Source organism: Phyllobates terribilis, unplaced genomic scaffold, assembly GCF_046119375.1.
Source record: "Phyllobates terribilis strain yellow unplaced genomic scaffold, ASM4611937v1 Scaffold_255__1_contigs__length_2797608, whole genome shotgun sequence".
Lineage (NCBI taxonomy): Eukaryota > Metazoa > Chordata > Amphibia > Anura > Dendrobatidae > Phyllobates > Phyllobates terribilis.
This window is the reverse complement of record NW_027363015.1, coordinates 145,031-217,119: the sequence shown is the minus strand read 5'-3', so window position 1 is coordinate 217,119 and position 72,089 is coordinate 145,031.

Below are 72,089 nucleotides of genomic sequence, written 5' to 3'. Positions count from 1 at the left end.
GAAGAGAGGGCCAGCATATATACCAGGATTGAAGGGAGGGCCAGCATATATACCAGGATTGAGGGGAGGGCCAGCATATATACCAGGATTGAAGGGAGGGCCAGCATATATACCAGGATTGAGGGGAGGGCAGCATTTATACCAGGATTGAGGGGAGGGCCAGCATATATACCAGGATTGAGGGGAGGGCCAGCATATATACCAGGATTGAGGAGAGGGCCAGCATATATACCAGGATTGAAGAGAGGGCCAGCATATATACCAGGATTGAAGGGAGGGCCAGCATATATACCAGGATTGAGGGGAGGGCCAGCATATATACCAGGATTGAGGGGAGGGCCAGCATATATACCAGGATTGAGGGGAGGGCCAGCATATATACCAGGATTGAGGGGAGGGCCAGCATATACACCAGGATTGAGGGGAGGGCCAGCATATATACCAGGATTGAGGGGAGGGCAGCATATATACCAGGATTGAGGGGAGGGCCAGCATATATACCAGGATTGAGGGGAGGGCCAGCATATATACCAGGATTGAGGGGAGGGCAGCATATATACCAGGATTGAGGGGAGGGCCAGCATTTATACCAGGATTGAGGGGAGGGCCAGCATATATACCAGGATTGAGGGGAGGGCCAGCATATATACCAGGATTGAGGAGAGGGCCAGCATATATACCAGGATTGAAGAGAGGGCCAGCATATATACCAGGATTAAAGGGAGGGCCAGCATATATACCAGGATTGAGGGGAGGGCCAGCATATATACCAGGATTGAAGGGAGGGCCAGCATATATACCAGGATTGAGGGGAGGGCCAGCATATATACCAGGATTGAAGGGAGGGCCAGCATATATACCAGGATTGGGGGGATGCCCACCATATATACCAGGATTGAGGGGAGGGCCAGCATATATACCAGGATTGAGGGGGGCAGCATATATACCAGGATTGAGGGGAGGGGCAGCATATATACCAGGATTGAGGAGAGGGCCAGCATATATACCAGGATTGAAGAGAGGGCCAGCATATATACCAGGATTGAAGGGAGGGCCAGCATATATACCAGGATTGAGGGGAGGGCCAGCATATATACCAGGATTGAAGGGAGGGCCAGCATATATACCAGGATTCAGGGGAGGGCCAGCATATATACCAGGATTGAGGGGAGGGCCGGCATATATACCAGGATTGAGGGGAGGGCCTGCATATATACCAGGATTGACGGGAGGGCCAGCATATATACCAGGATTGAGGGGAGGGCCAGCACATATACCAGGATTGAGGGGGGGGGCAGCATATATACCAGGATTGAGGGGGGCCAACATATATATCAGGATTGAGGGGAGGGCCAGCATATATACCAGGATTGAGGGGAGGGCCAGCATATATACCAGGATTGAGGGGGGGGCCAGCACATATACCAGGATTGAGGGGAGGGCCAGCATATATACCAGGATTGAGGGGAGGGCCAGCACATATACCAGGATTGAGGGGAGGGCCAGCATATATACCAGGATTGAGGGGAGGGCCAGCATATATACCAGGATGTGGGCGAGCACATTCTTTATTTCTGCAGTCTCTTACCCCTGCTCCTGTCTGTGGCTGCTCTATGCTGCCCTCGCCTGCTCTTTGTATCAGTTGTTTGTATCAGTAAAACCTCAATATTTAGGATAAATTGCCGTGTTGGCACTTGGCGATAAATAAGTGGGTTTTGGATTGCAGTTTGGGCACTCGGTCTCTAAAAGATTCGCCATCACTGTTTTAAACCAATCAATGTGCAAATATCAACATTTTTGAGAAAATACAATACATTTGATCAGATGTCAAAAAATATTCCAGAAAAAAAAAATTGTGATCAGAAATCATAAAGAAAAATTAACTCTTTAATACCATTTTTACCAAAAATACATTGTAAAAAAAAAGAAGTGTAATTTTCTACAGTACAATATTTATTTCTATTTTTCTCAAATGAATTTTCATTTTAGGCCCCCCAAAAATTGAAAATCAATGTAAAAAGTGTATTTTAATACAATAAAAAAAATCAGGGTAATTGTTCAGTTGTATTGCCAGTTTTACAGCACGACCCGTAGCGATTTACGATCCCACAGTCCGATGAGCTACAATCTTCCTGAGAAAGGATTCATCAATGTATCAGATGCTTTCTTGCATGTTTCTACATGGAGCAATACACATATGTTCCATGTCCCTTCCTCTAAGAAACCTTCAATGAACCCTGATAGGATCTACAGAGAATAGACAAGACGTCCTTTACAGTGTTACACACTTACTCGATACTCAGTCTAATTTCATCATTCATTTTACTTTCTGCTTATAAATGCATTCATTAAAATAATGAATATCTGCATTGAGGACAGTAGAAGAACGAGTTTGTGTTTGTTCATCAAGATGCATTATCTTGGTTTCGTCTTGGCACTGTTAACTGTTGGTAGGTAGGCAGAGTACTGGAGAGGTTGCTCCCGTCGTTCAGAGAGTTGCTCCGGTGCGGTGTTCTGTTGGTAGACTGACCGCTTTGTTGGTTTGCTATCAGGTGGTGAATCATATCGGTTATGAGATTGAGTTTATGATCCATTTGAGTTACCTACAAATATATAAAAAAAAATTCAAACAAAGAAAATAGCATAGATACAGACCACACTCCATACACATTTTACACTACCCATGAGCGCTGCCTGATATTGTAGCTTATCCCTAACCAAATCAATGGGGCACTGAGTTGCAATACCAGACACACCCCATGGACAAGAGAGGCACAGTTTTGGGGAGAAATAAAGTAGATTGATCCTTTAATGCAATATTGGTTAGCCATTTAGACATTGTTGTTTTAATTGAAAACTATAGTTGGTGCGATTCGTTTCGCAGCACTGGGTCCATCAGCCACGTCAGTAATCTTTGGATGCTGGACAGGAGCCTCAAGACCTGCCTTCTACCTTCCAAGATCCCTGCTTCTCTTCTGATTAGCTGCATCTTTATGGTTACAGCATGATGCATATGTGACATTGCATCAGGCCGGCTAATCAGTAGAACAGCTGTGGATGCCGGGATGTAGGAGGTGGTTCTCAGGGCTCCGATGCAGCCGTCACAGATTATGGATGTGGCTGATGGACTGGGTCCTGCGAATTGACTCGCACCAACTCTATTGGAAACCTTTGTCAGATTGAACTACTTAATGAACTCAGAAAGAGCTTTCTGTCCACATCCATGAAAGTAGTAGCCAACACTTAAAGGGGTTTTCTACTACTCGGACATCTCCTTCTCCATATATATATTTTTGCCCTCAGTAAAATAATAACACCTATACTCCCTTCCAGTATTCCAGCCGTGTCGGCATTGGCTCTCCTTGGGATCACGTGACATTGTTATGTCAAGTGATCCCTGCTGCCAATCAGCGCTGGCTTCACTCTTCCTGCCTCCAGTTATAGCACATACCTGTACATCCGGAGGAAGTAAGAGCAGCAACATCTCTCACTTCCTCTGGATGTATGCAAGTTGGCCAAAGGCGGGGAGAGTAAAGTCAGCACTGATTGCCCCTAGGAATCATGAGACATAATGTCATGCTGTCACGCAAGGTGTGGGAAAGACTAAGTGCAACACAAAGGGAAAACGGAAAGGGAACCCAGACTAGGGAAAGTGGGGAGTGGAGAACTCCTAGGCTGATCTAGTGTCACCCTGTCTCCACTAATGTCCCTTTATTGGTTCTTCACCAATCGCCGCACGCATACCTCAGCCTGTCTATCCCTGGCATTAGGCTCAGGCTAGGGAACAGAAAGGATGAGCACTAGTTGATCCCCACTGAACACTAAAGACAACAAGGGGGGACAAACAAGGGAAAATCGCTTAGCTTTACTCGACTCCAGACAAATGCGCACACGTTCTCTAGCACCAGAGAGATAGAAGTACTGCTCTTGCTCAAGCCTTCACAAGGGGCAATGAATATCGCTGGCACCTCCCTCTGGCTCACAACAGGTATTTATACATCCAGGCCAGGGTGTTAATTAGCCCGAGGAAGCTAGCCCCTGGGTCCTAGAGATACATATTCTAAGAAGTTGTCTGTAAGGCCAAATGAAGAGATCTCCTGCAACCAACTGCAGGATGACTGTCTGTCACTTCTGACACACCCATGACACACGCAATCCCCAGGAGAGCCAGTGCAGACACCGCTGGAATAGTGCTGGCACTGGAGGTGAGTATAGGTGTTATTATTTTACTGGGGGACACACATATGGATTGAGAAGGAGTTGTCTGAGTAATGGAAAACCCCTTTAAGCCTCCATACACAATAGACTAAGCTAATAGTCTAAGGGGACATCCAGACTCTTCCCTGACAGATGAGGTCAGAGGAGGTAAAATTCAAACTGCCTGACCCTTAATGCCTGACCCTTTTGTTATTCAGGTGATAAGCTGCTGCCAGAGCCGTTTGGCAGTGATTTTCACAGTTCTCCACTTTGAAAACACATGAACATTTAACCAAGCCAAACCTTCTCGTGTATGAGAGTTGGGAGAGGTAGTGGACGGCCGAACCAGCAATCAACTTTCAGTTATTGTGTGTGGCCTCCTTAACTTGTGTGTGCAAGTCACAGATGACCACAGGTATTTAGACTCTTTGCAGTGTATGAGCAGCGCTGTAGAATTGGTGTCTGGATGCACCATTATGTATTTTACACTTTTTCAGAGAGTGAGGAATATTCTGTATGTAGTATGTGGTAATTGTCTGTATATCCTGTACTCCATGTGTGTATGTGTAAGTAGTAGCTGTGCATAATATAAATATATATGGTTTTATCTTATTTTCTTACCTTGTCCTCGACACGGTTCAATCTTGACCCAATTGTATTAGAGCCTCGATCTTTCACTTTATCTGGAAATAAATAAAAGTAAAAAAAAGTCATTTTTAAATTTACTATTAGAAATTAGCATTTTTTGGGTCCACTGGCATTCAACCAAATTTGTGAAACTGTTTACGATTTACAGTTCAGAGAATATAACATGAGAAACGATTTACCTATTTTTCCACAAAGCGATGAAATATGGCATCCTTATTCTGGACAACCTCTTAAAAAAAGGCTTTCCCATTGTTACAAATGACGGCATGTTGCTTGGATTTGCCATCATATGGTGTCAGATTATTACCATTACTATTGTTAATTTCTCTAAAACATAGCATTTATTCCATTTCATAGTGGTAGGAAGTGGAATCTATCCAGAAAGAAACAGTGAGGGCTTCCCCAATGACTGGTCCAGTCTGTAAGAAAGGAAAAAAATCACTGGTGTAATCAAAAAGTATTTTTATTGAAGAGAAATTCTACCCAAAACTTGCAAACTGTCTCTTCCAGTGCCACCTATTGGAAGTAGCAATCCTAAAAGTCAATATCAACCTTTTAACAAGCCTTTCCACATGATTTAGGATAAATGGGAAACTAGAATCTCAATTTGCAGCCATGGTGTTTCGGGGTGTTGCCCCTCAGCAGTGCAAAGCATGAGATCTGATTTAGCTGTGTGAGAGACTTCAGAAGGAAAAACTTTACCCCTTAGATCCTAGTGAGGAGAGTGAAATGCCAGAGTAAGGAGGCTTATAAACCATGCAATGGCTCCCCGGGGAGCTTACGAGCCTCTTTACACTGGCATTTTTTAGACAAATCATCTTACTTTTCCTCTAAGGATTCAATTTTCTTCCTTTTTTTCTATTATTTTATCACTGTTGATGACTCCCACTGATTTGCTATAGCAATGAGATGTGCACATATATACATATATACAGTTGAAACCAGAAGTTTACATACACTATATAAAAAGACACATATGCATGTTTTTCTCAAAATCTGACATGAAATAAGAATAAACCTTTCCCGTTTTAGGTCAATTAGGATTACCATAATTTTTAATATTTGCCAAATGTTAGAATAATAAGAAAGATAATGTTTTAACCACTTCGCTCCAGAGCCTGTTTTTGCCTTCGTGACCGGGCCAATTTTTTCAATTCTGACCACTGTCACTTTATGAAGTAATTACTCTGGAACGCTTCAACGGATTCCCCTGATTCTGAGATTGTTTTTTCGTGACATATTGTACTTCATGATAGTGGTAAAATTTCTTTGATATCACTTGTGTTTATTTGTGAAAAAATCGGAAATTTGGCAAAAATTTTGAAAATTTTGCAATTTTCAAACTTTGAATTTTCATGCCCTTAAATCAGAGAGATATGTCACACAAAATAGTTAATAAATAACATTTCCCACATGTCTACTTTACATCAGGACAATTTTGGAACCAAAATTTTTTTTTTGTTAGGGAGCTATAAGGGTTAAAAGTTGACCAGCGATTTCTCATTTTTCCAACAAAATTTACAAAAACATTTTTTTAGGGACCATATCATATTTGAAGTCACTTTGAGGGGTCTTTATGACAGAAAATACCCAAAAGTGACACCATTCTAAAAACTGCACCCCTCAAGGTGCTCAAAACCACATTCAAGAACTTTATTAACCCTTCAGGTGCTTCACAGGAATTTTTGGAATGTGGAAGAAAAAAATTAACATTTAACTTTTTTCACAAAAATGTTACTTTAGACCTAATTTTTTTTATTTTCACAGGGGTAACAGGAAAAAATGGACCCCAAAATTTTTTGTGCAATTTCTCTTGAGCGCGCTGATACCCCATATGTGAGGGAAAACCACTGTTTGGGCGCACTGCAGGGCTCGGAAGGGAAGGAGCGCCATTAGACTTTTTGAATGTAAAATTTGTCTGAATAATTAGCAGACGCCATGTTGCGTTTGGAGAGCCCCTGATGTTCCTAAACAGTGGAAACCTCCCACAAGTGACACCATTTTGGAAACTAGACCCCTTAGGGAACATATCTAGATGTGAGGTGAGCACCTTGAACCCCAAGGTGCTTCACAGAAGTTTATAATATTGAGCTGTAAAAATAAAATTTTCACATTTTTCCTACAAAAACGTTTTATATCCCTTAATTTTGCATTATCATAAGGGTAATAGGATAAATTGCACCATGAAATTTATTGTGCAGTTTCTCCTGAACACGCCGATACCCCATATGTGGAGGCAAACCACTGTTTGGGCGCACGGCAGGGTTTGAAAGGGAAGGAGCTCCATTTGACTTTTTGAATGTAAAATTTGTTTGAATAATTAGCGGACGCCATGTTGCATTTGGGGAGCCCCTGATGTGCCTAAACAGTGGAAACCCCCCACAAGTGACACCATTTTGGATACTAGACCCCTTAGGGAACTTATCTAGATGTGTGGTGAGCACCTTGAACCCCAAGGTGCTTCACAGAAGTTTATAATATTGAGCTGTAAAAATAAAATTTTCACATTTTTCCCACAAAACCGTTTTTCATCCCTTAATTTTGCATTATCATAAGGGTAATAGGATAAATTGCACCATGAAATTTGTTGTGCAATTTCTCCTGAACACGCCGATACCCCATATGTGGAGGCAAATTACTGTTTGGGCGCATGGCAGGGTTTGAAAGCGAAGGAGCGCCATTTGACTTTTTGAATGGAAAATTTGTTTGAATAATTAGCAGACGCCATGTCGCATTTGGGGGGCCCCTAATGTGCCTAAACAGTGGAAACCCCCCACAAGTGCCACCATTTTGGAAACTAGACCCCTTAGGAAACTTATCTAGATGTGTGGTGAGCACCTTGCACCCCAAGTGCTTCACAGAAGTTTATAATATTGAGCCGTAAAAATACAATTTTCACATTTTTCCCACAAAAAATGTTTTTCATTCCCTAATTTTGCATTATCATAAGGGTAACAGGATAAATTGCACTGAGTACGCCGATACCCCATATGTGGGGGAAAACCACTGCTTTGGTGTACGGCAGGGTTCGGAAGAGAAAGGAGCGCTATGTTGGCTGGGATAGGTGGCAGACACCATGTCACATTTGAAGAGTCGCTGACATGCCAAAACAGCAGAAACCCCCACAAGTGACCCCATTTTGTAAACTACATCTCTCAAGGAATTCATCTAGGGAAGTAGTGAATATTTTTTAATTTTTAAATTTATACCATTGGGCAGTGAAAAAAGCATAATTATATTTTTACCACAAAAAAATGTTTTACCCTCAGATTTTACATTTTCACACAGGGCAATGGGTAAAAATGGTGCCGAAATGTGTCACACAATTTCTACTAAAAGTGGCAATACCCCATATGTGGCTGTATTGTACCGCTCAGCCATACGGCGAGATCTGGGGGGACGGAGTGCTATTTGACAATTGGAGAACAAATTATTGTAGAATAGGCATTTGAATTTGGGAGCACAACATTTTCTGAATTTCTTTTGGGGGGCAAGGGCCATTTCGCTTTTCCAGAGCCTTTCTGCTACCAGTAACTTGGAAGTCCCTTATATTTTTAACAGATGACGGACCTGAGTGGGGACTAGCTTTTTTTGAGGACTGAGTTGAAGCTTTTATTGGGAACATTTTACGTAACATTTATCCGGCGCTCTAGGCTGAGCACTTACATCGGGGTTTCCATCTAAATTTCCAAGTGATGTAATTCAGATGAAACCCCTGCGGGATCCATTCACTATAATGAGGCAGCAGAGTTACTCTGGACTCCGTCTGGCCTCTGTTTAGCGGTGTCCTTTTTTTCAGAAGTGCACAAAACTGTGGCCAACCGCACTTTTATGCACGCCTAAAACAAATGACACCGTGGGATCCCAGGCCAGACGGCATCCACAGTGGCCTATATCTGCCTCATTAGAGGGAATCTTCCGTCATGGGTTTTGTCTGAATCACGTATTTCAGAGATTTACACGGAAACTCTTGTGTAAGAGCTCAGCGCAGAGCGCAGGATAAATGTGGGCAGAGCCTTACTGCGATCTTTGGGAGACATAATAAACAAATCAGTAGCCGGTGAAGAATTGGTTTTATTTATTTTTTACTCCTTTCCTCGTGTGATATAACTGATTAGATTACTTTATTCTTCGGGTCGGTGTGATTACAGCGATACCAGAATCATATCGGGTTTTTATGATTGACAGCTGTCACAGACTAAAAGACGCTTTTTTTTGCAAAATCTAGTTTTTGCATCACCTATTTTGAGAGCTATAATTTTTCCATATTTTGGCTGACAGAGTCATGTGATGGCTTGTTTTTTGCGGGACGAGTTGACATTTTTATTGGTACCATTTTTGGGTACGTGACATTTTTTGATCGCTTTCTATTCCGTTTTTTGGGAGGTAAAATTAACAAAAACCAACAATTCAGGAATTGTTTTTTGAGGGGTTTTTTTTATGCCGTTCTGCGTGTGGTAAAAGTGATCAGGCAGCGTTATTCTTCGGGTCAGTACATTTACAGCGATGCTACACTTACTGTATTTTTTTTATTTTTTGGCGCTTTTACACAATAAAACAATTTTATGCTTTATTCTGAGCGCTATAACTTTTTTATTTTTCGGCTGATGGAGCTGTATGGCGGCTTTTTTTTTGCGGAACAAGATGACGTTTTCAGCGGTACCATTTTTATTTCTATTTTGCTTTTTGATCGCATTTTTTTCCACTTTTTGTTTGGCGATATGATGAAAAAGCATATTTTTTTGCCACGTTTTTTATTTATTTTTATTACGGTGTGCACAGAAGGAGTTAATTAGTGTGACACTTTTATAGCTTGGGTTGTTTCGGACGCGGTGATACCAAATATGTGTACTTTTTTTGGTTTTGTAAAAATATACGGATTTATTGGTTTAATATTTTATTTATTTTTTATTTATTTTGTGATTTTTTTTTAACAGTTTAAAAACTTTTTTTTAACTTTTTTTTTACATTTTTACTTAGTCCTTGTATGGGACATTAATTTTTATTTTTCTGATCACTGATCTCATGTAATGTAATAGACATGTATTACATTACATGAGATCTTTGCTGACTGTTTCACACCGTGTCTCCTGCCAGGCTTTAGCTGCAGGCTGAGCCAGGCAGGACACCATATATGGCAGATCTGGAGGTGGTCATGTGACCTCCAGCTGCCATAGCTACCCCAGGTCCTGGAAGGTATCAGGGGTCGTCGGAGAGGTAAGTAAGACGACCCCCTCTCCTCTGTCTATCTTCTATATGCCGCGATCACTATAGATCGCGGCATATAGAACATAGCAAAGGGTTAACATCACTGGGACCTGATCCAATCAGGTCCCGATGATGTCCCCTGTCAGAGCTAACGCTCTGCACCGGAATCGCAGCGCTTGCAGGACCCTGGGGGTCCTGAGCGCTGCGAGACCACCCACCGTTTTTAAACGTCGGCGCTGCACAGAGCCCAGCAAGCGCCGACGTTTATCTACAGTGGGCGGTCGGGAACCGGTTAAATAATTTGCCTGCTCCAGTGGTTTTGGGGTTACCTTGGTTAAAATTGCACAATCCTGTACTGGACTGGTCTACCAATGAAATTAAGTCTTGGAGTCCTAAGTGTTATGATAGATGTTGTAACGGTCGCATTGCTGCTGTGGAAAGAGGGGAATTACCTGTACCTATTCAGGATTTTTGGAAGGTTTTTTCAGAGGAGGAGTTGCAAGTTTTGCCTCCTCATAGGGACTATGATTGTACTATTGAGTTTGTCCCTGGAGCAACTCTTCCCAAGAGTCGCTTATTTAATCTTACTATCCCTGAGAGAAAGGCCTTGGAGGAATACATACAGACAAGCTTGGCCGCCGGTCACATTAGACCTTCTAAGTCACCTGTGGTTGTTGGATTTTTTTTTGGAAAAAAAAAGGACGGCGGTATACGTCCATGTCTGGACTTTCGCGAAATTAATAAAATTACAGTATGCAATTCCTATTCACTGCCATTAATTCCTGACTTGTTCAACCAGTTAGTGGGGGCCAAGTGGTTCTCTAAGATTGATCTCCGGGGGGCATACAATTTGTTACGTATGAAGGAAGGTGATGAGTGGAAAACTGCTTTTAACACTCCAGTGGGTCATTTTGAGAATCTGGTTATGCCCTTTGGTCTTACCAACGCACCAGCTTTTTTTCAGAACCTTATTAATGACATCCTAAGACCGTTGATCGGTAAGAATGTGGTGTTGTATTTGGATGACATTTTGATTTTTGCGCCGGATCTGGAGTCTCATTGGCAGAGCGCACGTGAGGTATTGCAGTTGTTAAGCGACAATTCACTTTTTGCTAAGCTGGAGAAATGTGAGTTCGCTGTGCAGAGAATTAGTTTTTTGGGCTACATTATCTCCAGTGAGGGCTTTGAGATGGATCCGGTGAAGGTTCAGGCGGTGCAGGAATGGCCTAGGCCTATTAGTTTGAAACCAATACAGAGATTTTTGGGTTTCGCCAATTATTGCAGAAAATTCATTAAGAATTTTTCTATAATTGTTAAGCCGCTGACCGATCTCACCAGGAAAGGTGCGAATACGGTTCAGTGGACTACTGAGGCCATTGAAGCTTTTGTGTATCTCAAGGAGAGGTTCAGTTCTGCCCCCATCCTTATGCAGCCTGATGAGACCAAGCCTTTTTTGGTCGAGGTTGATGCTTCTTCGGTGGGGGTCGGTGCTGTTTTGTCTCAGGAAAACAAGGATGGAGTACATCCCTGTGCTTTTTTTTTCAAAAAAATTTTCTGAGACCGAACTTAATTACGATGTCGGTAATCGGGAATTGCTGGCGATTAAACTCGCATTTGAACATTGGCGTCATCTCTTGGAAGGTGCTAAATTTACCATTCAGGTTTTTACTGATCGTAAGAATCTGATCTATCTTGATGCTGCCAAGCGCTTGAATGCCCGTCAAGCTAGGTGGGCACTTTTTTTTTCGCGGTTTAATTTTTCTGTTACTTACATCCCGTGTACCAAGAATGTAAAAGCTGATGCTTTATCTCTCAGTTTTTCTCCCATGGTTGGTAGCGAGGAGGAGGAGAGCATTTTACAGGAAGGTGTTGTGATAGCAGCATTGGACTCCGTTTTGGAAGATGGGATTCTGAAAGCCCAGGAGTATGCCCCATCTAACACTCCCCATGGAAGGTTGTTTGTGCCTAGGAACTTTATGAGAGATTTGTTTGTGGAGTGTCATAAGTCTCGGTTGGCAGGTCATCCAGGAATTTCGGAGACTAAGAGACTTGTAGGTCGCAGTTTTTGGTGGCCTGGGTGGCAGAAGGAAGTCATTAAGTGGGTGCGTCAATGTACTGTGTGTGCTAGATCTAAGTCTTCACATGCTCCTGCTGCGGGGTTGCTTTGCCCTCTGGAGGTTCCTAGTGCTCCTTGGACGCATCTTGCTATGGATTTTATTACTGACCTTCCTGCCTCTGAGGGTTTCACTGTTATCTGGGTGGTCGTGGACCGTTTTAGCAAGATGTGTCACTTGGTTCCCTTCATCAAACTGCCCTTCGCCAGGACACTCGCTAAGGCTTTTGTTAAAGAAATTGTCAGGCTCCATGGCGTTCCTTCCGACATTGTTTCCGATAGGGGACCTCAGTTCGTGGCTCGTTTTTGGCGTGCCTTTTGTGACAGGTTGGGAGTCCATTTGTCATTTTCGTCTGGTTATCATCCTGAGTCTAATGGACAGACTGAAAGAAAGAACCAGGATGTTGAACAGTTTTTGCTTTGTTTTGTGGCTGACAATCAAGAGGGGTGGTCTGAGTTTCTGCCACTGGCTGAATTTGCTCTTAACAACCATACATCCTCTTCTGCTGGGTGTTCTCCTTTTTTTTGTTGTACTGGGAGACATCCGTCGTTTGGGTCATTCTCCAAATTGGTATCGGCTGTGCCGGAGGAGGAGAATTTTTCCGATGATTTGGAGAGAGTTTGGACTGATGTACGTCGTAACCTTCAAGAGGCCAACAAAAAATCCAAGAGGTACTTTGACAGGAAACGTCAAGAGGTTTTGTTTACTGTTGGTGACATGGTTTGGTTGTCCTCTAGGAATCTGCGGTTGAGGATTCCTTCTAAGAAATTGGGCCCGAAGTTTGTAGGTCCGTTTAAGGTGCTTCAGGTAGTTAACCAATCTGCTGTTAGGTTGGAGGTTCCTACCTCCTGGAAGATTAATGCGGTGTTTCATGTTTCCTTATTGAAAAAAGCTGATGTTTCTGATAGGGACGCCACTGTCTCTGTTCCTCCGGTGGAGGAAGAAGGTGAATATGAAATTTCTCGCATTCTTAATTCTAGATGGCATAGAGGGAGATTGCAGTATCTCGTCGCTTGGAAGGGTTTCGGTCCCGAGGATAACTCCTGGGTAAGGGCGGATGATGTCTCTGCTCCTAGACTTGTCGGAGCGTTTCACAGGAGGTTTCCTGATAGACCTGGGCCTGGAGGATCCGGAGGATCCTCATTGAAGAGGGGGTACTGTTAGAACCCTCCTGTTAGTTTTTTCTATTTTGCTGGTCACATGACTTTTTGCCTATATAATCCAGCTCCGCCCTCCTGGCCTTGCAGGACTTCAGTGTTACATTTACTCTTAAGCTAGCCAGGTGCCTTGTACCTTACTCTGTAGTTTGCTTGGTCTTTTGACCACTAGTACTTCTGTTTGTTTGTTTGTCTTTGCTCTGCTACAATTTCTGCTAGGAGGTGTCCAACTATATCCCAGTCCTTAGTTCTTGTAGGGACCCCTCCCTTATATCTATAGGTCAGCGTTCGGACTAGCCGGGGACTTAGGCGGGTCTGTTCACAAGGAACAGGTCCCCCGCTGCATCGTAGGGAATCAGCTTAGTCCTATGGTAGGGACAGTTTTCCTTTCTTTCCTTAGTGTTTGTAGCAGTTCATAACAGCTCCCTGCATTCCACCGGTATGGGGCCACTCAATATTCCCACCGCGTGAAGGAGGAAGACTTAACAACCATCATGATCAATCCCCTACCTCACCACAGCTGGGCCAAGACCCAAGATAGTGACCCTGCAGTCCGCATGGTGAAAGACCTGCTGACCCGAGAAGACGTCCGTCTAGATCCGGATGCCCCAGAGGAAGCCAAGCAGCTATGGAAAGAGAAGAGCAGGCTGTTCCTCTATGAAGGTAAGCTGTGCAGAAGACTCGTCAACCACCGGACGCACGAGCTGACCTGGCAAGTCGTCCCATGGCGAGATGCAGCTATGGTCCTGGAGGCTTACCATGACAGAGCGGGGCACTTCGGCTGGAAGAAACTGGAGTTCCTGCTAAGAGGACGGTTCTTCTGGATCAGCATGAGAGGGGCTGTAGAGAAGTGGTGCAGAGACTGTGGCCCTTGTAATCTAAGGAGGAAGGACCGCACCAGCCAGAAGACACCCTTGAGGCCCATCGTCACCAAGCAGCCTCTTGATCTGGTAGCTCTGGACCACGTCAAATTGGCTCCAAGCCGGTCAGGATACGTTTATGCCCTGACAATCATGGACCACTATTCCCGATTTCTAGTGGTGGTCCCGGTAAAAGACTTGACAGCTCAAACGGCGGCCAGAGCCTTCCAGCAAACCTTCTGCCACCCACACGGGTATCCAGAACAGGTCCTGACAGACCAAGGTCCTGGATTCGAGGCCAAAATCTTCCAAGAGTTCTGCAACCTCTATGGCTGTAAGAAGATTCGGACAACGCCTTACCACCCACAAACCAACGGGATGTGTGAGAAAATGAACAATATAGTCATTGATCTCATGAAGACGTTGCCCCTGGAGGAATGCAGCCTGTGGCCAGAAAAACTGCCGGACCTGATAGACTTATACAACCATATCCCGGTGAATGCTACAAACTGCACCCCGGCTTACCTGATGAGAGCCAGACCAGGTAAGCTGCCCATAGACCTGGAGATGGGAGTCCTAACACCCAAGGACACCTCCCCAGATGCGGACTGGGATACGGAAAGGCGACTGCAGTACAAGAAGGTACAGGAGAGTGTGGAGAAGAGCCTGGCCCAGGCGAGACAAAAGCAAGAGAGGCTCTTCAACCAACACGTCCCTGCTTGTCCCCTGGAACCTGGTGAGCAGGTTCTGAAGCGAAAGAGAAGGCTACATAAGCTGGATGACCAGTGGGAAAGGGAACCCTACACAGTACTGCAGTCTGATCACGACAACCCGAAGGTGTGCGTGGTCACTAAGGATGGAGGAGAAACCACTAGTACCGTCTCCAGAGACCACCTAAAAATGTGCCCCGAGCAACTCCGTAGTGCAGAAGAGGATCAAAGTGACCTTGAACCCGCAGAGGACAAGGAAGAAATGATCAGCACCATTCTCGGAGAATTCCCTCAGTCCTGGACTCGAATAAACGGTGCCATAGTGGTACCCGTCCTGCATTTCCTGCAACCGGCTCAGCAACAACCTACACCAGAGCAGGAAGGTGGAGAAGAACAAGCAGTTCCAGAGGCAGAAGGGCCTGTACCAGCAGCCCAGGAGAGTCAACCCTCTGCTGACAGTGAGCCTGCCATGCCTGCGGTAAGCCAGAGGACCCGCAGACAGCTGCCTGCCCTGCCTGTAAGTTTAGCCAGTGACTGCACCCCGAGCGCTAGTGAGAAAAACCAGGTTAGACCACCACCAGACAGTGGGTTACGTAGGTCAACCCGAAGCACTAAGGGGCAAATGCCAGCTCGCTGGAAGATCTAAGTGGATAATGTATGTATTTAATGTGTTATGTTGTACCCTGGTTATTAATTATGTTTTTCTAGTTTTTCTAGCTCATGGACTGACAGGTTATGGACGATGAATAACCGGAACTATCATGTAGATAGTTGCAGTTGGTGCCTCTTGCGAAGACGGCCACGGAAGAAAAACCTGTCTGGCGTGGCCCCGTGTGGTCCAAAGTAGGTAGTTTTGCCTTGCAGCCACGCCCAACGTTTGGGGTTTGCTTTGGACAGGTCCCCACATCGCTCAAAGACTTCGCCTTGTTGGGTGAAATGGACACCCGGTCGCGGAAGCGCCGTTTCCTTAAGGACAAAATGCACTTGTACATATGTTATGTTGTTGTTTATAACCTATATTTGTGTTTCCTGTTAGTCCCGGAGTACTAAGTTTTACTAGGGGGGAATGTGTCACCCTGGCCTGGATGCCACAAATGTATAATAAAGCTGTGTCTGAGAGCAAGGGGGAGGTTCTCTGGTCAGGGACCATTAGCATGCAGCACCTCCTGTCCCAAGTCAGTAGGGGGAGCAGGCTGACCCTATAAAAGCTGGAACTGGGGGCAGGGTTAGAGAGTTCTGGACGACCTGTCTCTGGAGTGAGAGGTGTCCCAGAGAAGGGAGAGCCAGTTCAGCTGAAGCTGAGGAGGTCGTGTGGCAGTAGAGGAGCCACGAGCCAGGGACGGAAGGCGAGGAGAGCCTGTCCTGGCTGAGAGAGAAACTGATCTACCGGACTTGGTGTCCGAGGCTGTTAGGAATCCAAGTCCTACAGCAAATAACCAGCCCGCAGGGGACTGTATGTTCCTTGGCCTAAGAAGCCCGGAGGTTCCGCCACAGCAGAAGGGACCAGCAAAGCTGCACCAGGCCAAGAGTAGAAAGGGACCCAAGTTGCAAGCCATACGGGCGAGAAGACACGGTGAGCTCAGGAACGTGGGCTGTTACACCACAAGGAGGGAAATAGCCAGAAAGAGCGCAGAGAGCATGGTAGGCCTTCACCCTCACCCTGACCAGGGCCAGCTTCCCACTTGTTCTCAGACATCCAGGCCCCCTCCTAGCCGGGACTGTTTTTGGGTCGTCTCACCTGTTCTAATAAAGACCCTGAACTGTTTAAGAGGCCTCCGTTTCCTGGCTATTGCGGTCAGAATCATCCCCTCCATCATCTATCTATATACTGCCCTGGGGCCACACTCCTCCCGTGGGGAGTTATACTACTTAGTGCTGCACACCTACATCTGCCCCAGCGGTCTGCACTGCAGCGGCGGTTAACCCTGACCGCAATCCACGGGTGGCGTAGTCGGACATTTAAAACCCTACAAATAGACTGCCACAACATTTGGTATGACCACCCTGAGCCATGGACCGGGTTGCCACTACTACCCCCATTATTGCCCTATTGCCCGGTTCCGGGTAACCCACGGCCCAGGGGGCGAGTCATATCCATAAGATAGGGCATCAATGTATGATCGGCCGGGGTCCTGCACGCAGCACCCCTGCCGATCAGAAGTTATCGGTGCTGGCGGCGGCGGCCACCGGCCGGAAGTACTTGCCTGCGGTGTTTGGCCATCCATCTGTAGTGGCCGCCGCGGGGTACTGCACATCCGCCTCCCATTCAATTGAATGGCAGTTTGATGTGCACTAACAAGTGCCGACCACTACAACATGGCGACCAGTCACCGGAAGGTAAGCACTTCCGGCCGGCGGCCACCGCCGGCACCGATAACAGCTGATGGCGGGGGTGCTGTGTGCGGGACCCCAGGCAAACATAAATTGATGCCCTATCCTATGGATAGGGCATCAATGTGAAAGTAGTGGACAACCCCTTTAAAGCACAGTGGCCATGAGGTTTCTATAAAATCCCATCCACTTTGCTTGAACTGCAAAACACTCTGTTTTTGCCACAGCAAATAAATATTGTCAAAAACAAACCGAAAGCTCATTGTGGGAACATAACCCACAAGAGTACTATGGTGCCTGTGACTTCCTCCTCTATCATTCTTCCTCAGCATCTGACGTCTCAGCACAGCGGGCCTGATGACATCACTACATGGCACCCACTGCCCTGAGATGTGCAGGCGCTTCAGAATGCTTGCTGCATAGACCGGAGCAGCGGGGAACAAGGAGGAGAGGTGAGTATTTTTTTTTTTTAAATCAATGAGCACATTTTGGTAGTCATAGTAATGTATAGAGGACCATGGGGAATTCATTATACTGTATGGAGGACGATGGAGGTGCATTATACTATATGGAGGACTATGGGGAGTGTATTATACTATATGGAGGACTATGGGTAGTGCATTATACTGTATGGAGGGCTATGGGTAGTGCATTATACAATATGGAGGACTATGGAAGTGCATTATACTACATTGAGGACTATGGGGAGTGCATTACACTACGTGGAGGACTATGGGAGTGCATTATACTATGTGGAGGACTATGGGGAGTGCATTATACTATATGGCGGAATATGGGGTGCATTATACTATATAGAGGTCTATGTGGAGTGCATTATACAGTATGGAGGACTATGTGGATTGCACTATACTATATGCAGGACTATGTATGTGCGTTTTTACCTGCAGATTTTCGGCATCTAATGAAAATCTATGGGGAAAATCCACACATAAAACTCAGCATACTCACAAGAGAAATTGACATGATGTGGATTTGATACACACACCGCAGCTCAGTTTACGCTGAATAAAATTAAAGCACAGTGGCCATGAGGTTTCTATAAATTCCATCCACTTTGCTTGAATTGTAAAACACTCAGTTTTTGCCACAGAAAATAATTAGTGTCAAAAGCAAACCAAAAGCTCATTGTTGGAACATAGGCCACGCAAGTACTATGGGGCCTGTGACTTCCTACTTCGTCATTCTTCCTCAGCATCTGACGTCTCAGTACAGCGGGCCCTATGACATCATTACATGGCATCCACTGCCCTGAGATGTGCAAGCACTTCAGAATGCTTGCTGCATAGACCTGAGCAGCGGAGAACATGGAGGAGAGGTGAGTATTTTTTTTTTAAATCAATGAACACATTGTGGTGGTCATAGTACTGTATAGAGGACTATGAGGAGTGCATTATACTGTATGGACTATATAGGACCATGGGGAGTGCATTATACTATATGGAGGACTATGGGGAGTGTGTTATACTATATGGAGGACTATGGGAGTGCATTATACTATATGGCGGATTATGGGGAGTGCATTATACTACATGGAGGACTATCGGCAGTGCCATATACTGTATAGAGGATTATGGGGAGTGTATTATACTATATGGAGGACTATGAGGAGTGCATCTTACTATATGGAGCACTATGAGGAGTGCATTTTACTATATGGAGGAGTGCATTATGCTATATGGAGGACTATGGAGAGTGCATTATGCTATATGGAGAACAATGGGGAGTGCATTATACTATATGGAGGATTATGGGAAGTGCATTATAGTATATGGAGGAATATGGGGTGCATTATACTGTATGGAGGACTATGTGGATTGCATTATACTATATGCAGGACTATGGGGAGTGCATTATACTATATGGAAGACTATGGGGAGTGCATGATACTATATGGAGGACTATAGGGTTCAGCACACTATATAAAAGATTATGATTTTGCATTATACAATATGGAGGAATATGGGGCCCATTATAGTATATAGAGGGCTATGTGGGGGCTATTATAATATTTCGAGGGCTATGTGGGAGCCTTTATACTTTGTGGAGGGCTATGTGAGGGCCAATATACTGTATGCAAGCAATTATACAGTGTGAAGGTTTGAGTGGGGACCATCATACCATGTGGAGGGCCGTGGGGGTCATTGCACTGTTTGGTTGTACTGTTTGGAGAGCTAGTGGGGGCCATTATACAGCATGGCGAGGTGTGGGGCCATTATACTGTATGATGACCTATTATACTTTATAGAGGGCTGTGTGGGGGCCAAAGCTGGGGGATCACACTGTGTCACGGTCACCATACTTTGCCGGGGGAGTTGAAGTCGAGTACAGTAGGGTCATCATTATGTGCATGTCCAGGGTACTGTGAAAGAATTCACATACTGTGTTTGTTGGGCACTTTTGTTGGTATCATACTTTAAACATGTAATGAAAGAGGAATCTGGGGCTTCAGTAGGAGGAAAATTACTTTCTAAAGGCTGGAAAGTTGTGAGATATGCTCTTCTGTGACCCCGTCGAATGTTATTTTTTTTGTTGGGTGGGGGGCAACTAGCACTTCTGCTATGGGATCCCATGATTTCTATGTACACCCATGTCTATGGGCCTGTTTACATGCCAGTGTATTTTCACAGTCTTGGGGCTCATTCACCTGTTAGTTTCTGTGCTATTTTTTATTTTTTTCACAGGTAGCATGTGTACCTATGACAGTCTATGGGGATGCTCACATGTCCATGATTTTTCATTGAGATATGTTTTATATTGATTCAAGTGTCAGATCAAATTCATCAATGAAAGTGTCCGGGTCTGTTAAAAGATGGGCCAGAACTCGGATGAAGTTTGTCCGTTTTTGACTGACCGATGGGAAAAGTACTGATGTAATTCTGACCAACCTAAGGTAAAAATCACTGATTAAACTCGCTCCATTTTTCTCGTACATGAAAAAACCTGATGTCTGAATGAGGCCTAAGTGGTCCACACAAAATTATATACAGTATCACCAATGCAAGTCTATTAGGCCGCAAAAAATGTGGACAGCATTTGGATGTCATCTGTGTGCCAGTCATGAAATGGACTGTTGGTTATGAGAAGGGGGAGAAACATTCATCAGTTTTATTTTCAGCTGAGAAAAGCTAATGAACCCTGACCAAACTGTGATAAAACTGATCAAAAACACTCATCATACTTACACCATTTTTGTGAGTAGAAGACATATCACTGTTGTATAATTCAGCACTTTACACACTACAGGGTTAACCCAACAGATTAGCTATGTAGCATCCAGAAGGCGGGAGGAGAAGAGTTAATATAAAGCTCAGTCCCAGGTTTGCCTTTAGGCTATGTGCCCACGTTGCGGACCTGAAGCATATTTTTTACGCTTCTCCCTGGCGGAAAAATCGCATGCGGATATTACATGCGGTTTTCCCGCCAGGTAGAAGCGTTTGTGGGGCGTCTTTGCATGCATTTCCGCATGCGGGTTATCAAGCACTTCTCCAAGCATCACTTGGAAAAGTGCTTGACAACTTGTTCAGAATGGTAAAAAATAAAAAAATAAACTTTATACTCACCTTCTGATGCATTCTCTGCCCCGTCCGGAGGCTTGAGCGGCTCACGCTGTTGTGTGCAGGACCTGCGGTGACGTCATTGAGTCATGTGGTGGGTCACATGACTCAATGACGTGGCAGGTCCTTCAGACAACAGCGCGACGGAGGGAAAACATCGGAAGATAAGTATAAACTTTATTTTATTCTTTTTTTTACAGGTTCTTTGGTACCCAGGTCTGGATGAGAGTCTCCTCTCATCCAGACTTGGGTACCATCCGCACATTGATTCCGCTGCGCTTCCGCAAAATTAATGAACATGCTGCGGATTTTTGACCGCAGCATATATGCTGCGGAAAAATCCGCAGCATGGGCATTGACATTGCGGAATGCCATTGGGGACCATGGGGTGCGGATATACATGCGTTTTTCAAGCGTTTACGCTGCGGAAATTCCGCAGCATATACGCTTGAAAAACGCTACGTGGGCACACAGCCTTAGAGTAATTAGCTTGGAGGAGCAGAGCAGCATGGAGCAGGGTGATGGCTCCACATTCCCTCTTATCCCTCAAGGAGGAGGATAGGAATTTGTCCTGATCCTCCTCTGCTGCAGCCGGCTGTGCAGGATGGGAAAGCATGAAGATGATGGGAATGTGCACTACACGGAAGGAAGATGTGTAAGGTAACTGGAACAATGAGGCCCACAGGGGAGTTACTGCCCTGTATGGAGGGGAACGTACTATAGGTAAAACTGCCACCAATGGATAATGACCGATCAGTAAAGATGAGCAAGACTTTTGAAACTTACATTTGCAGAGTTTTCCCAGGAAATTCCATTCTCTGCAAATGTCTTCCAAAGCCTCTACTTGCCCTGAAAAACATGTATGACGCCATTCCCTTTTTTCCTTAACACACTAATCCCCTTCACTGCATTGATGTCGCCCTCTCTGTCTGTCTGTTTTCTATCATGTTTCATGGCTTTCTCTCCCTATTTCTATGGCTAGGCTGTGAGCTGTGATGTACTTTTCTCTATCCAGGTTCACCACAAAATGGCTGCTTCCTTTCCTGCTTCTGCTTTTATACTTGCTATAATAGTCCTTCTTAATTGTCTGAGCTATACTATGTTAGGCCTCATTCACATGTGCAGGGTTTAAACATGTACGTGAAAAAATGGTACCGGTGTCCTCAGTTTTCGATCAGTGTTTTTCACCGATGGATAAAGAAATTACAAAGCTTCTCCTATACAATGTTAAACTTGTACAGGACACTGATGGCACACTGACCGACCCATAGACCACTATTGGACCTCCGTGTCATCCGTGCTGCCGGAAAAAAAATGGACATGGCTCTGTGTGTTCTGTATGGACACAAGGGGTGTGTAAAAACACTGGTGTGTGAATAGCGCCATACATTGAGTACACGTTCTATCCATTAAAACTGCTACAACTCGTGTGTGCAATGCAGATGAGACCTAATATGATGGCAGCAAGGCATTCTGGGAAAGCCCGTCTTCTCTGACTGATGCAATCTTCTGCAATGTCTCAAAAGGTGACATTCATTTTAGGCACAAAAATTCAACATGAATTTGATTCCCGTTGAATCGATTCGCTCAGATCTAGTCATCAGAAAATGTTTCAATTAGTTTGTTTTCCGTGTGTTTTTTTTAATGTTTTCATACTTTCTTCTCACAATCTTGCAGTTTTCACACTGGCCACCAGGGCTATTTTAGACATTTACTTCTGTCCTTTCTGGAAGAATTTTCAGCAAAGCTTTTTATCAGAGGCCGGATTACAATGACCGGTAACATCCAGCTGATAACGCAGGTTCCACCAATCACAGTTGATGTCACACCTGACCTTACTCCCCTTCACTCAATGATCTTTGTACAAGCTCATTGGACGCTTCAATGCAAAACAGAGGCCCTGACTTCAGACCGGTGGTGTTCATGCTAATCTTGATGAGGTCGGTGTGCTAGAGTCATGCAGAGGTCAATGAATCAGGACTATCAGAGAACTAGCGAGCGCCTTATGTGTCTCCATGTGTGCCTTGCCAATAATCTTACTCCAGTCAGTGACTGGAGTAAGATATGTCGCACAGAGAATGCCACAGCTTATAAAATTTTGCTGGTGCCCACTTTATCAGGGCTGGGTGAAAATGGAGTGTGAACGCTAAAAAGTCACAATTTCAGCCCAGCTTCGAGTTGCGCTAAAACTTTGTGACTTTTCAAAGCTTTTTACACTAGTATTCTGGCTTTGAATGAGGCCCATAGTGTCTAAGTGAGTTTATTGCTGTTAATGTAGATTTCCTGAAAGAACAGGACATATGAACATAGAATAGCCTCAGTGGTCAGTGTAAAAAATTCTAAGATTTCTAATTTTAAATATAAATTTTGATATGGGAAAATATTGCCAACTTTTTTGAATGCATTTAAAGAAAACTTTTTTTATGATGCCTCCCCTTTAATTTTGCTTATGAAAATTTGGAGCTCTGAATCTGAAAAACTGAGCACCAACTACTATGAGGATTTACTGTTAGAAATGAATGAAAGGCAGATAAATTCAGAATAACATTTAATGTTTTATATGAATTTGACCCCTTTGCATATATGGGCGTAACTGTACGTCCGCGCTGAGGTGAACGCATGTGGAGGCGGCTCAGGAGCTGAACTCCTTCCACACGTGTCTGATGCAGACTGAAATAAAGGGGTTGTCCATTACTCAGACAACCCCTTCTTAATTACGGTTTCAATCATGTGAAATAGCAGCTATGCTCTCCTCTGGTGCGGGCACCATTCCAGTGATGTCGGCGTCTGGTCTCCTGGAGCATGCTTCAAACAGTCCAGGGTCTTTATTGTAGGTGGTACTTATGACCCAACAGGAGTACAGGGTAGGAATGGGCCTGGGTGTCTGAGAACATTCAGGCGAGCCCCACTGGTCAGGGTGAGTGGGTAGGCCTACCGTTCTCTCTGCCCTTGCTGACTATCTCCCCCTTTAGTGGTGTGATAGCCCACGTCCCTGAGCTGGCCGTGTACTACGCCTGTATGGCTTGCGACTCGGGCCTTAGGTACCTGTTGCTTCTCTGTGCTGTACCAGTCCCTCTGTGTGGCGGAGCCTCCAGGCTTCTCAGGCCCAGGGATCTAAAATCCCTCGCAGGTAGGTTATCTGCTGCCGGGCTTGCAACCCTGACAGCCTCGGATCCCAGTGTCCGGTTATGTAGTTCTCTCTCTCAGGGTCCCTTCTGCCTTCTTGTTTCTGGAGCCTTTCTACTCCTCTTTCTCTCCACCTTCCTTCTCCTTCTCCTCTTCTCCTTCCTGGCCCCGGCCTCTTCTCTAGGCCTGCCTCGTGGAGCTGAGCCCAAGCTGAGCCTCAGCTCCCTGTCAGCCCTCTCTGGCTGAACTTCTTCCCTCTCTGAACTAACCGACTGAACACTCTCCTAAGATGGCCCCCACCTTTTATCTGCTTCACTGTGTCTGAGCTCAGGTGACCTGCAACCAATGAGCTCCTTCCTATGCTCCAGAAACCGTCCCCTTCTGCTCCTGCATCACCGGGTTCTCTCCCCCCTCCCCACTCCAGCCAGGGACATGGTCAGTTGTGCCTGCAATAAATGGGAGCATCTGCGAACTGTCCCCCGGAAATGAGGAGTGTGTGTATGCAGCTAACTGAGCCTTGGTCCATACTCCATCCTTACCTGGGAGTGGAATATCACACCTCTGGTTAAGGTGCAATACCCCTGTAGCGACCGAACCCTCTGGGCGCTACAACTGCATCACTCTCTCATCCTTTGAACAGAACTGACAGCCAGAGAGCAGCAGCAGATTACACTTCTTTAGGGTGTCCCTTTCGTCTGAAGGAAGTGAGAGTGAAATGGCTACTGACTGCGTGATATGAGGTCACTCGAGTCCTGGGAGACTAAGCGCAGACTTGGGTAGAACAGCAACAGCACAAAAGGTGATTATAGCTGTTTTATATGTAGGAAATATTGTGATTGAGAGCTGTTTGAGTAGTGGACAACCCTTTCTATATAGCTGACATTTTATCTCTAACAGTCGCAGTCAGAGCTTCGTTTCGGCCGCAGCTGTTAACCATTTAAATGCCGCTGGCTCCCATTGGCGCTCTGGGATGAGGCCGATGAGTTAAAATGAAAGCTGGTGGCATGCTGAAGGTCCCTGTCTCGACTATATTTGAACTGATCTGAATCAGAGCTTTGAAGGAAACTGGTATTTTCACTATATAGCATAATAATGTGGTATTGCACCGTGTCATAGAAAATATTGCAATTTCTGAAGCCACTAGTAAAGGAGCATTCCTTCACCCCTCTCGCCTCCTCTTTTGCAATAGGACAAAAGAGGGCAATCTAAGCAGCCCATATGCAGAATGCCCAGTTGACAAGTAGGAAAATTAGATGTAGCTGGATAGTGAACTATGGGGGAAGGCATCGGCGAGATCTTACAATATCCCACCGCTGCCACCAATTTGTCAGGGATTTGCACACACAGACTATCCTGATTACTCACTATGTAGTTACCGGCAAGCAAGCCGTGAGCGTATGGCGTACACGCCTCCGAATTTCAACGCATTTAATGTGTATATGCCCCCATACGATCATTGCCAGCTTCACGATAACCCAATTAATAGTATTCACTGCCACCACCGATCAGTTCTAAATACAGGCCTGATCGGACTCCTGCTTTCTGGTAGCGTATGGCTTCGGGGGAGGAACGATTACAGAACAGAAGAAACAGGACTAATACATTTTATATTTAATCCAAAAGGAGGCAGGGTTTATGAAAAAATATACAAAGGATTTTACAAAGAGGGACAGTACAATACATATACAGTTACACAAAATAAAAGGTATTAATGGAAGAACTTACTAGACAGATCAGAGACTATTCAATTTACCTGGAGGAGAGGTGCTCCAATGGACTGTTATGGAGCAGGACCTGTGCTTACAAATATGTATCTCACGGCATGAGTATAGACCCATATTCAGCTGGATCTTTTATGCTGAAGGGGTGGCCCTGCCCACACACTCCCCTGTGATGACCTCACGTGGGCTCATCTCTGTCCATCATGGTTTTATGAAATCTATAATTTCTGCAATAACTTCTCACTGGTTGATCACAGAAGTTAGCCACTCACTCTTCCCTCCTCCACTATCTACCATTTGTCAAAGGAGCAAGAGCTTACACTCTACCCAATTGCCCATATGCAAATAGCGGGATCCACCAAGTGTTCAGGCTAATCACCATATAAAATGGAGACAGGACTGATGAATTGACACCTGGGTGAAAAGGATACAGCTCCTAGAATTCCTTTGAAGCTTAGCTCATCTCCATTTGCACATGTATTCAAGCTGCAGTCTGGTAGGCACTGAAATGAAATATGGAATATCAGAGTTTCTATAACACTGATTGTGATAGGATACATATTTTTAGTGGCAGGGTTAGCTAAGGAACAATATACATATTTTTCCTTATCTGAGAACAGTACGGGTGCGCTATGATGCAAGAAGGCAGGAATGACCAACCGAAGATATGTCATGTCTAGTCTCTAAAGAAAGGTAAATTTGTAATAAGAAATGTGATATTACATGGAAACTTCTGCGATCAACCAGCGAGGAGTTATTGTGGAAGTTAGAGATCTTAATAAAACCATGAAGTGGTGCCCAGCCCACAGTGAAGTCATGACAGGGGAATGTGTGGGCAGGGCCCCTTTCAGCATAAAAGTTCCAGCTGTAGTTGAGAATATAGTCATGCCGGGAATTATATATTTTATAAGCAGAGGTCCCATTGTCTGTGTAGAACTGTACCAATCTGACCTTACACATCCTCGAGGGGATGCGGAATGTCACGATGGTGCAAATGACAGATCCGTACCACGTGCTCCGTCTCACGTAATTGTGACGTCAGGCAGGTGGTGGGGTGTGGATTCATCAGTTCCGGCAGTGGTAGGATTCTGCGGGGTCCCTCCTGCTGCCAATTTCTTTGCATTGGTGGCAAGCGGTGGGATCAAGATAATAGTGTGTGTGTGTGTGTAACGCATACTCAGACACTTAAGATCAGCTCAGCACTAGACAGTCCGAGTGCAAATACTGTAAGGTGTGTGTGGGTGCATCAGGTGGCAGTTCGGTGTCACTGACCATAGAGTGCAAGGATGGCCAGTGGCACCAGGGCCAAAACCAAGAAGATGGCCAATGCACCATATGGTGTTGAGGAGGTGGAAGACCATGTTACTCTAAGAGAAGGGAGTCCAACTTAGGCCCCCCAGAGAGAGATTCACCAGTGGTCGGTCCCGCAGTGGGCTACCCACCACCTGACCCCCTCATACAAGTTTCCCTAGCGAGTCTCCAGGTTGGAGACAGGGCCACCTATGAGACCCTCATGGCAGAACGTCAGCGGGAGCACGAGCACCAGAAAGATGTGTTCCAGCTCCAACTGCAGGCCCCAGCCAGTCGCAAGTCCCCTGAGATCCGAGTCCCGAAGCTATGGACGAATGACTTCTCCCTTCTGCACAAAGGAGGGGGCTTGGACACTTTCTTGCTGGCATTTGAAAAAAACTGCCATCAGTACCATCTGCCTGAGGAACAGTGGGTCTGGTTCCTAACCCCTCAGCTTAGGGGTAAGGCCCTGGAAATCTTTGGGTACTTGCACAGTGAGACCACCCTGAGCTATGAGGACTTCAAGCAGGCTCTGGTCTGGCAGTACAACTTGACTCCTGAGTCATACCGGAAGAAGCTCCAGAGTATGCAGTGGTGTCCTGCAGACTGTTGGGTCGATCACATGTGGGCCCTAATGAGAGCAGTTGATCCTCGTCCCAGAATCTGTCCACTGTTTTGTGTGTGAGTGGGGGTGGTGGGAGGTCCCTTGACAACTTTCAGACTGTTACCATAGGCCACGCCAGAGCAATGGGACTGTGAGACACCGGTGCTGAGATGACCCTTGTGCGGCCCGAACTGTTGTCACCCTAGGATTTGATACCTGATAAAACTTTCGCCGGCTCCGGGATTGGAGGCATCAAGCCGGCGCTGTCCATCGCCAAGGTGTATGTGATCAATGCTGTATGAAGTTGTATTCAAACGTTCAAGTAAAGTTCTTTTTTATAAAATGGAGTGGAAGTTCCCTAATGTGTGTGCGGTGGTTCCTGAGGTGGAAGAACCGAAGACAGCAGAGATCTGCGACCAAAACGTGAGTGTTACACACCACATACAGAGCACAGGAGAATTGGGACATGTGTCTTTATCAGGGAGCCAGAGTGTGGGAACACAGCAGCCCCTCACCACAACTACCACCCTGAGCCCCTAACACCTCTCTCCCCATGGGGGACGAGATCAATCAAGTCAGCTGTGATGAGGCCTCAGAATGTGGCCATACGGCAGGCTGGAGAAATTTGTCCTGTGAGGTTGTTGCAGAGGGGGCAGACAAGGGGCAAACAGCTGCAGAGGGGGAGCATGCCATGGAGGGCGGGGCAGTTCCAGGAGAGATAGGGCTCCCAGGTAAGGCCGCATGGTAGGGTTCCTCCACAACCAGGATGTTAGAGGGCCAGGGTAGTCCTTTTAGACCAGATGCTTGGTCAGAAGCAGAGGAGAAACGGGCGCTACCCGTGGTCTCAGCGGCCGTAGCCACTGTTGCTTGCAGTGGCGGCACCCGGGCCCTAGTGGCCCCTCGGGAGTCCGACGGCTTCTCCCTTTCCGACCAAGTGGCTGCCGGGTCAGACGGAGGCCAGGAGACGTGGCAGGTTTGTCTATTCTGGCCATGTCCAGTCAGGGGTTTCAGGTGGCGTTAGAGACTGACAGCCTGAAGCCTCGTGAGGAGCGGGCGGCACAGCCTCCCTCGAACTCGGTCCTCCAGTGGGTGGTCTGGGACCAAGGATGGCTATACCGGGTAGCAGTCCAGCGAGGCTCACCGGAGGCGTGGCCCAGGGATCGACAGTTAGTGGTACCCTATCCGTTCAGGGTGGAGTTTGTTGCAGATGGCACACGAAATTCTGATGGCTGGACATCTAGGGATCCATAAGACCAAGGCCAGGCTAGCCCAGCATTTCTAATGGCCAAGGTTGGGGGCTGAGGTAACTGTCTACTGCCGTTCGTGTTACACCTGTCAGAGGGTGGGGAAGGTGGGGCGGTGGCCCAAAGCCCCACTGGTAACTCTGCCCATCATCGAAGAGCCTTTCAGGAGGGTGGCTGTGGATTTGGCTGGCCCGATGGCCACTCCCAGCAGCTCAAGGAAACGCTTCATACTGATGGTAGTAGACTATGCCACCCGGTACCCGGAAGCGGTAGCCTTGTCATCCATTCGGGCAGACAAGGTGGCTATCGCCTTACTGAAGTTGTTCTCCCGAGTGTGTTTTCCCCAGGAAATGCTCACCGACCGGGGAACCCAGTTCATGTCGCAGCTGATGGAGACCCTCTGTAAGCAAATACAGGTGCAAAATCTGGTGACCAGCCCATACCACCCACAGACCAATGGCCTGTGCGAACTGGCACTCTGAAGCAGATGCTTAAGATGTTGGTTGACTCCTAGGGGCACGACTGGGCGCAGTACCTCCACACCTGCTCCTTGCCTACCGGGAGGTTCCACGGGCCTCAACGGGGTTCTCCCTTTTGAGCTCCTGTACGACTGGCGTGCGCGGGGCGCCTGGCTCTGGTGAAGGAGGTCTGGGAAGGGGACTTGGCCTCCCCTGGAGTGTCAGTCATTGAATGTCTTACGCTTCCATGACAAAATGCAGGCCTTGGCACAGCTGGTGCACGACAATGACGCGAGCCCAGGCCGACCAGAAGTGATAGTACGACCAAAATGCTTGTGAAAGGACCTACCAGCCCTCCATGTGCTCGCCAGAGGTAGCCTAACCGCCATTAGGTACCGAGATGAGATCCTCAGACCCCTTGTGAGACCTTATGCTGGTGCCCTGGGTGAAACCTAATGCAGGACAATGCCAGACCTCATGTGGCTGGAGTGTCAGCAGTTCCTGCAAGATGAAGGCATTGAAGCTATGGACTGGCCCGCTCATTCCCCAGACCGGAATCAGATTGAGCACATCTGGGACATCATGTCTGGCTCCATCCACCAACGTCACGTTGCACCACAGACTGTCCAGGAGTTGGAGGATGCTTTAGTCCAGGTCTGGGAGGAGATCCCACAGGAGACCATCCGCAACCTCATCAGTAGCATGCCCAGGCGTTGTAGGGAGGTCATACAGGCACGTGGAGGCCACACACAATACTGAGCCTCATTTTGACTTGTTTTAAGGACATTACATCAAAGTTGGATCAGCCTGTAGTGTGTTTTTCCACTTTAATTTTGGGGGTGACTCCATATCCAGGCCTCTATTGGTTAATAAATTTGATTTCCATTGATGATTTTTGTGTGATTTTGTTGTCAGCACATTCAACTTTGTACAGAACATAGTATTCAATGAGAATATTTCATTCATTCAGATCTAGGAGGTGTTATTTGAGTGTCTCCTTTATTTTTTTGAGCAGTGTAGTATAAATATGCTCCAAGATAATTCTGCAGTATTTCACAGTCAAATCCAATGGGTGTAAAATATAAAAAATAACCTTTATTCAATATTTTAAAAAGATTTTAAGTGTCCAAAATCCGTCACAAATTTCCTAAAATTATCCTAAACATAGGACTATTATGTATGGTTTTAATTTATCTCACCGGCTAACCATTTATATATATTGTCTTGTTGGGAGGCCAGGGATTAGTCACAATTCCTAGGGGTATCTCTTTATTTATATGTATAACTCCCTTTTCAATTTGGCCTCTGGCTATTAGAAATCATGCCATCTCATTTCTCCTCATTGTGAGTCTGCAGTCTGATAATGGCATTAATAATCTTCATTTTACCATGTCCTGTGCTATTCTCTTCAGAACGGCTTTATAGTGCTGCCGTCATATACCGGTGCGGTGCTTGTTTCTCCTGATCTAGGAGCTTTATATTGAGGTAGCCTGGCTAATCATCTCTTGTAGGACTTTCTATAGAAATGCTCAGCCCTACGCGTTTCATCATTCTTATGAGACTCTCATGGTCATCAGGGGCTCACAGTCTATGATCTTTTTTGGTTTGATAGTACGATGGTTTTGTAATAAACTTATCGGCAGGGTTGCCGGCAGCGTCTGGCAGCTAAACCAGCGTGACTTTATAGGAAAGTTGGTGCCCCCTCTTGTGCGCCCCCCCTTCTGTCATCCAATCGAGTGACTCGGGTGCGTTGCAGGCGTATTATGTTCCGATCATATAATCATGCAGGGACTCGTCTCATTCTTCCAGTAGGATCTTTTTCTCACAGAGATGTCTTGGCTGTGCTGCGATCTCACAGTATTAATATGTCTTTTATATCTAGGGAAGGAGACTGGTATATTGCATTGCATCTTATAATGTCGTCTCTACCAGTTTGTTGCGATATGAGTTGTTAATAGTGTTTGTTCGCAGTTTGTCATTTGTTTGGTTTACAGACAGATCTGCCTGTTTCATGTGCTACCTCGTCCCACCTACACTTACATCGATGCAGAACTTCCTTTCATCGTGACAAATGCCATCTGGCTATGTCACTGCTTCCGCACCAGCAAACGCTTGCGGACGTCTATTTCCTCAAAGTTCATTTCATTTGATCGTATCAATATGTCCATAATAATAGACATTGGGATGACTTTTATTCTGATTGTATCGATGTATCTGTATTATTAAGTCTTCAGATGAGTATTTTATAATATAAAAACAAAGGAAGAAATTCTGATGAAATTTGTCCTATTGTTATTAAACTTCAATTTGTTCAAGAGGTCATTTTTAGTGTTGAGCGAGCATGCTCGACACTGCTCAGTACTCGCCCGAGCATCTCACTACTCGGGATGTTCGGCGAGCACCGAGCATTTCCGGGTTACTCGGGCGGGAGCTCGGGTCTCCGCCCTGCATGTTTGGCGCTCTTTACCGAGCCAATGAACATGCAGGGATTGCCAGCCAGTCACTGTAATGCCGCAGCCATGTTGTTTGTGGGCATTACAGTGATTGGCTGGCCGCACAGCGTCACCTCGAGTATTTAAAACCGGGCGCCGCCATCTTGGACACAGTCGCTCCGGATCAGACAGTGCAGAGACAGCGCTGCTGATTTAGGGAGAGATATAAACTGCGAAATAGTTAGTGTAGGGTCTGTAAAGCCAGCAAAAGCAAACAAACAGTCCTTCTCAGGACTAATATCCATCCCAGATACCAGGCAGGCAGGCTGTATAGGAGACAGTGGTTATACCAGCAAACGCTGCATTACAGTCCTGTGTGCTCCTGTTGCTGAAATTGCTGGACTTAGCTCCAGGTCTCAGGGGACAGGAAAAATCCTTTTTTTTTTTTTTTCCTCCTTCACACTGTACAAATACCCATCTTATTAACCTTTTGTCCCCCCCCCCCCCCCCCCAAAAAAAAAAAAAGCGTGTCTGATTTTTCAGACACAAATATATCTGTTGAAAATAGTCAGGTGTAGGCTAGAGAAACAGAAGTGTTGTTTTGCACTTCCACGGTTCAAACCTCTGTATTATCCACTTTGGCCCATTTGTATCTAAAAAAAAACATGGTTTGAGTGTGTCGCTCACTGTTCAGCCGCAATTATATCGATTTAAAAAAGTCTGGTATACCCCAGTAAACAATAACTGTGGTTTTGCCATCCCACGGTAAAAAATCTCTATTATTCAGGTTTTAGTAGTTTTTACGTAAAGAAAAACAGTAATAGTTTCTCCCTGATTGTTCAGATTGTTTAAAAGAGTCGGGTGTAGGCCAGAGAAATAGAACTGTGGTTTTCCTCTTCCACGGATCTAATCTACTTTTTATTACCCTTTTTCCATTGATAGTGTGAGTGTAAGCTATTTTACTTCCTTTACAATGGGCAAGGCGCGTGGCAAGGGACGTGGAACTGGACGTTCTGGTGATGGTTCGTGCAGAGGACGGGGCCGTGGCCAAGGTGAAAACGTGCCACAACCAACGCCACATGTTCTCGCTCCCACTTCTTGACCGAATTATTAGGGAAGCACAGAACAACACCAATATTGAGAACTGAGCAGTGTGCACAGGTTATTAATTGGATAGCAGATAATACTTCCAGTTACATGGGCACCACCACCTCCGCTCTGTCTTCCACACGGTCAGCTCTTAGTAGCCGTGAGTCTCGACCGCATACTCCTCCTCACCCTGATGCTCCTTCCTCCCACCATGCTGAGTGTCGTCAGACAGCAATTGATCCCACACTTGGACACTCTGAAGAGCTGTTCACTGGTCCATTTCCATATTTGTGCCCCTCGCCTGATACGCTTGTGGTGGAAGAGGAGATCCCATGTAGCGATGCCCAAATATTTGAACAGCCACGGCCAGAGGAAGTCGACGCTGCCAATATGTCACAAGAGGTGGACGATGGCGAGACACAATTGCCAGGAAGTGAGGAGGAGCATCGTGGTGCGCAAGTGGAAGAGGAGGAGGAGGTGGTGGATGATCTAGTAACTGACCCAACGTGGCAGGAGGACATGCAGAGTGAGGCCAGCAGCACACAGGGGGAGGGAGGCAGAGTACCTCAACAGGCAGGAAGAAGCAGTGTGGTGGCCGCAGACAGAAGGCGGACAACCGTTCCCCGTAACACCAACACGAGGGACGTTGCCAGTACAAGCGGTAGGTCTTCCAGAGTCTGGAATTTTTTTAAAGACTCTGCTGATAGCCCCAAAAAGGTCATATGTTCCACCTGCCATGCCAGCATCAGCAGGGGTGACAAAACTACCAGCCTGACCACCACCAGCATGATCAGGCACATGGCAGCAAAGCACCCGACTTTGTGGGGTGAAACCCAGGGTCCACGACCAGTGTCAGCGGGTGTCGCCACTGCTTCTTCTACTGTTGTGCGTGCAATAGAACCCCCTGTTGTGTGTGCAAGGCAATCCCTTGTCCATACTGCATGTAAAGATTCCCCCTCCTCTCAGTCTTCACTTGTTATGGCAGTTTCTCAAGAAACAGCATCCACGTCCACGTCCCACCGCAGCGTTCAGTTGTCCATATCCCAGACCTTTGAACGAAAGCGGAAATTCGCAGCTAACGCCCCACAGGCCACAGTCCTAAATTCGCACATTTCACGACTGCTTGCGTTGGAAATGCTGCCTTTTAGGCTGGTGGAGACGGAATCCTTCCGCAATCTTATGGCGGTGGCCGTCCCTCGGTACTCGGTCCCCAGCCGACACTATTTTGCCCAGTGTGCCATCCCCGCACTACACAAGCGCGTGTCCCAAAGCATCTGCCGTGCCCTCAACAATGCAGTTACTGGGAGAGTCCACCTGACAACAGACACATGAACAAGTGCTTGTGGCCAGGGACAGTACATCTCTCTGACGGCACACTGGGTAAACATAGTGGAAGCCGGGACCCAGTCGGACCTTGGGACGGAACACATCCTCCCCACACCGAGGATTGCGGGCCCTATGTCAGTCATAGTTGCCCCCATAGTGTATAGCTCCTCCTCCTCCTCCATCTCCGCCTCCATCTCCATCTCCTCCTCCTGTTCAGCCTCCTCCTCCATCTCCATCTCCTCCTCCTCCTGTTCAGCCTCCTCCTCCATCTCCATCTCCTGTTCAGCCTCCTCCTCCATCTCCTCCTCCTGTTCAGCCTCCTCCTCCATCTCCTCCTCCTCCTCCTGTTCAGCCTCCTCCTCCATCTCCTCCTCCTCCATCTCCATCTCCTCCTCCTGTTCAGCCTCCTCCTCCATCTCCTCCGCCTCCATCTCCATCTCCGCCTCCTCCTCCATCTCCAGCTCCTCCTCCTGTTCAACCTCCTCCTCCTGTTCAGCCTCCTCCTCCATCTCCAGCTCCTCCTCCTGTTCAGCCTCCTCCTCCATCTCCTCCTCCTCCATCTCCTCTTCCTGTTCAGCCTCCATCTCCTCCTCCTGTTCAGCCTCCATCTCCATCTCCTCCTCCTGTTCAGTCTCCATCTCCATCTCCTCCTCCTGTTCAGTCTCCATCTCCATCTCCATCTCCTCCTCCTGTTCAGCCTCCATCTCCATCTCCATCTCCTCCTCCTGTTCAGCCTCCATCTCCATCTCCTTCTCCTGTTCAGCCTCCATCTCCATCTCCTCCTTCTGTTCAGCCTCCATCTGCATCTCAGATATCACCACATCAGTTACAAGCTGGAAGCACTGCAGTACTGCCTCCGCCAAGTGGCAACAGGCTGTGCTGAAACTCATAAGCTCAGGTGATAAACCTCACACTGCTTGTGAGTTGTGGACAGCTGTGAAAGAGCAGGCAGATCTGTGGCTGAGACTGCTGAACCTACATCCCGGCATGGTCGTGTGTGACAATGGCCGTAACCTGGTGGCGGCTCTGAGGTGAGATCACACACGTACCATGCCTGGCTCATGTGCTTAACCTCGTGGTTCAGCGGTTTCTTAAATCATACCCCGAGTTGCCAGATCTGCTCGTGAAAGTACACCGCCTGTCAGCTCATTTTCTCAAGTCTGCTACAGCTTCCGCCGCCCTTGCTGTGTTGCAGCAGCGTTTGCAGCTTCCAGCACACCGACTGGTGTGTGATGTCCCCACACGTTGGAACTCTACCCTCCACATGTTGCAAAGGATTTGTGAGCAGAAGAGAGCAGTTGTGGTGTACCAGATACAACAAGGCCGTCGATGTTCAGGTCAGACTCCACACATAAGACCTCAGGAGTGGACCTGGATGTCTGACATATGTACCATCCTGACAAACTTTGAGGAGGCCACCAAGATGGTGAGTGGCGATGACGCCATCATTAGTGTCAGCATCCCACTTGTCTGTCTTTTGCAACGCTCTCTGCAGAGAATTAAAGAGGAGGCATTGCAGCCAGAGTATGATGAGATGGATCAAGAAGCCGTAGTGGGCGATTACACACAGCCCAGCCTCATCTCATCCCAACGTGCATTGGGGGACAGAGGGAGAGGAGGAACAGGAGCTGCTATCAAGCGCTGTAGATGGTAGTACCTGTACAAGTGTTATACCGTCGGTTCAGCGTGGGTGGCCTGAGGACAGGGGGGAGGAGGAGAGCATGGTCCGTCGTCATCTTGGTGAGGACAAGGAAATCTTGCCCATTACCAGTCTAGCACGCATGGCTGACTTTATGTTGCGCTGCCTTAACTGTGACCCTCGCGTTGTCAAAATGTTGGGTGACAGTCATTACTGGTTGGTGACACTTGTAGACCCCCGCTACAAGGAGAACTTTCACTGTCTTATTTCTGAGGTGGAGAGGTCTACAAAAATGGGCCTGTACCAGAAGGCCCTTGCTGCAGAACTGTTAAAAAAAAAAAAAAAAAATTCCCATCTGAACACGCTAGCGGCAGAGGTCACAGTTCGTTGACCAACCAAAGCGTACAAGCGAGAGAGAGGCAACTCCAATCTAGTAGAGGCAGGGGAACACTGTCAACGTTCTGGGACAGTTTTCTCAGACCCTGAGGCGTGGGGTACTCTCACAAGGAGTGGAAAGTTTCAAAAGATGGTGAGGGAGTACCTTGCCGACCGTACCAGCGTCCTTCGTGCCTTTTAATTATTGGGTATCCAAGCTGGACACTTGGAATGAACTCGCTCTGTACGCCTTGGAGGTCCTGGCCTGCCCTGCCGCTAGCATGTTATTGGAGCTTGTTTTTAGTGCCGCTGGGGGAATTATAACTGATGAGCACACTCTCCTGTCAACTAACAATGCTGACAAGCTGACCCTTATCAAAATGAACAAGGGCTAGATTGGGCCAGACTTCTTATCACCACCAAATGACAGCAGAGTAACATAAAGTCAAATCCACGGTGTTATTTCGGGAGGTGTATTCCCATGCACCACTTCACACCCACACATGGGTATACGCTTCCTCATTTCGGCTGTTTTATGTTCTCCTTATCCTCAGCCTCCACCACCACTATACCACCAGGGTGACCGTGGTCCGTGTTGCCATTATTGAAAGTTCCTCCGTCCTTATTTTTGTCAGCTTTTGCTTGGAAGGCATAAGCAAAGACTGTGGGAGACCCACTCCCCAATAATGGGAATACTATTTTTAAGATGCTGTACTGTCTGGCTCTTGTAAGGGGCATTAAAAGCATCTTGTTATACCACTCTAACCTCCACGTCTCTTCTGAGGGGCATTAACAGCATCTTGTTATACCACTCTGACCTCCACGTCTCTTGTAAGGGGCATTAAAACCTTCTTGTTAAGCTACTGGGACCTCCACGAGTCTTTGAACGGGCTCTGCATTTCCTCCTAATTTTTTGAAGCTTTTGCTTGGAAGGCATAAGAAAATATTATGGGAGACCCACTCCCCAATAATGGGACTTATGTTTGTAATATGCTGTGCTGCATGGCTCTTGTAAGGGGCATTGCAAGTTCCTCATAATTTTTGGAAAGCCTTCCATTCACTGCTTAGGCTAACAGTGTACAGGAGACCCAGTTGGTATAAATGGAAAAAACTGTTTAGTTAAGGCCCTCTGACCTCCATGTCATTTCCAAGGGGCATTGGAGTGCCTCAAAATTTTTGGTAGGCATTGCACTCACTGTATGCCCTATAACTGTGTAGCCGAACTGCTCCTTTTTGTTACAGAAACATATCCTACAAGACATATGTGGTTGACTGGCCTGATATTGATGTGAATGGTCCCTGTTCCTCCTTCTCCTTTGCCACTACCTCATCCATCATTTTTCACCTGAAGCTTTGTTTTAATGGGAGTCATAGAACTGTAATAGTAGCAGGAAAACATCCAGAAATCCTCGGAGGAGGTAGGATATGCGCCAAAATGCTGACCACCTCAGGCCTAGCCGCTACTACATACATGCGCTTGCATTCCAAGAAAACAAAGCAGATGCTAACTTGTATCATCATCATCATGGTCCTCACCTTGGCACTCTCAACTCCCCTGATGGAGAAGCCAGGGCCCACCAGAGGAGTCTGGTTCTCTGGTGGTCTCGTCCAATGCTGCCCTAAAGCAGGCCGGGCTAAGAAAAGTGTGTGGGGGGAAGTTGACAGGAGAAATAGGGGCGGCTGGGGACCGTTTATGCAAGCAAGCAGTATGGTATTGCAGCCTGGGGGTGGGTGGGTGGCAGGTTGCATACTTGCGCTTGCATTGCAAGGAATGGGAGAGGTACAATTGAACACTGCCCTGGGACAAGGACTTGAACGGGTATAGTTGCAAGTCTGCAACGACAGGTGCAGGGTGGGAGGCATCTTCGCATGTACCATGAACAGGGGTTTGGCATGCACACACTACAGCGGAATAGGCTGTCCTTCCCACTAAATGCACTGGGGAGGGCACAGGTAATGTTTTGGTATACGCGCTTAATCTTATGTATAAGGCACAGAGGGACAAATAGGGGCGGCTGGGGACTGAGTTTGAATACCTCGCTGCCGAAGCAGCCATGAGGTAGTGGCCAGCTTCGGCCTCCTCCAAACTAAAAGGCCCCATTTCAAGTGCAAGCTAGCAGTATGGCATTGCAGCCTGGGGGTGGGTGGGTGGCAGGCTGCACACTTATGCTTGCATTCCAAGAAAACAAAGCAGATGCTAACTTTCATCATCATCATGCTCCTCACCTTGGCACTCTCAACTCCCCTGATGGAGAAGCCAGGGCCTACCAGAGGAGTCTGGTTCTCTGGTGGTGTCGTCCAATGCTGCCCTAAAGCAGGCTGGGCTAAGAAAAGTGTGTGGGGGGAAGTTGACAGGAGAAATAGGGGCGGCTGGGGAACGTTTATGGACACCCGGCTGCCCCCAGGCGGCTGGGGACCGTGTGTGGACACCCGGCCGCGGGGCGGCTGGGGACCCAGTGTGGATGCCCGGCTACCTGGCGGCTGGGGACTGAGTATGGATTCCAGGCCGCCAACGCAGCCATGACGTGGTGGCCAGATTTCGCCTCCATATGCCTAAAAGGCCCAATTTCAAGTGAAAGCAAGCAAGCAGTATGGTATTGCAGCCTGGGGGTGGGTGGGTGGCAGGCTGCATACTTGTGCTTGCATTGCAAGGAATGGGGGAGGTACAATTGAACAATACCCTGGGACAAGAACTTGCACGGGGATAGTTGCAAGTCTGCATCTTCTGACGCGGCAAGGATCATTTCTGATGGGCACACTTTTAGGCAGTGACCTGGGTGTCAGATGCTTCCAGGGGTATTCCCCATGCTGTTCCCATGTATTTTCAGCACTGTATGCATGTGTCACACAGCACATGGTCAGATAAGGTTGTAAAATGTTAAAATGACATTTCCCGGTGAATGCATTTGTCACGGTTGAAAGCAATACAAAAGTGCAAAAACGTCTAAAAAATGCTACTTGTTAACATAGCCCAAGGTGTGGAGGAGTATTTTTTGGGGGGGGTTATTTATTTTACCTTATACACAAGTCTTTACCCTGGAAAGGAAATTCCTTAACATATTTCACAGGAAAGCAGTTTCAGTTTCATTTTTGAATGTTTTAAAAGACTGCCGTCAGTGCCGCGCCAAAAATGCTCAGGTCTCCCATAGACCAACATTGGGCTCGTTGCTCGGGTCGAGCACCCGAGTATCACGGCGAGCTCGGCCCGAGATTTGAGCACCCGAGCATTTTAGTGCTCGATCAACACTAGCGTGCACGGCTGCTGGTCCTCAAACCGGGTGGACCAATCGAAGCCCGGCGCGCCGTACACCCACTCAGGTGCCGGAGGTGGAGGCTCCGCGAGGGAACCCAGCAGAAGGTTCCTGACTTCAGTGCCCGGGAGTGGAGGTTCCAGGAGGGCAACAAGTGGAAGGTCCTCAGTCAGTGCCCGGGGGTGGAGGTTCCGGGCTGAGCAGCTGCTCCAGGGAGGGCATGGCGGGGTACGGAGAGTGTTGGTGTAGGAAGCCCAGGAGCAGGTCGGCGCTTGCAGCGCCCGGGACAGGGGATTTCTTCCCACCTGCTCCTGTGCTGCACACGGCCTCCTGGTATTCAGCGGGTTCCACTGGGTTGCCGCTGCCGGCATCCTGTGCTGCTCTACACCGTGCTGCAAACTTCTCCAACAGCTCGCTCCTCCACTTGGTAACTGCTGCTTGCTGGGCCCGGTCCACTTGTTGGCTCAGCTCCAGAATCTCACTCTGGAGGAACTCCGCGTCCTCCGGGGATAACTTACTGGCTTCTCCCTCCAGGGTGAGGGGGGTCGCTTGCCACGGCAGCAGGCCAGAGGCGGAGGCTTGATCCTGACTTCCGTCCATGTTGTCTGCCGGGTGCGGTCTGTCTAGACTGGTTAAGACCACACCCTGTCTCCATTCCTTCTTTCCTCCTCCTCCTCCTCTTTCGGGGGCGGTCCCATGGCAATCTGCTGTCGGTCACTCCTTGTGACGGCCTCCCTGCCTTGACGGACACATCTATGCGGACAGTCACAGTTGCAAGGGGCAGGGTATGCTTTTGGTGCCATTCTGGGACCCGGCCCACGATGGGAGGTTCCATACTGTTGTCTTTGATCACGCACATAATGGCGCCCGTTCTTCTGGGGCGGGCACCACATTCAGTATCATTACACAGTTCTTTAGGCACACTTCACCCACCGATAACGGGTTGGTCACTTATCTTGTTCATGACTCCAGAGCTGACGCGCCCCCTGGCAGCTGGGCCTATGGATGCCGGTATAGGGGATATCACCGTGGCTGGCCCGGTCCGTGACCCAGGGCGGTCAGTAAAAAGGGGAAGATATTGGAGGATCTGGGGAAAGTGTTTGTGACGCCACCTGTGGAATGCAGCCAAAGGGAGCTGCCGCTGCGGAGCAGTCCTCTGGAGCTGATGTTACGGCAGCAGGGATGGTGTGGCTCTCCACAGGTAGAGCTTGCTCCTGGGCAGTGTAAGGCAGTGAAAGTTGCACTGGGCGTTGTAGTGCAGGGAGGGAAAGATGGCGCAGATAAAGAATGGACGGAGGCAGTGCGATGCAGTCATCCGAGTCTTTTCTCACAGTTCTTATGACAGTTCCATTGGTGCACTGTACAGTTGTCAGCCTCCCCACGTCGCGCTGTGTTCACCAGGCAGGGGTTCAGCACTTCCTCAGGTAGATTAGGAGCACCTGACAGAACTCCACTTTCTGTGTTCCTAGCTAGACAGTCTTCACACTGAGTCTGTCTCCCTCCTGCCCTGTGCTTCCCACTCTCAATCCCATTTGGGTGCTCTGAAGCCCCTCCTGTACGTTGGAGTTCCCGGACCTGCTTGTCCCTCACGGGGATTAGAATGAGGCTTCAGCAACTGACTATATAAGCCAGAAGCCTCCCAGCCAAGACCTGGAGTTACACGGCTGGACCAGGGGTCCGTCCCCTTCCTGCGGCTTACGATCCCTGTCTTCTGACAGATGCGGGGCATACGGGTGCCGTCCTGCACTCGCCGTACCCCCTAGGATCCCTTCCTTAGATCGGAGCCTACTCCTCTGCTCCCCTCCTGGGCCTCTAGCACTGGGCCCTGCTTGTGGAGCAGAGCTCCTAAAGAGACTCTGATCCCTGACTGTTCTCCACTGACTCCTCTACCGAACTCTCCTGCCACCCTAAAATGGCTCCCCTTTATATACCTACTACTATAGTGCTCCCTTAAACTACTTCCTCCACCCACACCCACTACTGGTTCCCCCTACCTCTGGGTTCCCCCTACTCCAGCCTGGGACAGGGCTCAGCAGTTGCGCTCATGCATGTTGCCCCTCCAGCCGGCCTGGAGCAGTGTAGTGTTGAATGCGGGTGTTGGGGTTCTGAGCAGCACTCCCTCCTTGTTATGTTCTGCTACCAGAGCTAAGGAAAGAGAGGAGATCTGTCCCTACGATAGAACTCAGCTGAATCCCTACGATGTAACAGGGAACCTGATTCTGCGATCAGACCTGCTAAAGTCCTAAGCTAGTCTGTACGGAGACCTATAGATGTTGGGAAGGAATCCCTACAATTACTAAGGACTGGGAGGAAAATGGGACACCTCCTAACAGAAATAGTAGCAGACAGACGAACAAACAAAATATATAGAACATAGAGGTCCGTAGACCAAGCAAACTAACAGAGTTAGATACAGAGCACAGGCTAGCTAGAAAGTAGTTATACAATGAAGTCCAGCAAAGCCAGAAGGGCGGAGCAGGATAATATAGGCCAACAAGGTCACGTGACCAGCAAAGGAAAAAACCTAAGAGCAAGGTTCTAACAGTACCCCCCCTTCTAAGAGGATCCTCCGGATCCCCTAGGACCAGGCTTATCAGGAAATCTCCTGTGAAACGCTCTGATAAGTCTGGACGCGGAAACATCATCTGACCTCACCCAAGAGTTATCCTCGGGTCCGAAACCTTTCCAGGCCACAAGATACTGCAAGCTACCTCTATACCGTCTAGAGTTAAGGATGCGAGAAATTTCATATTCCCCGTCCTCCACCACCGGAGGAACAGAGGCAGAGGCGTCACCATCCGACACAACAGCTTTTTTTAACAGAGAGACATGAAATACCGGATTAATTCTCCAGGAGGTAGGAACCTCTAACCTAACAGCAGATTGGTTGACAACCTGGAGCACCTTAAAGGGCCCTACAAACTTGGGACCCAATTTCTTAGAAGGAATCCTCAACCGCAGATTCCTAGAGGACAACCAGACCATGTCACCAACAGCGAACAAAACCTCCTGTCGTTTCCTATCAAAGTAGTCTTTAGATTTTCTGTTGGCCTCCTGAAGATTACCACGCACATCCGTCCAAACTCTCTCCAAATCACCGGAAAAATTCTCCTCCTCAGGCACGGCAGATCCCAACTTGGAGAACGACCCAAACGACGGATGTCTCCCAGAGCAACAAAAAAAGGCGAACAACCAGCAGAAGAAGATGTATGATTGTTCAGAGCAAATTCAGCAAGTGGCAGAAACTCAGACCACCCCTCTTGATTGTCTGCCACAAAACAATGCAAGAACTGCTCAACATCCTGGTTTTTCCTTTCTGTCTGGCCATTAGATTCAGGATGATATCCGGACGAGAACGACAAATGAACTCCCAACCTGTCACAAAAGGCACGCCAAAAACGAGCCACGAACTGAGGACCCCTATCAGAAACAATGTCAGTAGGAACGCCATGAAGTCTGACAATTTCCTTGACAAAGCCCTTAGCGAGAGTTTTAGCGCAGGGCAGTTTGACGAAGGGAACCAAGTGACACATCTTGCTAAAACGGTCCACGACCACCCAGATGACAGTAAAACCCTCAGAGGGGGAAAGGTCAGTTATAAAGTCCATAGCCAAATGTGTCCAAGGAGCACTGGGAACCTCCAAAGGACAAAGCAACCCCGCAGCAGGAGTATGTGAGGACTTAGATCTAGCACATATAGTACATTGACGCACCCACTTAATGACTTCCTTCTGCCATCCAGGCCACCAAAAACTGCGACCCACCAGTCTCTTGGTCTCAGAGATTCCGGGATGACCTGCCAACCGAGATTCGTGACACTCAACAAACAAATCTCTCCTAAAGGTCCCAGGCACAAACAACCTCCCATGAGGAGTGTTAGATGGGGCATTCTCCTGTGCTTTAAGAATCTCATCTTCCAAAACGGAGTCCAAAGCAGCTATCACAACACCTTTTTGTAAAATGTTCTCCTCTTTCTCAGCACCGACTATGGGAGAAAAACTGCGAGACAAGGCATCCGCCTTAACATTCTTAGTACAAGGGATGTAAGTAACAGAGAAATTAAACCGCGAGAAAAACAGTGCCCACCTAGCCTGACGGGCATTCAGGCGCTTGGCAGCATCAAGATATATCAGATTTTTATGATCCGTAAGAACCTGAACGGGAAATTCCGCACCTTCCAAGAAGTGGCGCCAGTGTTCAAATGCGAGTTTAATAGCCAATAATTCCCGATTACCAATATCGTAATTCAGTTCAGTCTCCGAAAAATTTTTTGAAAAAAAGGCACAGGAATGTAATCCATCCCCGTTATCCTGAGACAATACTGCGCCAACCCCCACAGAGGAAGCATCAACCTCAACCAAAAACGGCTTAGTCACATCAGGCTGCATAAGGATGGGAGCAGAGGTGAACCTCTCCTTGAGATACACAAAAGCTTCAATGGCCTCAGAAGACCACTGAACCGCATCAGCACCTTTCCTGGTGAGATCGGTCAGAGGTTTGACAATACTAGAAAAATTTTTTTATGAATTTTCTGTAATAATTGGCGAAACCCAAAAACCTCTGTATCGATTTCAAACCAATAGGCCTAGGCCATTCCTGTACAGCTTGAACTTTAACCGGGTCCATCTCAAAACCTTCGCTGGAGATAATGTAACCCAAAAAACTGATTCTCTGTACAGCGAACTCACATTTCTCCAGCTTAGCAAAAAGCGAATTGTCCATTAATAACTGTAATACCTCACGTACGCTCCGCCAATGAGACTCCAGATCCGGCGAATAAATCAAAATGTCATCCAAATACACAACCACATTTTTGCCGATCAAAGGTCTAAGGATGTCATTAATAAGATTCTGAAAAAATGCAGGAGCATTAGTAAGACCAAAAGGCATAACCAGATTCTCAAAATGACCCACAGGAGTGTTAAAAGCAGTCTTCCATTCATCACCCTCCTTCATGCGCAACAGATTGTATGCCCCCTTAAGGTCAATTTTAGAGAACCACTTGGCCCCCATTAACTGGTTAAACAGATCAGGAATCAATGGCAGTGGGTAAGGATTGCGTACAGTAATTTTGTTAATCTCACGAAAATCCAGACAAGGACGTAAACCGCCGTCCTTTTTTTTTTTTACAAAAGAAAATCCAACCGCCACAGGAGACTTAGAGGGCCTAATGTGACCGGCGGCCAAACTTGTCTGTATGTATTCCTCCAAAGCCTTCCTCTCAGGAATAGTAAGGTTAAATAAACGACTTTTAGGAAGAGTCGCTCCAGGGACAAATTCAATAGAACAATCATAGTCTCTATGGGGAGGCAAAACCTGCGATTCCTTCTCAGAAAAAACTCTCCAAAAATCCTGAATAGGAACAGGCAATTCTCCCCTATCCAAAGCTGCAATACGCCCGTTACAACACTTGTCATAACATTTATGGCTCCAGGATTTAATTTCACTGGTAGACCAATCCAGTACAGGATTGTGAAATTTTAACCAGGGCAATCCCAATATTACTGGAGAAGGCAAGTTATTCAAAACTACCAAATCCAATTTCTCATGGTGAACACCATTAATAGTGAGAGGAAATTCACAGACCTTGAGAGTAATATTCTTCAAAGGGGAACCATCCACAGAAACCACAGCAATGGGGGATGATAAAGGTTCGGGTTTTAAATTGAGTCTTTCCAAGAATCCCCCATCAATTACATTCAGAGTAGACCCACAATCAACAAACACCCGAAATTCCATTAATTTTTCCTGAGCAATCGTGGAAGCAGCTAAAAATACACCCTTGGAATTTAAACAGGCAATACGGGCATGACTGACCATTTTTTTTTCTTTCTTCATACGAAGCTCACAGCCTTTAATCAAATGACCAGATTTTCCGCAATAGAAACACAAGCCTTCAGAAAATCGACGGTCTTTTTCTTGAGAGCGAGGTGCCACCGATCCAATCTCCATCGGTTCACCACTGTTAGTACACACATTCTCATAACCAGAAACTGACATAGCAGAGGATTTGCTCTCATTAACCCTTGCACGCAGTCTCCTATCCACCCGTATAGCTAATTGCATAGCCTGTTGCAAATCTTCAGGTGTAGGATAAGCAATTAGCAGGTCTTTAACCCTTTCATTGAGCCCAGCAAGAAATAGACTTTTCAGAGCAGAATCGTTCCACCCTGTTTGAGTAGACCAACGACGGAAATGAGTACAATATTTTTCCACATTACCTAATCCCTGTTTCAAACGTCTCAACTCAGTCTCAGCTGATGCGACACGGTCAGGATCATCATATAATAGTCCCAAAGCAGAAAAAAAACTATCCACTGATCTGAAGCATGTATCACTAGGTTGCAAAGAAAAGGCCCACTCCTGAGGCTCTTTGCGCAAAAGTGACATTATGAACCCTATGCGCTGGGATTCATCCCCAGAGGACTTGGGTCTCAAACGAAAATACAATAAGCAAGCATTTTTAAATGAAAAAAATTCTCGGTGTTCACCAAAAAATAAATCCGGCAAACATACCTTAGGCTCCAAGAAATGTGCTCCAGGACAGTTACTCACGTGCTGACGGAGCTCGGCCACCTCCAGAGAGAGTCCCTGCAGGTGTTTAGCCAAATCCTGAACCGACACCATGATGGAACAGAAAAATCTTTCCTTAGAGAATTTGCAGGCTGGACTTACTGTTATGTTCTGCTACCAGAGCTAAGGAAAGAGAGGAGATCTGTCCCTACGATAGAACTCAGCTGAATCCCTACGATGTAACGGGGAACCTGATCCTGCGATCAGACCTGCTAAAGTCCTAAGCTAGTCTGTACGGAGACCTATAGATGTGGGGAAGGAATCCCTACAAGTACTAAGGACTGGGAGGAAAATGGGACACCTCCTAACAGAAATAGTAGCAGACAGACGAACAAACAAAATATATAGAACATAGAGGTCCGTAGACCAAGCAAACTAACAGAGTTAGATACAGAGCACAGGCTAGCTAGAAAGTAGTTATACAATGAAGTCCAGCAAAGCCAGAAGGGCGGAGCAGGATAATATAGGCCAACAAGGTCATGTGACCAGCAAAGGAAAAAACCTAAGAGCAAGGTTCTAACACTCCTCACCTGAGAGAAGGAGACTCCACACCTCTGGGTGAGGTGCACTATCTCTGTGGTGACTGAACCATCAGGGGCACCACAATTACAAATCCCATTGTTTTCTGTTTGATTAAAGTGGGCTAATATCTGGCTAATCTAGCTGCCCTAACAAATGTTCAGTTCAAATACCCGCTCCTTGTTCTCTAGGCACAAATTGCTTAGAGGCAGGCGATTACCCTCCTCCCCACAGAACACATGAGAACTCATCTGTATGTTGGGAGAGATGGCTGCTAGCCAAATAGTGTATGGCCAGGCCACAGCTATGCCACAAGGACTTGGCTGACTCCTTTTCAGTAGAGAGGAGCGGTGTTCGACTCGAACTGTTCGCCAATCTCAACTTCGAGCTGTTTTGGGCGGTGTTCGAGCCGTTCGGCGAACACGAACAATTTGAGAAAAATTCGGCTGTTCGAGGTTATGTTCGATAACTGTTCGTGCACCAAAATCATAACTGGATTTTTTCTCAGTAATGCTGAAAATTAATGTAAATACGCAGTTTGAGTGTACAGCGGGGTGGGGGGAGGGGCAGGGGATGGATCTCTGCATAAATAATGAAGATCTCCATTTTTTTTTCTCTTTCCCGCATTTACAGTAGGGAGGTGCAATCTGTCAGCCTATCAGCAGCGCACACACGGAGCGAACTGCTTTTTTTCACACAAGCAAGGGCATGTCATTGGCAGTGTATGTCACATGTCCTTGCCCTATAAGACCCAGCCATTTTCCCCGTCACCACCATTTTCTCACTGCTGCAGCTGCGTGTTAGACTGCACTGCTGTTGCTGTGTGCGCTATACTTTGTGTTAATTTCAAGCCAATTTTCGCACAAATCTACAGATAGCTTGGGAGTAGGGAATAGTTGTGATTGCAGTCCTTTTGAGGACTAGGTTACATCAGTTCCTATCACTTTTTGCCAGGCAGGTCTGTACTAGTGCTGTGCAAGTTTTTTTCACAGCATTTGGCTAAATCTAGCAAAGCAAATCCTTTTTGGCCTCTTGCAGTGTGTGTTAGTCAGTGGAGTAGCCTATCTGTGTTGCAAGCTACACCACCTGTGTATAGAATGCAAATTTTTTTACTGCACCTAGTGAAGGAAAACCTTTTGGGCATAGCATCATTCTATTAGTCCATCTATACTTACCTACACCAGGTTGGAAATTCAAAATAATTTTTATCTGCATCTAGCTCTGAAAAAAATGTTTGGCTTCGGCTTGTAGCAGCGTGTGGGACTTGTTCTATTAGTCCATCTATACTAACCTCCACCAGGTTGCAAATTCAAAATAATTTTTTTCTGCATCTAACCCAGCCAATACTTTTGGGCTAATACCACAGTTTGGCCACTCAGCTCTGCTCTGTTCCCATTCATTGTTTTTTGTGCAAACAACTCCAGAGTTGTCAATTAGTTAACCACCAAAATGAGTGGAAAAAGGCCTGCTGCTTGTGGAAAGGGGAATATGCATGTTGGGAAGGGAAAGAAAGGTTGTATCCATGGGGTAGGTGTTAAAGCAACAGTAACATCTGCTGAAGAAAGACAATCTTCCAGCCAAACTAAGATTTCTACTTCTTTTAGCGGACAATGTGAGAAGATCCCTTTCTTACGGCCACGCCAATCGCTACAAATTCCAGATGAGGCACAAAAACAGCATGTGCTTCAACAGATATCAAGTGCTCCTTTAAGTGGGCTCTCCTCCACCTCAACTTCAACATCACAAATACTCCAGTCCTCAGAGGTGTCACCCCAATCGCACTTGCTTCCTCACAGCTCCCAAGTCTCCAGCTGCCCGTCTTAGTATGGGGTAACACAGATGGTGGAGTCTGCAGAGCTGTTTACTCATACTATAGCCTGGGAATCAGAGGTCGGCTCCAGAGCTTCTGTGAATCCAGACGAGGAAATGATCTGCACTGATGCCCAGAATCTTTGAGTCTGATCCAGGACCAGAGGCAGAAGGTTCTGACCATAATGTAGACCCTCGTTCCCAAACTGTAACTCCTGTTGGTGGAGACAATGAGGAAGACGATGATGAGACTCGTATACCTGATTGGAGCGACAACTTTAGTTTTTTGTCAGGGCAGGAAGAGGTTGGCTCTGAGGACGACGGGTGTGATAACACACAGGGTGGTGATGATGATGAGGTTGGAGATCCCACTTACTGTCAACCCACAGTTAGCCAGTCGATGAGGTCAGCAGAGGAGGTGGAGGAGGATGCTAGTGACGACGAGGTCAGGTTGCGCCTTCCTGGACAGAGACGTAGTACTGGAAGCACGTCAACAACTGCATCCTCAAACACAACTCTGCCTCTCACCACAAGTCGTGGTGGCTCTTCAGGTCGCATGGGTGCTAAGCCTTGCATAGCCTGGGCATTTTTTCAGATCGATAAGGATGACCCACCTTGTGTTATCTGTAACATTTGTCAGCAAAAGCTAAGTAGAGGCCAAAAAATACATAGTTTGAGCACTTCATGCATGAACCGGCACATGGATATGAAGCATAAATTGCAGTGGGAAGCTCACTGTGCTACAATGCGGCCTAGCCGGCCGGGCCAACCGCCGTCTGCCACATCTTGTGCATCCGCGGCCTCTTCATCCTCTGTGACTGGGGGGACAGCAGTCACACCTGTTTTGGGACGCAGACCTGCCACCTCTTTACCTGCAACAGCCAGCGTGATTGGCAGGTCGTCATTTTCTTTGGAGGTGGAAACACCAGCTGGTGTTCAGCGCTGTCCGACATCGATAGCACCACCTTTGGATCAAGGCAACCTAACATGTCTGCCTGCATCTTCCTCACGGACCGGCAGTTTGCCGGGGACACCCTTCTCAACCTTGTCTAAGCACAACAGCCAGCCCTCGGTCCCTCAGATGTGGACAAGTAAAAGACCATTTCCTCCTAGCCATGAGAAAGCTAAGAGGTTGAATTTCACCATCTGCAAGCTTTTGGCTACAGAAATGCTGCCTTTCCGCCTGGTGGACACAGAGGATTTTCGAGACCTTATGTCTGTCGCAGTGACCCAGTACCAGATGCCCAGTCGGCACTACTTCTCAAAGAAAGGTGTGCCTGCGCTCCTCCACCAGCATGTCGCACACAACATCACCACTTCTTTGAGAAACTGTGTGTGTGACAGGGTGCATTTCACCATAGACACTTGGACGAGTAGGCATGGACAGGGGCGTTACATGTCGCTGACTGGGCTCTGGGTAACTATGGTGACAGCAGGACAAGGGGCTGCTGTCCAAGTCTTGCCGTCCCCATGAGTTGTGCGTCAATCCTCTTTATCTCGAATTTCCTCCACTGCTTCTGCCTCCTCAACCTCCTCTCGGTCCTCCACCTGCACCCAAAGCCTGTCTGGTCATTCCACAAGCTTTCTAACTGCGCAGAAGGGATCCTGCACACCTCCTTACTATGCTGGCAGCAGGGCTCAACGTCATCAGGCGGTTTTTTACTTTGAAATGTCTGGGAAATGTGAGTCACACAGCTGAGGAGTTGTGGTCAGCTCTGGAGAACCAATTTCATGAATGGTTGTCTCCACTGGACCTGAAACCAGGGAAAGTCGTGTGCGACAATGCTGCAAACCTGGGTGCGGCCCTTTGCCGAGGCAATGTCACACGCGTGCCTTGTATGGCTCACATGTTGAACCTGGTTGTCGAGCAACTTTTAGCCCACTATCCCGGACTAGATGGCCTTCTGCAGAGGGCACGGTCGCTGTGTGCTCACTTCCGCCATTCGCATCCCGCAGCTCAGCGACTTACATCTCTACAGAAGTCGTTGGGCCTGCCACTTCACCGGCTAAAATGCGATGTGCCTACCCGGTGGAATTCAACTCTGCACATGTTGCAGCGACTGTGGCAGCACCGACAAGCCCTGGTGCAATACGTTCTGACATATAGCCTGGGCCAACGAGATCCAGAGGTGGGGCAAATCACGCTGGAGGAGTGGTCTCAGATCAGGGACCTATGCACCCTTCTGCACAGTTTTGAAATGGCGAAGATGTTTATTGCTGACGATGCCATTATCAGCATGACTATTCCGGTGATTTACATGCTGGAGCACATGTTAAACAGAATTCGGAGTCAGGTGGTGGCACAAGAGGAGGTGGAGGAAGTAGAGGAGGAGGAGTTGCATGAGGAAGGGCTAACATCTGCAAGGTCCAGATGGTCGGCAGCACCAAGGCGGCAGGCATGTGAGGGTGGGGGAGATGGTTTTACCAGGGCGCATGGTAGCAGCCAAACTAGTGAGGAAGGTGCAGGAGTGGAGGACGAACTGATGGAAGACTCATCAGATGAGGGAGACCTTGATCACATTTCTGTTGTGCGAGGTTGTGGGGAGAGGGCAGAGGAAGGAAGCATGATTGTTACCTCGCCACCAACACAACAGGGACTTGGTGCTCCTGGATGCGCAAGACACATGAGTGCCTTCTTGCTGCACTACCTGCAACATGACCCTCGAATTGTGAGAATTAGAAATAATCCTGACTACTGGGTTGCCACACTCTTAGATCCCCGGTACAAAAGTAAATTTGCAGAAATTATTCCTGCCATAGAAAGAGATGCACGCATGCTGGAGTATCAGCAGAGACTGTTTCAGAATCTTACATGTGCTTTTCCACAAAACACTAGTGGTGCACGTAGTGAGTCTCACAGTTCCAACTTGCCAACCGTGGGACCGTCGAGTGTTCAGCACTCAAAACTTAACATAAACACAGTATCTGCTGGTACCATCAATTTTGCAGAATTATTTCACCACTTTTTTAGCCCATCCTTTGCAAGGCCACAGGAGACAAGAAGTCTGACATAGTCAACGCCTAGAGACGATGGTACAGGAGTATCTCCAAGTAAACCTTGAAGCCATGACTGTGTCACTGGACCCTTGCTCTTTTTGGGCTTCCAATCTGGATAAATAGCCGGAGCTTGCCACTTACGCCTTGGAGATCTTGTCATGCCCCGCAGCCAGCGTTCTATCTGAACGTGTGTTCAGCGCTGCTGGTGGTGTGCTGACAGATAAGCGCACGGGGCTCTCCACTGATAATGTAGACAGACTCACGTTCATAAAGATGAACAAATCATGGATCCGAAACGACTTTTCTACCCCTGTGTCATGCTGGGGAGAGTAAAAGCTTGATGATTTGTTAAAATCACCTCACCAACCGTTATAAGCTTTCAAATTACTAATCATGTTTATCTGTATCTTGGCTGGAAAATAATTTGGGCCTTGTAGCAGTTTACAGCACTGATTCTATTAGACCATCTATACTAAACTCCACCAGCTTTCAAATTACTAATAATTTTTTGCTGCATCTAGCCCGGAAAATAATTTTGGGGCTCCGAGATGCGCAAGACACGAGTGCCTTCTTGCTGCACTACCTGCAACATGACCCTCAGATTGTTAGAATTCGAAATAATCCTGACTACTGGGTTGCCACACTCTTAGATCCCCCACACTCTACGATCAACCTTTTCATTTTAATAGAGAGCAAAAAAATGGTCATTTTTGAAATTATAAGCATTAGCCGGTTATTACAAACTGTAATCAAACAGTTTTCAGCTCAAAACTTTATTCTAGGTGATGCTACATTTGCACATAGGACCCCTTGTTCGAAAGGAGCTTCTGAACTCTCTCGTCCATTGAATTTGTCAGGTTTTGGATGGTTTCTGCTTCAATTGTTTTGCATGAGGACAGAATACCCTCCCAGAGCTGTTGCTTAGATGTGAACTGCCTCCCGCCATCATAGACACTCCTTTTGATGATGCTCCAGAGGTTCTCAATGGGGTAGAGGTCAGGGGAGCATGGGGGTCACACCATAAGTTTGTCCCCTTTTATGCCCATATCAGCCAGAGATGCAGATGTTATGTGCAGCATGAGACGGTGCATTATCATGCATGAAAATGATCTTGCTGCGGAATACACGGTTCTTCTTCTTGAACCATGGCAGGAAGTGCTGTTTGAGAAACTCCACATACATTATGGAGTTCATATTTACTCCTTCAGGGATCCTAAAGGGGCCGACAATCTCTCTCCCCATGATTCCAGCCCAAAACATTACTCCACCTCCTCCTTGTTGGTGCCGTAGCCGTGTTTGCATGGGGTGTCCATCAACCAGCCATCCTCCACTCCATCCATCTGGACCATCGAGCGTTGCACGGCACTCATCGGTGAACAAAACAGTTTTGAAGTCAGTCTTCATGTATTGTTTGGCCCACTGCAGCCCTTTCTGCTTGTGTACATTAGATAGAGGAGGTCGACAGGATAACTTGCGCACAGCTGCAAACCTCTGAAGGACCCTGCATCTTGTTGTTCGGGGGACGTTGGAGGCACCAGCAGCTTCAAAAACTTGTCTGCTGCTATGACAAGGCTTTTTTGCCGCTGCTCTTTTAACCTGACGTAATTGCCTGTAGGAAAGAGTCCTCAATTTTCCCTTATCAGCACGCACACATGTGTACTGTGAATCAGCTACATACTTCTTGATTATGCGATGATCAGGATGAAGTGTCTTGGCAATGTTGATTGTAGTCATGCCTTGACCTAAACAATCCACAATTTGTTGCTTCTCAGCAGCCGACACATCCTTTTTCTTTCCCATTTTGGCAGAAAATGTAGGCTGCTTAATAATGTGGGACAGCCTTCTTAAGAAGTCTTGCCTTTCATTGGACACCCCTGCCAAACTAATTAGCACAGGTGTCTGCAATTGCTTAGTGATATAAAGAGCCCTGACACACATCACCATCAATGAGTTTAACTGACAAACAAACAAATTCTTCCCTTATCACTCCTAGACACTTTTTGCATAATAATTTGGAACACAGTGTACATGTGCTTTTCCACAAAACACCAGTGGTTCACGTAGTGAATCTTACAGTTCTAACTTGCCAACCGTGGTCTGTATGGAGTTGTTCAATAAAGGGCCCAAAATTAAGATAACATAGACGGGAGAGGTCTCTATGAATACGAATTCCTAAGTATTTGATACCCTGTGAGGGACAGGCAAAGGGAAAGTTGGACTGGATGGAGTCCTGTATGGATTTGAGGAGGGAAACATCGAGGGCCTCAGACTTCGCTGCATTGATTTTAAAATTTGACCATGTAACAAAGTGATCTATTTCAGCCATAACAGCAGGGATGGATATATGTGATTGAGTGCTATATACTAGGACATCATGAGCAAATGCAGAGCACTTGTACTCTGTGCCTGCCACCTCAATCCACCTAATATTGGGGTTATGGCGAATTGATGAGAGCAGGTGCTCCATCACTAGGATGTATAAGAGAGGGGATAGAGGACATCCCTGCCTTGTCCCATTGGTGATTATGAAAGGTGATGAAAATGTTCCATTCATCTTCAGCCTAGGTGACGTATTGCGATACCGGGCTGTGATTTTGCCTATGAAAGGGTCCCCTAGATCCCTACCCCAAGCTTTTTAAGAGAATAATATATGGCGTGCCAGGAGACTCTATGGAATGCTTTCTCAGCATCCAACGAGAGTATCTAATTACAAATTTTTAACTGTATCTAGCCCAGGAAATACTTTGGACCTAGTAGCAGTGTCTGCTAGTCAGCGGATTATCCCAACTGTTAAGCAAACTGCACCACCTGTAGTTTGGACGCTTAATTTTTTCAAAGGAAATGCCTCAGGCCCCCGGGACACTCAGTGAAGAGCATCGGGGAGGCACCCCAAGGCACAGGGCCTGGGACTGGCGGTAGGACGCCTTGCGGTGGACCGCCGAGCTCGATCTTATAAAAGCTTTTTAACTGCAGCAGCTTTAGTGGACGCTACTAGAGCTGGAATTCCCGCGGCTGCTGGCATCAGACTTGCCCTCCAATAGATCCTTGTAAAAGGATTTAAAGTGTACTCATTCAAATTAGAGAGACAATTTAAATTAAAAAGCTTAGACCTGCCTCCACCGCAGGGGGGCTCGCGTCGACCCACCAGCGGACAGGCACCAGTATTGGGAGAGGGTGCTAGCCGTCAGGGTCCACCGCAGCTCTGGCACAAACCCGGCGACACGGAGGTCGCACGGGCAGGAACGGACTGGCCGTGTTAGCTTCGCATTTTTTTGGCTTTAGAAGGGCATGACATGCCTATATCTGTGTCTCCCCCTCCTTTTACTCCTCCACCTCTTTTCTTTTCGCATGACTATTTGTACTTGTCACTTTTCCATGTGTTAGTTGTGTCTACTGAGCAGTTTGTCAGCTTTTGGACACCTTTTGAAGGTGTTTTCTATGTGTTTTTGTTTGCCTGCCATTGGTTTTAACAGTGTTCGAAGGTGTTCGGCGAACATACGGGTGTTCGACGAACCGAACTCGAACACTACGGGGGTGGCTCAACACTACTTTTCAGATCCTATATGGAGAACCTAATGGTAAACCCTGGATAAATGAAGCTTGTGACCTGGTTCCTGTTCCCCACTAGGTTTCTGGCACTTCTGATAAGACAGACGAGCAGCAGTACCCCGACACTGAGAAGTTTGTTCCCTACAATCCTGCAGGTAACTTTTCCACACTTTGCTGTACCTATTGCCTGCCATTAGCCACTGGCCATTACATTTAATTTTGAGCATCAGAATCAATTCTAATACTTGCATCTGAAGCTGGATGGGGTTAGTGAATTTGTCACCAGGATTTTGCTGCCCCATCTGAGAGCAGGGTGATTTAGGGGCAGAGACCCTGATTACAGTGATGGATCGCTTGGTGCAGTTCAGAGTAAGGCTAGGTTCCCATGCTGTGGAAATGAAGCAGAAATTTTCTGCTTCATTTCTGCATGTCCTCTCCCGGATAAACGCATGCGGAATTGCCTTGAGTTTTTAATTGCACTGCAAAGGCAATTCCGCTTGCGGAAACGCAAAATTAATGAGCGTGCTGCGGATTTTTCCCCGCCGGAAAAACGCTGCGGAAAAAAACGCAGCATGGGCATTGAACTTGCGTAATCACATTGGGGACCATGGGGGGCGGATAACATACCGCTAAAAAAGCCTTTACGCTGCGGAAATTCTGCAGCATATCCTCTTGAAAAACGCTTCGTGGGCACATACTCTAACTGTGTCTGCTGCAGATCTAATTCTCTGAATGCTTGGCTCTGTATAACCCCACCCACACCACTGATAGGCAGAAAGCTACCAATGCACAGTGTACAGAGCTATTCATCAGTTGTGGGGACAGGGTTGGACTACATGGCAGCAGCTTTACTAGTCCTCTGGTGGCAGTCTCCTGCTGGTGGAGGATCACTTATCAAAACTACATCAGTCAGCCCAGAGAGCAACATGTCGTTGGAATTGGGGATCTTTGTCCACACGTTGTGCTGTGCTCAGATCAGGTGGCAATAAACCTAGTGACATTCCCTTTGTCAGGCAAAATGTATTTTTGTCCTAGTTTTAAAAATGTTGAAAGGACAGCCAGAGATGTCTTAAATCTCCGTCCCCTGTTCACTTGGAAGGGTCCTCCATAGAACTCTACTCTTGCTTCCCCCAAACAAGGAATTTTTATAACCGCCATAAACCTCAGCCCAGGGCAAGCATACTGGTTTACACTGGATTTCCCCTCCAAAGCCCTATTGTGTAACTGTACAAACTTTTAATGTCAAGTTTAATAATGCACATGACTGTCACAAACACATGGACCACATTTTTGGGATGCTCGCCTTTTTCCAGTTATGATGGTGTATCTTTCATAACTGGGAAACCACCAGAAACCTAGGAAATGGTTTCTGAGCTTCTGAACGTCATAGAAATATTATATTTGGTATCAATCTCCGTCAATATTGGTGACGGCAAACTTGTCTTTGGAAGTGCATTGAGGTGAAGGGTGTATTGCTGGAAAAGGGGAAAAAACAAAACCTCTTAAAATCTCTTAATTTGCGAGTGTGAACGAGCGGAGTGTGACCAGAGCGTAAGTGTGTGACTTATTTTTCAGTGACTTGGATTCAGGAAGTTTGGAAGGGAGGACTTTGGACTGAATTGCTGTCTGTATTTCATTAATTCTTTGCTTTTCTTTTTACTTAACATTCTGTCTATTGCAATCCCCATTAGGAAATGAGCTCCATTATTGACAATGCTATCCAGTGTACATCTTGCCACATGTATGCAATCCTGAACAGCCGGTCGTGGTTGCTTACTGCTGCGCGAGATGTGAGCACGTTGTGCGTTTGGAAGCCCAGATACTGGATCTAAATGAGCAGCTGGCAACACTGATATCCATTGACAACATGGAAAGGAGTCTGCTGCTCACTGAGCAGCCGCTCACTGGGGTAGATGTGGGGGAGGGTGGTAGTCTGGAGCTGCAGGACAGTGAGGCCGTTAGTTGGGTGACAGTTAGAAGGGGGGGTAGAGGGAAGAGTGCAAGGGAGGCTAGTCCTGATCTGGCACACCCCAATAAGTTTGCAAAGTTGGCAGATGAGGGGAGTGATGGTACAGGGGTAGCACTGCTGCAGCAAGGCATGTATCCTGAAAGCCGGAGGAGTGTCAGCTCCAGTAAAGAGGGAAATAGGAGAGTAGGGCAGGCCAGGCAGGTGCTGGTAGTGGGCGACTCAATTATTAGGGGAACAGATAGGGCAATCTGTCACAAAGACAGGGATCATCAAACAGTGTGCTGCCTAGCTGGCGCTCAAGTCCGGCACATCGCTGATCGGGTTGACAGATTACTGGGAGGGGCTGGTGAGGACCCAGCGGTCATGGTGCACATTGGCACAAATGACAAAGTTAGAGGTAGGTGGAAGGTCCTTAAAGATGACTTCAGGGAATTAGGCTGCAAGCTGAAAGCAAGGACCTCCAAGGTGGTATTCTCTGAAATACTACCGGTACCACGTGCCACGCCAGAGAGGCAACGGGAGATTAGGGAGATAAATAAGTGGCTCAAGAACTGGTGTAGGAAGGAGGGATTTGAGTTCCTGGAGAACTGGGCCGACTTCTCAGTTGGCTACAGACTCTACGCTAGGGACCGACTGCACCTTAATGGGGAGGGTGCAGCTGTGCTGGGGGAGAAAATGGCTAGAAGGTTGGAGGAGTGTTTAAACTAGGGATTGGGGGGGGTATTCATTTTATAGGTGGGGAAGATAGTGCAGATAGTGACCTGGGCACAAATAAATTGGGGGTGGGGTTAGAACAGCCAATAAAGTAAGAAGGAATAGAGGTACAGAGAGATACATAAAATGCATGTACACTAATGCCAGAAGCCTCACCAACAAAATGGAGGAATTAGAATTAATTTTGTTGGAAAATAATTATGACATGGTAGGAATATCTGAGACGTGGCTGGCGAGAGCCATGACTGGGCAGCTAATTTACAGGGCTATAGTCTGTTCAGAAATGACCGTACAAACAAGCGAGGGGGGGGGGGTTTATATGTAAAATCATCCTTAAAACCTGTCTTGCGGGAGGATATATGTGAATCTAATGAAAATGTAGAGTCTCTGTGGGTGGAGATAAGGGGAGGGGGAAAAAATAATAAATTACTGATAGGGGTTTGTTATAAGTCTCCAAAAATAATGGAAGTAGCGGAGAATATCCTCGTAAAGCAAATAGATGAAGCAGCGACTCAAGGAGAAGTCATTATTATGGGAGACTTCAACTACCCTGAAATACGTTGGGGGACAGAAACATGTAGTTCAAGCAAAGGTAATAGGTTTTGACAACTATGAGAGACAATTACCTTTCACAACTGGTTCAGGACCCAACAAGAAGGGGGGCACTGCTAGACCTAATATTAACCAATAGGCCAGACCGCATATCAAATATACGAGTTGGGGGTCACTTGGGTAATAGTGATCACAAAATAATACATTTTCATGTAACCTTTAATAAGATGTGTAGTAGAAGGGTTACAAGGACACTAAACTTCAGGAAGGCTAATTTCCAACGGTTGAGAGATGATCTTAGTGCAATAAACTGGGACGATATCCTGAGACATAAAGCTACACAAAGCAAATGGGAGACATTTATTAGAATCCTGAATAGGACCTGTGCACAATATATACCCTTTGGGAATAAACATGCTAGAAATGGGAGGAAACCACTATGGCTAAATAGAGCTGTAAGGGGCGCAATAAGTGACAAAAAGAAAGCATTTAGAGAACTAAAGCATGTAGGTAGTGATGAGGCATTAAATAAATATAGAAAATTAAATAAATTATGTAAAAAGCAAATCAAGGCGGCAAAGATTGAGGCAGAGAGAATCATTGCCAGAGAAAGTAAAAATAACCCCAAAATATTCTTTAACTACATAAATAGTAAACAACTAAAAAATAATAGTGTTGGCCCCCTTAAAAATAGTCTGGGTGAAATGGTGGATGAGGAGGAGGAAAAAGCCAATATGCTAAATGATTTTTTTTTCAACCGTATTTACACAAGAAAATCGCATGACCGAAAACATGATTAGTGATAACAAAAATTCTCCATTAAATGTCACTTGCTTAACCCAGCAGGAAGTACGGCGGCGTCTAAAAATCACTAAAGTTGACAAATCCCCGGGCCCAGGTGGGATACTCCCGCGAGTACTGCAGGAATTAAGTAACGTCATAGATAGACCATTATTTTTAATCTTTAAAGATTCAATAATAACAGGGTCCACACGACTGGCGTATAGGAAATGTGGTGCCAATATTCAAAAAGGGGACAAACTGAACTTGGAAATTTATAGGCCAGTAAGCTTAACCTCTACTGTGTGTAAAATCCTGGAGGGTTTCCTAAGAGGTGCTATAATAGAGTATCTGAAGAAGAATTCCTGTCAAACTAATCTGATCAGTTTTTATGAGGAGGCAAGTTCGGGACTGGACCAAGGAAATGCAGTGAATGTTGTGTATATGGACTCTTCAAAAGCTTTTGATACGGTTCCACACAAAAGGTTGATACATAAAATGAGAACAATGGGGATAGGGGAAAATATATGTATGTGGGTTAAGAATTGGCTCAGTGATAGGAAACAAAGGGTGGTTATTAATGGAAAACACTCAGACTGGGTCTCAGTTAACAGTGGGGTACCACAGGGGTCAGTATTGGGCCCCCTTCTTTTTAACATATTAATGACCTTGTAGGGGGCATACAGAGTAATATTTCAATATTTGCAGATGACACTAAACTCTGCAGGGTAATCAATACAGAGGAGGACAATTTTATATTACAGGAGGATCTATGTAAACTAGAAGCTTGGGCTGATAAATGGCAAACGAGCTTTAATGGGGATAAATGTAAGGTAATGCACTTGGGCAGAGGAAATAAAATGTATAATTATATGCTTAATTGTAAAACACTGGGCAAAACTGTAACTGAAAAAGACCTGGGTGTATTGGTGGACGACAAGCTCACGTTTAGTGGCCAGTGTCAGGCAGCTGCTGCAAAGGCAAATAAAATAATGGGATGCATTAAAAGAGGCATAGATGCTCATGAGGAGAACATAATTTTACCTCTATACAAGTCACTAGTGCGACCACACTTAGAATACTGTGTACAGTTCTGGTCTCCGGTGTATAAGAAAGACATAGCTGAACTAGAGCGAGTGCAGAGAAGAGCGACTAAGGTTATTAGAGGACTGGGGGGTCTGCAAAACCAAGACAAGTTATTACACTTGGGGTTATTTACTGTGGAAAAAAGAAGGCTTAGAGGTGATCTTATTACTATGTACAAGTATATGAGGGGACAGTACAAAGACCTTTCTACTGATCTTTTTACTCTGAGGCCTGAGACGGGGACAAGGGGGCATCTTCTACGTCTGGAGGAAAGAAGGTTTAATCATAATCACAGACGGGGATTCTTTACTGTAAGAGCAGTGAGACTATGGAACTCTCTGCTGCATGATGTTGTAACGAGTGATTCACTTTTTAAATTTAAGAAGGGCATGGATGCCTTTCTTGAAAAGTATAATATTATAGGTTATAAATACTAGATTCCTTGATAGGGCGTTGATCCAGGGAACTAGTCTGATTGTCGTATGGAGTCGAGAAGGAATTTTTTTCCCCAATGTGGAGCTTAGTGTTTTCCACATGTTTTTTTTTTCCCTTCCTCTGGATCAACATGTTAGGCTATGGGTTGAACTAGATGGACTTAGTCTTCCTTCAACCTTAAAAAAAAAAATAAAAAAATGATGTATTCATCTTGGATGTGGGGCTCCCCCATACCAAGATATGGAAGATGAAGGATTTTTATGTCTTGTGCAGCTGGGTGGGTTCACAAAACAGAGCCCCCGTGTGAGGTAAACAACATGGGTGTGTCCTAGTGTTTTGCCTCCTTACTAAAAACCAGAATGTCCATGTTGGCTCATTCCAACCCAGGGACGTCAGATGCAAGCACTCCTCGCTGCGTGGAGGAATCACACCTAATTTCCGGGGAGCCGTCCCCGCCACAGAATCTGAGACCATCACCTCGTGGCGCAGGTTTTGCTATTATTTAGCCCTTTTATTTTAATAACTGTTTTATGCATATATGTAAATTGTCTTTTATAAAATCTTGTATATCTTTTGTAAACACTGCCAACTTTCAGGATTAAATTATTATTTACCAGCTTCGTTCTTCTTGTCCTATGTCGAGCAAACACGTTCCTCACCCGCTAATTCACGTTACCTAACTGGTACCCGATCCACCTGTTAAGAGATCGGTGGTGGCAGCATACGGTGTATTTATGTGATATTGTGGCTGAGGGTGGTGGGATTGAGGTATATATACGTTCCTGGACGGAACTGGTGGTATATATACGTCCTGTCACATCACGTGCCACAATAGTCGACATAAATGAGAGCAGCTGCGCCCTGTTGCTTATCCTCAGTCAATACCGTGTTTGACCAGCAGGATAAGGGAGCGCCAGAGGGCTGCAAAGTCTGACTAAGTTTTCCTGACACCCTTTAAATGCAGTTTAGGGCCATCTCTGTTGCACTCTTACTCTCTATTAGCTGCAGTGTCCCATCTGCCTAATGCTGCCACAGATCTCATGGCTGCAGTATCCAGATCTTCAGCAACTTGCTGACATCGTGTCAGTTAATCCAATGAGTGTTTGCAGTGACAGCAATGTCTGTTAGCTGGGTTTCTGATGCTGCTCAGTTGTGGAGGAGAGCAGACAGATGTCAGTGTGGTGTTCGGAGGCTCCTGAGGCCCCTGCACATGACCTCATGAGTGCCAGAGATCCAGCATGTGATCTTGTGATCTTGTGGTCTTGGGCTCCAGTATACAGGTGGGACTTTGCAGCTATTTGGGGGGGCGGGGGAGAAGGGCACAACACTGACGTGTGCAGTGAAGGTGGTTAAAGTTCATTGACGCTAGATGACTCATTTTGGTGCATTGACCCCATAGGCAAACTAGGAATGTCAAAGAACCAATCAAGAACAACCGAACAAAATTGTCAAATTATGCATAAATAGGAAATTAAAAAACCTATAATAAATACACGGTTAAGTAAGACACCCTAGAGACAGGCACTCACACCAATGTACATACAATAGTTAAAATCGAAAAATATAGAATAGATGTATACTACCAGGAGTAGTTCTAGAACCACCCACCAGGGGTAGTTCTAGAAGCGCCCACCAGGAGCAGTATTAGAACCGCACACTAGAAGAAAGTTCTAGAACCGATCATGGCACCAGGGGTAGTTCTAGAACCGCCCTCCAAGGGTAGTTATAGAAGATCACATCGGCATCAGGGGTAGTTCTAGAACTGGACACTAGGAGTACTTCTAGAAGTGCCCACGAGGGGTAGTTCTAGAAGTGCCCACGAGGGGTAGTTCTAGAAGTGCCCACGAGGGGTAGTTCTAGAAGTGCCCACGAGGGGTAGTTCTAGAAGTGCCCACGAGGGGTAGTTCTAGAAGTGCCCACGAGGGGTAGTTCTAGAAGTGCCCACGAGGGGTAGTTCTAGAAGTGCCCATGAGGGGTAGTTCTAGAAGTGCCCACCGACACCAGGAGTATTTCTAGAACCGTACACCAGCAACGAGGGTAGTTTTGGAACTGCCCACCAGGGGTAGTTTTGGAACTACTCACGGCACCAGGGGGTGGTTCTAGAAGCACCCACCAGGAGCAGTATTAGAACCGCACACTAGAAGTTCTAGAACCGCTCACGGCACCGGGAGTAGTTTTACAAACGCCCATCGGCACCGGGGGTTGTTCTATAAACGCCCACCAGGAGCAGTATTAGAACCGCACACTAGAAGTTCTAGAACTGCTCACAGCACTGCGGGTAGTTCTAGAACTGCACACCGGGTGTAGCTCTAGAAGCGCCCGATGGCAACCCGGGGGTAGTTCTAGAACCATCCATCGGCACCGGGAGTAGGTCTAGAACTGCACACGAAGAGTACCTCTAGAAGCGCCCATCAGGGGTAGTTTCAGAACCGCTCACCGGCACTAGGTGTAGTTCTAGAAGCACCCCCAGGGGTAGTTCTAGAGCTGCACACTAGGAGTAGTTTTAGAAGAGCTCACCGGCACCAGGGGTATTTCTAGAACTGCTCACTAGAGTACTTCTAGAACCACCTACCAGGAGCATTATTAGAACTGCACACTAATAGAAGTTCTAGAACCACTCACAGCACCAGGGGTAGTTTCAGAACCACCCACCAGGGGTAGTTCTAGAACCATCCACCGGCACCAGGTGTAGATTTAAAAGCGCCCACCAGGAGCAGTATTAGAACCGCACACTAAAAAGTTCTAGAACTGCTCACGGCAACAGGGGTAGTTCTATAACCGCCCACCAGGTGTAGCTCTAGAACCGCCCACAGACACCAGGGGTAGTTCTAGAAGCGCTCTCTATGGGTAGTTCTAGAACCCCCACGGGCACAAGGGGTAGTTCTAGAACTGCATATTAGCAGTAGTTCTAGAACTGCACATTAGAGGTAGTTCTAGAATCGCCCACCTGCACCAGGGGCAGTTCTAGAACCGCCCACAAGATGTAGTTCTAGTAGCGCCCACCAGGGGTAGTTCTAGTAGCGCCCACCAGGGGTAGTTCTAGTAGCGCCCACCAGGGGTAGTTCTAGTAGCGCCCACCAGGGGTAGTTCTAGTAGCGCCCACCAGGGGTAGTTCTAGTAGCGCCCACCAGGGGTAGTTCTAGTAGCGCCCACCAGGGGTAGTTCTAGTAGCGCCCACCAGGGGTAGTTCTAGTAGCGCCCACCAGGGGTAGTTCTAGAACTGCATATTAGCAGTAGTTCGAGAACCGCACACTAAGAGTACTTCTAGAAGTGCCCACAAGATGTAGTTCCAGAAGCGCCCACATGGAACAGTATTAGAAACTCACACTACACTGCGGGTAGTTCTAGAAGCGCCCACCAGGGGTAGTTCTAGAAGCGTCCGCCGGGGTTAGGTCTAGAAGCGCACACCAGGAGCAGTATTAGAACCGCCCACCACGGGTAGTTCTAAAAGCGCCCACCTGGAGTCGTTCTAGAAGTGCTCTCTGGCACCAGGGATAGTTCTAGAAGCGCCCACCGGCACCAGGGGTAGTTCTAGAACTGCATACTAGGAGTACTTCTAGAACCGCCCACCAGGGTTAGTGCTAAAAGCGCCCACCAGAAGCAGTATTAGAACTGCTCATGGCACCAGGTGTAGTTCTAGAACTGCCCGCCAGGTGTAGTTCCAGAACTGCCCGCCAGGGGTGGTTCTAGAACTGCCCGCCAGGGGTGGTTCTAGAACTGCCCGCCAGGGGTGGTTCTAGAACTGCCCGCCAGGGGTGATTCTAGAACTGCCCGCCAGGGGTGGTTCTAGAACTGCCCGCCAGGGGTGGTTCTAGAACTGCCCGCCAGGGGTGGTTCTAGAACTGCCCGCCAGGGGTGGTTCTAGAACTGCCCGCCAGGGGTGGTTCTAGAACTGCCCGCCAGCACAATGGGTAGTATTAGAACCGCACACCGACACCAGGGGTACTTCTAGTACTGCACACTAGGAGCACTTCTAGAACCGCCCACCAAGGGTAGGTCTAAAAGCGCCCACTAGGAGCAGTATTAGAACCGCACACTAGATGTTCTAGAACCGCTCACGGCACTGGGGGTAGTTCTAGAACGGAACACTAAGAGTACTTCTAGAAGCGCCCACAAGATGTAGTTCTAGAAGCGCCCACCTGGAACAGTATTAGAACCGTACACTACACTGCGGGTAGTTCTATGACTGGCCACCAGGGGTAGTTCTAGAAGCGCTCACCGGCACCAGTAGTTTCAGAACCACCCACCAGGGGTAGATCTTGAAGTGCCCACCAGTACAATGGGTAGTACTAGAACTGCCCACCAGTACAATGGGTAGTACTAGAACTGCCCACCAGTGATAGTATTAGAAGCGCCCACCAGGAGCAGTATTAGAACCGCAATCTAGAAGAAGTTCTATAACCGATCATGGCACCAGGGGTAGTTCTAGTACTGCACACTAGGAGTACTTCTAGAACCGCCCACCAAGGGTAGGTCTAAAAGCGCCCACCAGGGGTAGTTCTAGAAGCACCCATCGGCACCGGGGGTAGTTCTAAAAGTGCCCACCAGGAGCAGTATTAGAACTGCACACTAGAAGTTCTAGAACTGCTCACGGCACCAGGGGTAGTTCTATAACCGCCCACCAGATGTAGCTCTAGAACCGCCCACAGACACCAGGTGTAATTCTAGAACTGCACACTAAGAGTACTTCTAAAAGCGCCCACCAGGGGTAGTTCTAGAAGCGCCCACCGGAGGTAGCTTCAGAACCGCTCACCGGCACTAGGTGTAGTTCTAGAAGCACCCCCTAGGGGGAAGTTCTAGAACTGCACACTAGGAGTAGTTCTAGAAGAGCCCACCGGCACCAGGGATATTTCTAGAACTGCTCACTAGAGTACTTCTAGAACCACCTACCAGGAGCATTATTAGAACTGCACACTAGTAGAAGTTCTAGAACCACTCACAGCACCAGGGGTAGTTTCAGAACCACCCACCAGGGGTAGTTCCAGAAGCACCCTCCGGCACCAGGGGTAGTTCTAGAACTGCATACTAGGAGTACTTCTAGAACCGCCCACCAGGGGAAGTTCTAAAAGCGCCCACCAGGAGCAGTATTAGAACCGCACACTAGAAGAAGTTCTAGAACTGCCCACCAGGACTAGTTCTAGTACCGCTCACGGCACCGGGGTAGTTCTAGAACTGCACACGGAGTACTTCTAGAAGCACCCACCAGGTGTAGTTCTAGTAGCGCCCACCAGGGGTAGCTCTAGAACCCCCCACGGGCACCAGGGGTAGTTCTAGAACTGCATGTTAGCAGTAGTTCGAGAACTGCACACTAGAGGTAGTACTAGAACCGCCCACCTGCACCAGGGGTAGTTCTAGAACCGCACACTGAGTACATATAGAAGCGCCCACCTGGAACAGTATTGGAACCACACACTACGGGTAGTTCTAGAAGCGCCCACCAGGGGTTTTCTAGAAGCGCCCATCGGCACCAGTAGTTTCAGAACCACCCACCAGGGGTAGTTCTAGAAGTGCCCACCAGCACAATGAGTAGTACTAGAACTGCCCACCAGTGATAGTATTAGAAGCGCCCACCAGGAGCAGTATTAGAACCGCAATCTAGAAGAAGTTCTACAACCGATCATGGCACCAGGGGTAGTTCTAGAAGCGCACACCGGCACCAGGGGTAGTTCTAGTACTGCACACTAGGAGTACTTCTAGAACCGCCCACCAAGGGTAGGTCTAAAACCGCTCACCAGGAGCAGTATTAGAACCGCACACTAGAAGTGTTAGAACCGCTCACGGCACCAGGGGTAGCTCTAGAAGCGCCCATCGGCACCGGGGGTAGTTCTAGAACCGTCCATCGGCACCGGGAGTAGTTCTAGAACTGCACACGAAGAGTACTTCTAGAAGCGCCCAGCGGGGGTAGTTTCAGAACCGCTCACCGGCACTAGGTGTAGTTCTAGAAGCGCCCACCGGTGGTAGTTCTAGAAGCGCCCACCGGTGGTAGTTCTAGAACTGCACACTAGAAGTTCTGGAACTGCTCACGGCACTGCGGGTAGTTCTAGAACTGCACACTAGGAGTACTTCTAGAAGCGCCCGTGAGGGGTAGTTCTAGAAGCGCCCATCGGGGGGTAGTTCTAGAAGCTTCCATCGGCACCGGGAGTAGTTCTAGAACTGCACACTAAGAGTACTTCTAGAAGCGCCCACCGGGGGTAGTTTCAGAACCGCTCACCGGCACTAGATGTAGTTCTAGAAGCACCCACGAGGGGTAGTTCTAGAAGCACCCCCAGGGGTAGTTCTAGAGCTGCACACTAGGAGTGGTTCTAGAACCGTCCACCGGCAGCAGGTGTAGATCTAGAACTGCATACTAGGAGTACTTCTAGAACCGCCCACCAGGGGAAGTTCTAAAAGCACCCACCAGGAGCAGTATTAGAACCGCACACTAAAAGAAGTTCTAGAACTGCTCACGGCACCAGGGGTAGTTCTATAACCGCCCACCAGATGTAGCTCTAGAACTGCCCAGACACCAGGTGTAGTTCTAGAACTGCCCACCAGGAGTAGTTCTAGTACCGCTCACGGCACCGGGAGTAGGTCTAGAACTGCCCACCAGGGGAAGTTCTAAAAGCGCCCACCAGGGGTAGTTCTAGAACCCCCCACGGGCACCAGGGGTAGTTCTATAACTGCATGTTAGCAGTAGTTCTAGAACCGCCCACCTGTATCAGGGGTAGTTCTAGAACCGCACACTAAGAGTACTTCTAGAAGTGCCCAAGAGATGTAGTTCTAGAAGCGCCCACCTGGAACAGTATTAGAACCACACACTACACTGCGGGTAGTTCTAGAAGCGCCCGACAGGGGTAGTTCTAGAAGCGCCCGCCAGGGGTAGCTCTAGAAGCGCCCACCTGGAACAGTATTAGAACCGCACACTACACTGCGGTTAGTTCTAGAAGCGCCCACCAGCACCAGAGGTAGTTCTATGACTGCCCACCAGGGGTATTTCTAGAAGAGTCCATCGGCACCAGTAGTTTCAGAACCACCCACCAGGGGTAGTTCTAGAAGTGCCCACCAGCACAATGAGTAGTACTAGAACTGCCCACCAGTGATAGTATTAGAAGCGCCCACCAGGAGCAGTATTAGAACCGCAATCTAGAAGAAGTTCTACAACCGATCATGGCACCAGGGGTAGTTCTAGTACTGCACACTAGGAGTACTTCTAGAAGCGCCCGTGAGGGGTAGTTCTAGAAGCGCTCCCAGGGGCAGTTCTAGAGCTGCACACTAGGAGTGGTTCTAGAACCGTCCACCGGCACCAGGTGTAGATCTAGAACCGCCCACCAGGGGTAGTTCTAGAAGCGCCCACCGGCACCAGGGGTAGTTCTAGAACTGCATACTAGGAGTACTTCTAGAACCGCCCACCAGGGGAAGTTCTAAAAGCGCCCACCAGGAGCAGTATTAGAACCGCACACTAAAAGAAGTTCTAGAACTGCTCACGGCACCAGGTGTAGTTCTATAACCGCCCACCAGGAGTAGGTCTAGAACTGCACACTAAGAGTACTTCTAAAAGCGCCCACCAGGGGTAGTTCTAGAAGCGCCCACCAGAGGTAGCTTCAGAACCGCTCACCGGCACTATGTGTAGTTCTAGAAGCGCCCACGAGGGATAGTTCTAGAAGAGCCCACCGGCACCAGGGGTATTTCTAGAACTGCTCACTAGAGTACTTCTAGAACCACCTACCAGGAGCATTATTAGAACTGCACACTAGTTGAAGTTCTAGAACCACTCACGGCACCAGGGGTAGTTTCAGAACCACCCACCAGGGGTAGTTCCAGAAGTACCCACCGGCACCAGGGGTAGTTCTAGAACTGCATACTAGGAGTACTTCTAGAACCGCCCACCAGGGGAAGTTCTAAAGGCGCTCACCAGGAGCAGTATTAGAACCGCACACTAAAAGAAGTTCTAGAACTGCTCACGGCACCAGGGGTAGTTCTATAACCGCCCACCAGATGTAGCTCTAGAACCACCCACAGACACCAGGTGTAGTTCTAGAACTGCACACTAAGAGTACTTCTAGAAGCGCCCACCAGGGGTAGTTCTACAAGCGCCCACCAGGGGTAGTTCTACAAGCGCCCACCAGGGGTAGTTCTACAAGCGCCCACCAGGGGTAGTTCTACAAGCGCCCACCAGGGGTAGTTCTACAAGCGCCCACCGGGGGTAGTTCTACAAACGCCCACCGGGGGTAGTTCTAGAAGCGCCCACCGGGGTTAGTTCTAGAAGCTTCCATCGGCACCGGGAGTAGTTCTAGAACTGCACACTAAGAGTACTTCTAGAAGCGCCCACCGGGGGTAGTTTCAGAACCGTTCACCGGCACTAGATGTAGTTCTAGAAGCACCCACGAGGGGTAGTTCTAGAAGCACCCCCAGGGGTAGTTCTAGAGCTGCACACTAGGAGTGGTTCTAGAACCGTCCACCGGCAGCAGGTGTAGATCTAGAACTGCATACTAGGAGTACTTCTAGAACCGCCCACCAGGGGAAGTTCTAAAAGCACCCACCAGGAGCAGTATTAGAACCGCACACTAAAAGAAGTTCTAGAACTGCTCACGGCACCAGGGGTAGTTCTATAACCGCCCACCAGATGTAGCTCTAGAACTGCCCAGACACCAGGTGTAGTTCTAGAACTGCCCACCAGGAGTAGTTCTAGTACCGCTCACGGCACCGGGAGTAGGTCTAGAACTGCCCACCAGGGGTAGTTCTAGAAGCGCCCACCAGAGGTAGCTTCAGAACCGCTCACCGGCACTAGGTGTAGTTCTCGAAGCGCCCACGAGGGAGTAGTTCTAGAAGCGCCCACGAGGGAGTAGTTCTAGAAGAGCCCACCGGCACCAGGGGTATTTCTAGAACTGCTCACTAGAGTACTTCTAGAACCACCTACCAGGAGCATTATTAGAACTGCACACTAGTTGAAGTTCTAGAACCACTCACGGCACCAGGGGTAGTTTCAGAACCACCCAACGGCACCAGGGGTAGTTCTAGAACTGCATACTAGGAGTACTTCTAGAACCGCCCACCAGGGGAAGTTCTAAAAGCGCCCACCAGGGGTAGCTCTAGAACCCCCCACGGGCACCAGGGGTAGTTCTAGAACTGCATGTTAGCAGTAGTTCGAGAACTGCACACTAGAGGTAGTACTAGAACCGCCCACCTGCACCAGGGGTAGTTCTAGAACTGCACACTGAGTACATATAGAAGCACCCACAAGATGTAGTTCTAGAAGCGCCCACCTGGAACAGTATTAGAACCGCACACTACACTGCGGGTAGTTCTAGAAGCGCCCACCAGGGGTAGTTCTAGAACTGCATATTAGCAGTAGTTCTAGAACCGCCCACCTGTATCAGGGGTAGTTCTAGAACCGCACACTAAGGGTACTTCTAGAAGCGCCCAAGAGATGTAGTTCTAGAAGCGCCCACCTGGAACAGTATTAGAACCACACACTACACTGCGGGTAGTTCTAGAAGCGCCCGCCAGGGGTAGTTCTAGAAGCGCCCGCCAGGGGTAGCTCTAGAAGCGCCCACCTGGAACAGTATTAGAACCGCACACTACACTGCGGTTAGTTCTAGAAGCGTCCACCAGGGGTAGTTCTAGAAGCGCCCACCAGCACCAGAGGTAGTTCTGACTGCCCACCAGGGGTATTTCTAGAAGAGTCCATCGGCACCAGTAGTTTCAGAACCACCCACCAGGGATAGTTCTTGAAGTGCCCACCAGCACAATGGGTAGTACTAGAACTGCCCACCAGTGCTAGTATTAGAAGCGCCCACCAGGAGCAGTATTAGAACCGCAATCTAGAAGAAGTTCTACAACCGATCATGGCACCAGGGGTAGTTCTAGAAGCGCACACCGGCACCAGGGGTAGTTCTAGTACTGCACACTAGGAGTACTTCTAGAACCGCCCACCAAGGGTAGGTCTAAAACCGCTCACCAGGAGCAGTATTAGAACCGCTCACGGCACCAGGGGTAGTTCTAGAACGGGACACTAGGAGTACTTCTAGAAGCGCCCACCAGGGGTAGCTCTAGAAGTGCTCATCGGCACCGGGGGTAGTTCTAGAACCGTCCATCGGCACCGGGAGTAGTTCTAGAACTGCACACTAAGAGTACTTCTAGAAGCGCCCAGCGGGGGTAGTTTCAGAACCGCTCACCGGCACTAGGTGTAGTTCTAGAAGCGCCCACGAGGGGTAGTTCTAGAAGCGCCCACGAGGGGTAGTTCTAGAAGCGCCCACGAGGGGTAGTTCTAGAAGCGCCCACGAGGGGTAGTTCTAGAAGCGCCCACGAGGGGTAGTTCTAGAAGCGCCCACGAGGGGTAGTTCTAGAAGCGCCCACGAGGGGTAGTTCTAGAAGCGCCCGACGGCACCGGGGGTAGTTCTAGAAGCGACCGACGGCACCGGGGGTAGTTCTAAAAGCGCCCACCAGGAGCAGTATTAGAACTGCACACTAGAAGTTCTAGAACTGCTCACGGCACTGCGGGTAGTTCTAGAACTGCACACTAGGAGTACTTCTAGAAGAGCCCATGAGGGGTAGTTCTAGAAGCGCTCCCAGGGGCAGTTCTAGAGCTGCACACTAGGAGTGGTTCTAGAACCGCCCACCAGGGGTAGTTCTAGAAGCGCCCACCGGCACCAGGGGTAGTTCTAGAAGCGCCCACCAGGGGTAGTTCTAGAAGCGCCCACCGGGGGTAGTTCTAGAAGCGCCCACCGGGGGTAGTTCTAGAAGCGCCCACCGGGGGTAGTTCTAGAAGCGCCCACCGGGGGTATTTCTAGAAGCGCCCACCGGGGGTAGTTCTAGAAGCGCCCACCGGGGGTAGTTCTAGAAGCGCCCACCGGGGGTAGTTCTAGAAACGCCCACCGGGGGTAGTTCTAGAAGCGCCCACCGGGGGTAGTTCTAGAAGCGCCCACTATGTAGACGGGCCCCGATCACCTGTCCCGGTGGGCAGACGGGCCCCGATCACCTGTCCCGGTGGGCAGACGGGCCCCGATCACCTGTCCCGGTGGGCAGACGGGCCCCGATCACCTGTCCTGGTGGGCAGACGGGCCCCGATCACCTGTCCCGGTGGGCAGACGGGCCCCGATCACCTGTCCCGGTGGGCAGACGGGCCCCGATCACCTGTCCCGGTGGGCAGACGGGCCCCGATCACCTGTCCCGGTGGGCAGACGGGCCCCGATCACCTGTCCCGGTGGGCAGACGGGCCCCGATCACCTGTCCCGGTGGGCAGACGGGCCCCGATCACCTGTCCCGGTGGGCAGACGGGCCCCGATCACCTGTCCCGGTGGGCAGACGGGCCCCGATCACCTGTCCCGGTGGGCAGACGGGCCCCGATCCGATTTCAAAGGTATAAAAATTTAAGACGCGGAAGTAGCATTTAATCAATTCGCCATATAAAACGTTAAATTATTGAACCCATAATATTAGCACCATAACAAGTATTTGCCCCTTTAATAACCATATAACATACCCAAATAATGATTTTAAAAAAGAATCAAAATCTTCTTTGTTCTCCAAACTTTTGTCAATAAAAACATGAGCTTCACTCACACAAACTAAATCCTCATTTTGCTTTACCAATAGGAAAATATTTGGCCACAGAAAATAGTGGGAAACGAGTTATTTTCTTTGTTGCAAAATGAAACAAAATAAAATGTTTTCACCACTAAGATAAAAACAAACTATACAACTATATATTTATCATAGGTCTGAAATGTGGAGAGAAACAAAATCTGTGTTGGGATGAAATAATGAGATAAA